General features: G+C 43.3%; 1 protein-coding gene across 2 annotated transcripts; it reads right to left on the bottom strand.

Moving 5' to 3' along the window:
• Positions 1-2232: 2232 nt before the first annotated feature.
• On the bottom strand, positions 2233-31699 carry lyplal1 (lysophospholipase like 1). Of its 2 annotated transcripts, none has more exons than XM_078230548.1 (5): positions 31534-31699; positions 25657-25756; positions 21936-22105; positions 7936-8051; positions 2233-2713 (listed from the first exon to the last, which is right to left on the bottom strand). In XM_078230548.1, exons 1-5 carry the CDS (start codon positions 31610-31612, stop codon positions 2486-2488), a joined length of 693 nt encoding a protein of 230 aa, XP_078086674.1. In that variant the 5' UTR covers positions 31613-31699; the 3' UTR covers positions 2233-2485. The 2 variants fall into 2 exon arrangements, with proteins under 2 accessions (XP_078086674.1, XP_078086675.1); XM_078230549.1 differs by having other exon boundaries at positions 31576-31696.
• Between the last annotated feature and the right edge of the window lie 40390 nt (positions 31700-72089).

The following is a 72089-nucleotide window of genomic DNA, read 5'->3' on the forward strand; positions in this document are numbered from 1 at the left end:
CTTTGGGGAAGGTACAGAAAAGATTTACCAGGGTGTTGTTTGGTATGGAGGGCATTAGCTACGAGGAGAGGTTTGTTCTCACTGGAACGATGGAGGTTGAGGGGCTACTTGATAGAAGTTTACAAGATTATGAGGGGCATGGTCAGAGTGGCTAGTCAGAAGCTTTTTCCCAGGGTGGAAGAGTCAATTACTAGGGGGCATAGGTTTAAGATGCGAGGGGCAAGGTTTAAAGGAGATGTACGAGTTTTTATTAAACACGGAGGGTGGTGGGTGCCTAGAACTTGCTGTCAGGGGAGGTAGTGGAAGCAGATACAATAGTGACTTTTAAGGGGCGTCTTGACAAATACATGAATAGGATGGGAATGGAGAGACATGGTCCCTGGAAGGGTAGTGGTTTTTAGTTTAGTCAGACAGCATGGTCGGTGCAGGCTTAGAGGGCCGAAGGGCCTGTTTCTGTGCTGTAATTTTTTTTGTTCTTTAATGTTGGTAAGCATACCAGTGATTTTTCTTCCCTTCACATTGGGCCAAAGGATGTTAAATACCTGCTTGAACAGTGTCTGGATATTGGCTACCCAAACAGGTAGCTCAAGTTGGAAATCTGACTGACTCCCACGACCCACCTTAGTCCAAAGTACTCCCAAATTCACAATTTTTGCTTCTGGGACCGGGGTTGAGTGAGTGTCAGATAGAGCCAGACCTGCCAAACAGTGAAACGGATCATAAGGAACTATGGGGACAGATGAGTACGGAGGCTGACTGGTTAGAAGGCCTACTTTCGTTCTCTGGAACTTCTTCCAAGTTGTTTTCAAAGTTGTTGAGCCCTCTAGCCCTCACATGGACACCCCTTGGGTCTTCATATCCTCCAGGCCAACTCACCCAGTATCCACCATGAGCAGACCTTAAAAACCATGTGGAGATGGAAAACAAAACTCCTAACAATCTAATACAGCTCTCATTCCTTCACACTTAATAGTGAACAAAGTTCCCACTCATGGAACCCATTCAAAAGCTTTTAAATCTCCCCAAATGGTTGCTCTGTTATAAACATAAACAGCTCCTATCAAATCCTTTAATAAACTCTAACTGTCAAACCATGAACTCAGAACTTGAAATCACTGTAGCTTATGAAACTCAGCCAAGCACTCATAATGGCATGATACCTAGAATTGTTTAGTTTTTACTGGTCTTTGTTGCAATGTGGAATTGCCAGCAATAGTGTTCTGTTAACCTCTTCTGGATTGAGCAAGTTTAAGTTTCAATTAGCTGCCATTTTACTGCAATATATACTCAGATGATCTGTACAGAATGTTCCTGCCTTGCTGTGAGTAATTTCATCAGAATGGGAGGATTGGGACTGCCACAACCTTAAAAAATTGGAATTACCTGATGAGATTCACTCACGAGACAATGTTTCAACATATCAGGCTACATGGACACTGAAAATTCAGGCTGGGTCTTGAGCCGAGGTGACCAATTAAGTATTGGAGGCGCTACTTGGACTTAAAGAATTGTAGGCATCAATGAAAGATCACTGAGTCACCTAAATGTTTTAGTAAGACAGAGGATTTGCATTAAGTTCAGCAGTATTATTCCAAAAACAAAATTTACACTTCCCATAAATGACATTGAAGTTACAGCACAACTATGTTATTTGGTCCAACAGGTCTATGCCAGAATAATATGAATATGTTATATTCTTCAATATAACATATTTGGATAATGATAAGACAGATTATTTTTCAATGCAAAAGCATTCTGATTCTAAAGGTCCAGTGTAAAGATCTATCAGACTATAAGGATCGGTTGAGATGGGCTTTTTCAATGTTCTGTGAACAAGAACATGATGGTCAATCTACTATCTTCAAAATATAATGGATGCTGGACTGGGCACATTCAAATATGGACAGTTCTACAGGATCAAAGTTAGATTAGTTCTAGCTTTTACATACTGAACCAGGGAGGTGGGAAGAATAGTCAGTTATGGAGTTTGATGAATTGCAATGAGAGGCCACAAGAAACTTAGTTATCTTCGAAAGGAGAGATTCCACATTCTGCCCTATTTTTGCAACAAATGTTACTTTAAGTTGATGATAATTGAGTAATCTGGAGTTAACATTGTTGAGGTTAACAATAGATTGACAATATTACAAAGTTTGCGAATTGCAATATTGTCTGGAATGTGCAACCAGTTTGGCATGCATCAATCTGCAAGTGATTTTAAGAGCACACTGATCAAGGTAAACTATTTAATGCAACGAAATACATTCGTACAACAGTATAAATCAATAGTGCATTATAGGAAAAGTAATATACATAACACTATACTCTACCAGTGTGATTTTAAAACATTTTTTGCTTACTTGATGTAAAGCTATTAGTAGATTCATCCATGATATATTTCCATTCTTGACAATATTAGCTAATAAATGGATTACAAGGTACATTATATATACATAAAACACTATTTGATTCAGAGTGAATAGCATTACTGTTCACCATTAGGTAGTTTATGTAAAATCCATGACTTCAGCTGTTCCAACTCTGATCTGCAAAGTTCATGATACAGATTAGGAAAAGTATTAAAAGTGGTTTTCACTCCCAGTGACTGTAACTGCAAACAGCTCTCTTTACCCCACTCAGGCAAAACCAGTGGGTCATTCTTTCCATGACACTGAAACAATTCAGGCATTGAGGTTTTAGTGCTCTGGACAGCCTGGAGACAAAAGCATATTTTAGACAAACGTTACAAATATGACATTAGCAATTAATTTCTATTCTATCACATACTGAACAAATTCAGCAAAAAATGTAAGCACAATATCTTATGAAGCACTAGAATATTTTTTCAAACTACTACTTTGTGATATAGGCACCTAGATGTTCACAAACACGTGAAAACATTTGGTCAGAAATAATCATCTCTAAACATGTTGCTGAAATGCTACTAGGAAGGTGGTCAATGATTAAAGGTTGAAGCAAGAGAGTCATACAACACGGAAAAAAGCCCTTCAGCCCATCGTGTCTGCACCGGCCATCAAGCACCTGTCAATTCTAATCCCATTTTCCAGCACTTGGCCCGTAACATTGCATCCTATGGCATTTCAAGTGCTCATCTAAATACTTCTTGTGAGAGTTCCTACCTTTCCTATCCTTTCAAGCACTGAGTTCCAGATTCCCACCACCCTCTGGGTGAAAAGATTTTTCCTCACATCTCCTATAAAACTCCTGCCCCTTAACTTAAATCTATGCCCCTGGTATTGACCCCTTTGTTAAGGGGAAACGTTCCTTCCTATTACCCTAATTTATCATAGAATCCCTACAGTGCAGAAGCAGCCTGCACTGACAAGAATCTCACACAGGCCCTATACCCATAACTCCATAGATTTCCCCTGCCAGTCCTCCTGACACTAAGAGGCAATTTAGCATGGCCATTTAACCTAACCCACACATTTTTGGACTGTGGGAGGAAAGTGGAGCACTTGGAGGAATTCCACACAGACACAAGGGGAACGTGCAAACTCCACCGGAGGCTGGAATTAAACCTGGGTCCCTGGTGCTGTGAGGCAGCAGTGCGAACCACTGTGCCACCTATATCTATGCTCCTCATAATTTTATACACCTCAATCAGGTACTCCCTCAGCTTTCTCTGCTCCAAGGAAAACGACCCCAGCCTATCCAGTCTCTTATGATAGCTGTAATACTCCAGCCCAGGTAACATCCTGGTGACTCTCCTCTGCAGCTTCTCTAGTGCAATCATTTCTTTCCTATAGTGCGGCAACCAGAGCTGCACACAGCACTCCAGCTGTGGCCTGTTTTATACAGCTCCATCATAACCTCTCTGCTCTTAAATTCAGTGTCTCGGTTAATAAAGGCAAGTATCCCATATGCCTTCTTAACCACCTTATTTACCTGTTCTGTTGTCTTCAGAGCTCTATGGACATGCACACCAAAATCCCCTGTACTTCCTAGAGGCCAACCATTTATTGTATATTCCCTTGTCTTGTTAGTCCTTCCAAAATGCATTACCTCACACTTTTCAGGGTTAAATTCCATTGCCACTGTTCTGCCCATCTATATTGTCCTGTAATCTAAGACTTTGCTCCTCACAATTTACCATAACACCATTTTTTGAATCATCTGCGAACTTACTTATCATACCTTCTAGATTCACATCCAGATTGTTAATGTACACTACAAATCACAAAGGACTCAGCATCAATCCCTGTGGAACACCACTGGACACAGGCTTCCAGTCACAAAAACAAATCAACCATCACCCTCTGCCACCTACCACAAAGCAAATTTTTGGATCCAGTTTGCCAAATTGCCCTGGATCCCATGGGCTCTTATCTTTTTCATTAGCCTCCCATGTGGGACCTTGTCAGAAGCTTTACTGAAGTCCACGTAGACATCATCTACATTACCCTCATCTACACATAGTGCGCATCCATACGCACTCTGCCTGAAAAAAAATCAGTGATTCCGAATCGCACTGCAGAAGCCTGTGAGTGGGGCTTATCGCGCCCGAAACACTGCAGCTCCGATCGGAGCCTTCAATTGTGCATGTGCAGTAAAAATAGAAAAACTCTCCCCTGCCACATCACTCCCGGGCACGATAATACCTCCCCCCTGGCCCCCACAGACATGTCCCCACCCCCACTACATAACTGACCCCTCTATCCCCTCACTCCCTTGCTACCCAGACCTGCCCCCCACCGATCGCACAGAGTGACAGCAGACCCCCCCCCACCAGAGCGTGATCTGACCTGCCTCCCTCCCCCCTCCACACCAGAGAACGATCTGACCCACCTCCCCCCACCACCAGAGAGCGATCTGGCTCGCCTCCCCCCCCACCTACCAGAGAGGGATCTGACCCACCGACCCGCCTCCCCCCTCCCCCACCGATCTGAGTCAGAGAGCCACTGGAAGCTCTGAACTTACCTCCTCAGAAGCTGGAGCGCCCGAATTGGACCTTTGCGGACCATGTCTGTTTCGCGCCGAATCTAGATGGGCGAACGCGGTGGTAAAGGGGCAAGTGCTGGTAAAGTTGGGCATCCAGCCCATTAATTCAATTTAAATGCATTTAAATTGCTGTCGCATCTATTTTGGACGTGTCCTGATTGCCGCCATTTTCAGCCATAGGTAAAGGGAAACAGCTGCAGAGGCGGTCGAGGATTGTGCTACTTGCTCACATCCGACTTTACCAAGTTTTCGCGCCCGAAAACAGGCACAACCTGATGGTAAAATCAGGCCCATGATCTCCCTGCTACAAAACCATGCTATCCTTGATTAATCCTTGCCTCCCCAAGTGCAGATTAATTCTGTCCCTCAGAATTTTTTTCAATAGTTTCCCCTACCTCTGAATGTTAGACTGTGATGGCTTGTAATTTCCTGGTTTTTCCCTACTTCCCTTCTTGAATAATTGTACCACAATTAGCTGTTTTCCAGTCCTCTGTGACTTCTCCTGTGGTCAGCAAAGATTTGAAAATTGTCAGAGCCACTGCAATCTCCTTACTTGCCTCCCACAGCAGCCTGGGATACATCTCATCTGGGCCTGGGGATTTATCCACTTTTAGACCCGTTAAAACTGTTAATATCTCCTCTCAATGTTAAGTTGTTCAAGTAAATCACAATGCCCTTCCTTGATTTTTATGTCTATATCATCCTTCCTTCTCCATAATGAACACAGATGCAAAGTACTCATTAAAACCTATGTCTTCCAGCTCCACACAGAAATTGCCAAGTTGGTCCCTAATGGGCCCTACTCTTTCCCTGGTCATCCTCCCGCTCTAAGTATACTGAAAAGACACCTTTGGATTTTCCTTTATTTTACCTGCCAGTGTTTTTTTATGTCCTCTCTTCACTCTCCTAATTTCTATTTTAAGTAACCCCCCTGCACTTTCTATACTACTTCAAGGCTTCCGCTGTTTTGAACTCTCGGTATCTGCCATAAGCCTCCCTTTTCCCTTATCCAACTCTGATATCCCTTGACATCCAGGGTTCTCTGGACGTGTCGCTCCCACTTTTCATGGGAAGATGTTGGCCTTGTACTCTATTTTCTTTTTGAATGAATCCCACTGTTCTGATGTAGATTTTCCTACAAGTAGCTACTCTCAGTTAACTTTGGCCAGATCCTGTCTTATCCTATTAAAATTGGCTGTCCTCCAATTCAGAACTTTTATTTCCAGTCCATCTTTGTGTCTTTCCATAACTACCTTAAATCCTATTGAGTTATGGTCACTGTCACCGAAATGCTCTCCCACTGAAACTTCTGCCACTTGCTCGGCTTCATTCCCTAAAACTAGGTCCAGTACCGTCCCCTCTCTTGTACGACTTTCTATGCATTGGCATAAAAAGCTTTCCTGGATGCGTTTTAAGAATTCCACCCCCTCTAAACCTCTCACAATTTAACTATCCCAATTAATGTTGGGGAAGTTGAAATCCCCTACTCTTATCGTCCTATTATTCTTACAACTCTCAGAGATTTGCCTACACATCTACCTTTCTATCTTTCCCTGACTATGTTAAGGTCAAATTCACCAACCTATTCATGCACCCGAATATTTAGGGTTAACCGAATCACTTGGCTTTAAATGGTGCTGGGTTTGTGGCCCCAAGCAAACAAGCACTGTAAATAAATGAATGCAGATTCATCCATTTTGAGCTTCTTAATATATTAAATGAGACAAATAAAGAAAATGAGTGCATTATTGCAATTGTAAAAGAATAGAACTACTTAAAATAAAGAATATTCAAAAAACTTAAAGTAAATTCCAATTATAATACATAATTGGTCAGAAACGATGGCATATGATGTTATAGTGACACCATGTTCATATGAAATTCTTCTGTTCACTATTTTAGCAATGGTATTAAATGTATTGATAAAAGTCTTAGAATTTAGCAAGATTTCCGATGAATGTGTTGATGCATCATTAGTATATATTTCAACCCAAGCCCCAATCTAAGAATTTTGCTAAGTAGCCCTCCAGTTTCAATCAAAATTATGGTAGATACTATCTACATAAAATAGAGTACATCTTACCATACAGCATTAGTTTATCTTATTTGGTAACTTTCTCAGGTGAATTTTAAGTGAGTTTTAAGTCCCACTTCAAGACACTTCAGTACACTATTAAGGAATTGCTGCATTGTCAGAGTGGCTGTCTTTCAAATGCAACATTAAACCATGCCTCCACCTGCCTGTTAAACTGGGCAAAAAGAATCCCGTTTTCCAAACAGCAGGATTCTCCACCTGTTTAGTCAACATTGTTTCCTCAACCAGGGCTATCATTGTATTGTTCATACGACCTTCGTGCAAATTCACTACCACATTTGACTATAAGAGAATAGTTACCATTAAGGCATTCATTGGTTATAACGTTACTGGGACATCATAGAATCATAGAAACCTTGCAGTGCAGAAAGAGGCCATCTGGCCCATCGGGTCTGCACCGACCACAATCCCACCCAGGCCCTACCCCCTTATCCCTACAAATTTACCCGCTAATCCCTCTAACCTACGCATCTCAGGACACTAAGGGGTAATTTTAGCATGACCAATCAACCTAACCCGCACATCTTTAGACTGTGGGAGGAAACCGGAGCACCCGGAGGAAACCCACGCAGACACGAGGAGAATGTGCAAACTCCACACAGACAGTGACCCAAGCCGGGAATCGAACCCAGGTCCCTGGAGCTGTGAAGCAGCAGTGCTAACCACTGTGCTACCGTGCCGCCCTGAGATTATGAAAGGTGCATAAATACACAAGTTCCATTCTTCTGCTTTAACATCAAAATAAACAAAATACTGTAGACGCTGGAATCTGAAAGAACAGAGGATGTTGAAAAAATTCAGTAGGTCTGGCAGCATCTGTAAGCAGAGTTAACGTTTCAAGTCCTTTTTGCACTTTGTCAAGATATCCTTCTGCTTACCTGGTAGACAACAGAATCCTTATTCAAGAAACTGGATAGAGCAAACACTCCTGCTACTTGTGGATGAAATCTATAGGCTAAGTGCATAGCCATAGTTCCTCCCATTGAAAATCCCCCTGCAAAGCCAAATAAAGATCTAAATAAATAGTTTTGTAGAATACAATCAAACTTAATATAATTCTGTAGACTGATGTGAAGTCAAACAGACTTCAATTTCAAAAATTGGAGTTTGGCTCATTAATGGCATGGGCAATTTAATTATTTTAATCATTGTAATGGTCAACTTCGTTTCAGTTTTACAATACTGAAGAAACTGGGCAACAGAAAATGGGTGGCAAACCAATCTATTTCTTAATCAACCAGTTAAATAATTTTAATCTCTTAATTCCAGTTTGAGACACACCTCCCATTATTTTTTCAAACTGCTACAAATTATTAATTCAAAAAGTTCACCTATATGCCAACTTTTTTAATAGTTCATAGAAACGTAGAGCACAGAAGGCGGCCGTTTGCATATTATGCCTCAGCTGCCTCTTTGAAAGTGCAGTCTTAGTCACACATCTCCACTTTTTATTTGTAACCCTGTAAATTTCTCATTCTCACATACTGTCCTTTATGGAATCAGCTTCCACCCCCTTTTCATGTAGATTCCAGATCCTGACAACACTGAGTGAAAACAATTCTCTTAATCTCTCCTCTCAATCTTTTGCCAATTATTTTACATCCATAGCCTTTGGTTATTGGCCCAGTCACCAAAGGGAGCAGTTTTAGTTTATGAAACCTCTCAACATCTTGAAACTTCTTCACCTCTTCAACATCTGTTGCAAGGAGAACATTTCTAACTTTTCAAATCTCTTCTCTTATTGAAGTCTCTTGTCCCAGGTAATGACTTGGTAAATTCCTCTTTAACCTTTAAGGCTTTACATCTTCGTCGAGTGTGATATCTAGAATTACCCACTATAAATCCACTGAAGCCTAACCAATGTTTTAGAACTATTTCTAAACCCAAGTAACCCACTATGTTTTTTGAACTACTACCTCAACATACACTGCCACCTTTCAGGATCATAGACATAGGAACAGAATTAGGCCATTCGGCCCATCGAGTCTGCTCCGCCATTCAATCATGGCTGATTTTTTTCTCATCCCCATTCTCCTGCTTTTTCCCCATAATCCCTGACCCCCTTATTAATCACGAACCTATCTATCTCTGTCTTAAAGACACATAATGACCTGGCCTCCACAGCCTTCTGTGGCAAAGAGTTCCACAGATTCAGCACTCTGGCTGAAGAAATTCCTCCTCATCTCTGTTTTAAAGGATCGTCCTTTCAGCCCGAGGTTGTGCCCTCTGGTTCTAGTTTTTCCTACTAATGGAAACATCCTCTCCACGTCCACTCTATCCAGGCCTCACAGTATCCTGTAAGTTTCAATAAGATCCCCCCTCATCCTTCTAAACACCAACGAGTTCAGACCCAGAGTCCTCAACCGTTCCTCATACAACAAGCTCTTCATTCCAGGGATCATTCTTGTGAACCTCCTCTGGACCCTTTCCAAGGCCAGCACATCCTTCCTTAGATATGAGGCCCAAAACTGCTCACAATTCTCCAAATGGGGTCTGGCCAGAGCCTTATAGAGCCTCAAGAAGTACATCCCTGCTCTTGTATTCTAGCCCTCTTGACATGAATGCTAACATTGCATTTGCCTTCCTAACTGCCGATTGAACCTGCAAGGTAACCTTAAGAGAATCTTGAGCAATGACTCCCAAGTCCCTTTGTGTTTTTGATTTCCTAAGCATTTTCCCATTTAGAAAACAGTCCATGCCTCCATTCCTCCTTCCAAAGTGCATAACCTCACACTTTTCCACATTGTTTTCCATCTGCCACTTCTTTGCCCACTCTCCTAACTTGTCCAAGTTCTTCTGCAGCCCCCCCTGCTTCCTCAATACTACCTGTCCCTCTACATATCTTTGTATCATCTGCAAATTTAGCAACAGTGCCTTCAGTTTCTTCCTCCAAATTGTTAAGGTATGTTGTGAAAAGTTGTGGTCCCAGCTCTGACCCCTGAGGCGCACCACTAGTCACCGGCTGCCATCCTGAGAAAGACCCCTTTATCCCCAGTCTCTGCCTTTTACCAATCAACCAATCCTCTATCCGTGCCAGGAGCTTGCCCTTAACACCATGGGCACTTAACTTATTTAACAGTCTCCTATGTGGCACCTTGTCAAAGGCCTTCTGGAAATCTAAATAAATCAGGTCCACTGGCTCTCCTTTACCTAACTTCCTTGTTACCTCCTCAAAGAACTCTAACAGATTTGTCAGACATGACCTCCCCTTGACAACGCCACGCTGATTCAGTCCTACTTTATCATGCACTTCTAAGTACTCTGCGATCTCATCTTTAATAATGGGCTCTAAAATCTTGCCAATGACCGAAGTCAGGCTAACCGGCCATAATTTCCTGTATGCTGCCTCCCTCCCTTCTTAAACAGCAGTGTTACATTCGCTACTTCATTTGCCTCCCTGCCTCCAGTGATTCCTGAAAGATCACCACCAATGCCTCCATAACTTCCTCTGGATCTGGATCTCAAGATCTTTCATGTATCTGGATCTCAAGATCTCTTTGCTTATCTAGCCTTTCAAACTCGTGCTGCCATTATTACACCTGTTTTCTCCATATTAGTCCTCCCAAACGGCATCATCACACTTCTCCGCATTGAACACTATCTGACATGCTTCCGTCAATTTCACAATCTTGCTTAGGCCACCTGGAAGACTACAAACATCTTCATCACTATCTGCTACGTTGTCAAGTTTCATATTCATTGCAAATTTTATAATACTTTTCCTTACACTCTACTCCAGATGGTTTATAAAAATTGAAGAGCAATAGACCCTTGGGAACCACCCGGTTTGAAAAATGTCCATCCACCCACCATCCTCTGCTTCCTGTCACTAAACTAATTCCATATCCATGCTGCCACTTACTTCCCGGCCTGCCATCTTCTTAATAAGTCTCCTGTGCGACACTTTATTGAATGCCTTCCAAAAGTCCACACACTACTTTGATCAACCTTTTCCGTTACCTCATCAAAAAATTCAGTCAAGATAGTTAGACACAATTTTCCTTTAACAATTTCATGCTGACTCTTCTTGATGACGCGCTGCCTTTCAAATGAAAATTTATTTTGTCACTAATAATGGTTTCTAATAACTTCCCTACTACCAATGATCAGTTGACTCCTTTTTCCCGAGTTGCGGTATAACACTAGCAGTCTTCTAATTCTCTGGCTAAAAAAGGATTGCAAGATTGAAACCAGTATCTCTGCTATTTCGACCGTTGCCTCTTAGAGCAATCTAGGATACATATCATTGGCTTGGCAACTTAGAGTAATGCTAAGTTGCTCTATTACCATTCTATCCATAACTTACCCTGCTGTCCTAGTCTAACCTTCACATCATCTGCGTCCTTTATGAAGACAGGTACAAAGTATTCCTTGAATTAAACAGTGACCCGAGGCCAGAATTGAACCCGGCTCCCTGGTGCTGTGAGGCAGCAGTGCTAACCACTGTGCCACCGTTTGCACATTTACCTCGTGTCTGCGTGGGTTTCCTCCGGGTGTTCTGGTTTCCTCCCACAGTCCAAAGATGTGCGGGTTAGGTTGATTGGCCATGCTAAATTGACCTAGTGTCTGGGGATTAGCAGGGTAAATATGTGGGGTTGCGGGAATATGCCGGGGTGGTATTACGGTTAGTGAAGACTCGATGGGCTGAATGGCCTCCTTCTGCACTGCAGGGATTCTATGATTTTTCTACACTTTATAAGTGTAAGAAAAGGAAATAGCAAAGAAATCTAGAAGTCTCTTTGAGAGATAAGCTATATTGATAAGGTTAAAGAAAAAAATTGGTCTTGGATTTCATAAATAAAAGCTTTGGGTACCAAATGAAAGATGTAAAACTCAACCGATGTTATTAATTTGCTCAATCACCCCTAATTTTGCAAGGGTTTCAATATGATGGAAAGGGTATAAAATAACAAGACATTTATAGCATAGAAAGAAACCATTCCTCTTTCTTCCTCTGAGAGATTTACAATTGAACATTTTTTCCCAAACAAATGAAAACTCAAATTAGAATGAGGGAAGATGTACTTCGTATGTGTATGGATGTCTCTTTTTCTCTCAGCTAAAATCAATTTTTGAAATTTACAGGGAGCTGTTTGATCAATCACTGCCATAAATGGGGACTGTTAAGAACAAATGTAGTCTTCAGATGAAGCAGATACCACAGGATAAATGAATCTGACAAGGAATAAGCTGTCTCAGGGCCTGGAGAAACAAGAGTGGAAGATAGAGCGAAGTTAAATTCAGAGGAATGGGAGAGTTAGATGAGAGGTAAAGCTATTAGTAGGGACAAAGCAAAGAAATTTGATTTGTTTGGTTTATTAAAAAGCCTTCTGTTTCTTTCTGTTATATAAAGTGCCAGTAGGAGTAAATATTGCCATTTACAAACATTTTACTATGTGCAAAGACACAACATCCAAATGACTTTCTCATAGGAGGCCATGGGTCCGTCATCTCCTAATTGCTCTAAAGGACCATAGGTATTCTAATTTTATTTTTTCATTTCATGTAACAGCACTACCATTAAAGTAAGAATAGAATGAGTTACCATCACAGCATTACCCATGAATTTCAATGGACTGGAGACATTACAGTATGCCTCAACAGTTTTAATTTATCAAGTGTCACAACTATAAGACCATAAGATGTAGAAGCAGAAGGCGGCCATTTGGCCCATCAAGTCTCTCCACCATTCAATGAGATCATGACTAATCTGATGTGATAAACCTCAAGTCCACTTTCCCACCTTAAACCCATATCCTTCGATTCCCTTACTGATTCAAAATCTGTCTATCTCAGCTTTGAACATACTCAATGGCCCAGCCTCTACAGCCCCCCGTGGTAAAGATTCATTATCCTCAGAGAGAAGCAATATTTCCTCATCTCTGTCTTAAATGGGGGACCCCTTACTCTGAGATTATGCCATCTGGTTCTGGACTCTCCCACAAGGGGAACTCCAAAAAAAAATCAAGGATTTTAGTTATAACTTTTGTTCACATTCTTAAGTAGATGTCATAATGAGTTAGCAGTATAGTTCAAGTGACATTTTCTTTCTGGTGGTATTTCTTCCACAAGAAAAAATGTTGGTCCTTTTGAAATGTTGCAGTTCCAAAAGAATTCTTGTTATAATTCTCTACAAACAGTAACTTCCAACAGCATAAGCACATCACAGAAACATGTCAAAACACAATGAGCTTTGTTTATTAATTGCATTAGTTTTTAAAAGCAATAAAGAGATCAAAGTAAAGTTCCCACGCACAGCAATACAATTCCAGTAACAGTCTTTTAACTAACTCATTATAAGGTAAATTACTGCACCTATTTAGTCACACACTGGCAAGGCTGCCTGCAGTTAGTCATCATGGCGTCTTTTATGTATATAAGCACCATGAGATTTGAATAGCTATGTAATTACACATTTTATGTGGTTGAACAATTGATTTTCCCTTTGAAATGACAATATACAAAAAGGTTTGGTCTCTGATTTACTTTTCTATGGAAAAATCCTGCAATTTGTCTGTCAGTACAATCATGCCTTCCAGTGAGTAACTGTAACTGTAATACCCTTGCTGATTTCAGCCAATATGTTTGATGACAAACTATCCTTATCTGAGAACCTGGATAATGTTTCAGTACAGTCCAATTTTAACACATTAATTTTAATTTACTCCATAGCTAGTACAATTTTAATTGTTTAAATCTCAAATTTCTTAGTTTGTCATCAGTTTCTTCAAACATGAAGCAACACAAAAACCCTTTCAGCATCAAGTGAGCTAGTCTAGTGATATTGAATATCCGTTAGTAACTAGGAAAGGCATTTCCTTAATGGTGACACTAAGTAGATTTTATCAGATTCAATAAAGCTTCTCCACATAACTCCAAACCCTGTTTTGTTTCCTTGTGAGAGTCCATTACTGTCTTCAATCAGTTACATGCATAATGTTATTTCAAAATGCATAGGCTTTTAAAGGGGAATGTACTCTACTCGACTTACATAATCCAAAATATTACAAAGGCTTGATGGTCTGACTGACTCATTATCAGTTTTATGGTTAGAAGGATGGGAAAATAAGTTTTTTTTCTATTCCAGACTTCCCTTTGTATAACTTGGGGTATTGTGAGTACTAACACACATTTAGAGAGTTATTGAAATAGAATTTTGATGTTATATTAGGAGTTACATATAGAACATCCACTTGCAGAATGCCACTATTGTGGCATTGAAACATAAAACACAAAGGATACAGATATCTTGTTGTGCTACAGTATTTATAATTATCATTAATTCAATCAAATGTACTTCATTAATTGTTATTTGAAAATTAATTGTACAGCACTGTCACATAGCAGCTATACTCCTTTCTTATGAAGGCAAATTCTCTTTTTGAGGCTAAAACATTTTATTCCATCAAAGACCAAACCACCTATTAGTTGAAATATGCAGCAAATAGTTATACATTGTTGAAAATATAGGAGTAATTTCTTAGCTACTTCCCATGATATTTATGTTTCTTTCTATACTATTCATGTACAATAAACTTCAAATAGGCAGGTAACTTATAGTTATCATATCTCCACTAAATGATCCTGATAATTTGATCTGGTCCTTCAGTAGTTTGATGTCCCTGCACATATTTACACTTTATTTACAACTTATGGATTCAAACAAGTCAATTCTCAGATATATTTAAATCCATTAATACAGAATTACTTAATATAATTCTGAATATAATTTATAAAACGAAATAGTATGAAGTTCTAATGAAAGGTCATAGATCAGAAGTGTTAACTTTGTTTCTCCGTTAATGCCTCAATGCCTGAATATTTCTAGCACTTGGTTTTTATTTCAGATGCCCAACATGTGCAATATTTACTTTTGTATTACATAAAGCTTAACCACCCATTCATAATTGCAGCAGCTATAGACAGGTTTGCAAACTGACCCAAGTGTGAAAACCTGCATAGCAAACCTTCTGTTGTGGAGGTTGACAGAGATTCCTACACTTAAGGAAAGGTTCAGGGTCAGACATTATTCTAGAAGAAATTTACACATCTGGGGACCCCAAGCTAGCCATTAAACTCACACAATGGTACCACAGGATGTGGGATCAACAAATCATTACCTGGGAGTTCAAAGATGCTGATTGTTCACATGTGCAAAGGAAAAGGACATCAATCTGTGCGCAACAGCCATAGAGGAGTCGCGCTGCTTGGGATTGCTGTTAAGGTTCGAGCAAAGGTTCCACTCAACAAACTGGTAAACCATGTGGTAGAATGTGAACTTACAGAAAGTCAAAGTAGGTTCAGAAAAGAGGCACTTGCAACATGATCTTCATCATTGGTAAATATAAGAGAAATGCCAGGAACTATGTATGGGACTCTGCTTTTGTTGACTTGATAAAGGTTTTTGGCACAGTACAGAAACACCTTGTGGAAATTCTTCACCAAACTTGGACGTCAAACTTCAGCTGTATACCTGATACAGCAATTTCATTGTGGAACGATGGCCAGTCACTGACTGTTGTTACCATCTACCATGCCATAACACTATGGTGAATACAATGATTCGTTTGATGTAACAAGAGATGTGAAGCACTGTTATGTCATGGGCCCTATGCTCTTCAGTATATCTTTGGTCTGATTTTCAATGAGCCGTTTGCATGAAATGGCACCTGGGCCCCAAATCTGGAGGCCCCTCCCCGAGACCCTGCACAATCCGAGGGGGTGGGGGTGGGCAGGACAAATTATGCACATGCATGTTTCATAGAAGAGGCCACACATTTATAAGTGCAGCTGACTGCAAGCAGAAGGGATTATTATTATTTACATTTTCAGAACTTAACTCTGTAACATAAGACTTGGTGCAAAAGTTGTAAAGGTAGCAGAAAGTCTTTGCAGAGATTAGGCACCCTTTTGGGGAGTGCAGAAGTTTCAAAAAGTGCCACAGAAGTTCAACCATTCCAAACACAGGTGCATGGCTGACACCCAAGGGAGTTGCAAGGTGGGGACTATGGCCTTGAAAAAAGGTTTATATCTTCTGACTTGGACATCCAGGTGGGAAGAAGGAAAATATGCCAGTTAATGAGACGAGTGTGCGTCGTGCCAAGGAAGCTGCAAAATGGAGATGGCACCATTGCATATTTGCACCCTCTCTTTCCAGAACTAGCAGCAATTCCACGCACTTCCAGCCTTTGAGAAGGAATTCTTTACAGGCTATGCTTTTATACCACATCCAAGACATCTTACCCATACAGTGCCTGCCTCCGCAAACTCTATTGCTTCCAGGGTTGGTGGATCCTCCATCCTGCCCCTGCCAGCCCTGTGCGAAAATCCAGCTGTTTGGCACAGTTTCTTCCAAGGTGGATTTGGCGAGTCAGAGTATTTTCCCTCTCTATAAAATCACCTCGGGAATGAAAATCCTGACCTTTGCGGCCATATTTTCTGGGGCACTTGATGGAAATGTTGATGGAACATACATATAATTTAGAATAGATGACTATCTCTTTAACCTTGAATGACTGAAATCTTCAAATAAAGTATCAGTGAAGATAGTTTGCCAATGATTGTGCCCTCCTGTCATACAATGTGTGTGGCCTTCAATGGATCATGGACTGTTTTTTAAAAAGTGGCTGATGACTTTGGACTAACCATCACCTAATGAAAACCGAGATACTCCATTACTGCCACCAAACTCTGACTATACCCCACTTTGTGCAACTATCAATAACATAATCCTGAAGGCAGTAGATAACGTTACCTTTCCTGGAAGTACAATCTCCAGAAATGTCTGCACTGAAAGCAAGGTGGCTAATAGAATTCCCAGAGCAAGCTCAGAATTTGCCCCGTTTACACAAGAAGCTGCAAAGGAACCAAGGTATCACGTTGATAAATGCTGTATACAAAGCTGCTGCAATGAAAATGGCTGAAGACAAAAAGGTCTCAATTTTTTTGTGACAAGGAATCCTGTAATTAGAGCAATTTTTAATGATCTAAAGTGAATGTAAATGCTTCTGTGCCACTTCAAATAGGTGGAATTGTTGGACTTCAAGTAGAAACACTAAGTTTCCCTTTGTTTACTTTCTATAACAGTAAAGTTTGTGTCAAATCACCAAGTGACCCTATCATTTCAGCATTCGATTGTATGTAGATGAAATCCATACGAACAGGACATGAGCTTGTGGAATATTTATAGCTATGACGGTACCACTACATTCTGCACCCTCTGCTTTCCTTCTCCCCATCTACTCTATGAATGGTATGCTTTCTCTGTATAGCGCGCAAGAAACAGTATTTTTCACTGTGTACCAATAATGAATCAAATCAAATGTACAGGTTAAACCAAGCAATATATAATTATTAAAGTTTGCATTTACAGATCAACATATAATGCACAACATAAATATGAAAATCTATGTTGTTTATGTACTCCATATATTCATGTAAATTTCAGTTAAGCTCTCTACATTCCCTTGTGATTTGATGAAGTCCCTCTCCCCACCACCACATGCCTCTCTTCCCAGCCCACCTCCCCCAAGTCATAATCCTGGAATTCTCTTCCTAACAGCATTGTGGGTACACCTACACCACATGGACTCCAGCAGTTCAAGAAGGTGGTCCACCACCACCTTCCAAAGGCAATTAGAATTGGGCAACAAATGCTGGCCTAGCTAGCGATACACACATCCCGTGTTAAAGAGTAAGAAATTCAGCAGTCGCCTCTTCCCAATAACCCCCTCACCCTCCCTATTCATTCACTCACTTGGTGGCCTGGCCTTTGCAACAGCCTTACAGCATCACTGAACCACCCTCAGGACCCAAAGGTCATTTATGGCTAGGCTTGACTGAAAACTGGTGCCGATTCACTATAATCAATCAAGACTCAGGCTTTGGCAGTCTGTCCTGGATAGCTATTGTACTGTGTCAAAGCATGTCCCTTAATATGTCAGTTTTAAGCTGTATTGCAAGAATTTGTGCGGACTTGCTTCAATGAAAAACTCCTATTATAAACAAAATCATATCAGTCTGAATTAACAACAGAGGAAAGCTGTCAATTTAAGGAGAGTTGTCAAATTAATTTTAGAACATTAATTAATCTAAACAAGGTTGTTGTGAGTCCATTTTCTAAAAGTAGTTTGTTTAATCAATGACACTTGTCACAATAACTGCACGTTTGATTCTCAATATGTTTATTTTGCATTGTTTAAGAATGACTTTTACGTCTGGAGTTTTTTCCTTTTTTGCAATGGACAAGTATGGCATCATCATGCAATGTAAAGCTAATTACAGTGCAGCGAAGAATTAATTTTCTTTTATTCCGTTGGAAATCACAAATGATCAATTTTAACACTTCCCTTGTAGTTGATAAGTTTAAACATCACACTCTCTTTTGACTTGTAAAGTTAATTAACCACATTGCAGAATCTACATCACTAACCTTGGAAATTTCCAGTTTTGATACACCTTCATTTATATTCTCTTCAGCCACTGTTCCCATGGTTTTGAGGGAAAAAGATATTTCTCTCTCAGGTTTGGGCTCTGTTGCTCTCTCCCTCCTCCCCATTTCTCCAGGCCTCCCAATTCTTCAATGGTTTGGGCTCCATCGCTCCTTCCTCTTCCCTTTCCACCACCAGGCTGCTGAGCCCTGCGGAGACTTTGGCTCTGCTACTCCCTTCTCCCTCCATCCTCTGGACCCGCCTAACTCTGCGGAAACTCAGGATCTGCTGCAGCCGCCCTCCCCGCCCCTCTGAATTCCCTGGTAACTCAGGCTCTGCTGCTTCTCCCTCCAACCACCCATTGGTGGATTAGGTTTTGGGGTCGGACAGAAAGAGGACGTGTGCCCTTTTCTTCTTGCTTTGCCGCTTTTCGTTCGGCTCACGTCCAATCCCAGTTGCGGTTACGGTTGGGAATATAGGAGGAGTGATGGTTTACCTGGCTCTACTCCCAGCCTCATTATTGGCAGATTATTTCAGACTTTCTGACATTCTCTCCTCCTGGCTTTATCTGCACTGGAGGAGGAGCTGGTAGAGGTCAGGAAAAAATAAAAGGGCAGAATTCCATTATCCAAAAGTCAGAGTTCTGCCAAATGATGGAAATTTCTCATCCCTGAAAGCTGCGGTAATATCCACCCTTCTATATGTTATATGTTTTGTCTGGCTTGCTGTACTGTGCAAACCAGTGCATTGTGGGATCACAGGATCCACGTTTTCTTATTAGTTTGACTGTGACAGCAATAAACGACAACTGCAATGTTGATCACCTCCTGTGTCTACTTGTGCACTGATTGATTCTGAGAGAGACCAGGACCAAAAACACAACACCATGTGCCTGTGAAACATGGACTACCAATTCCAGACACGTTAAGCAGTTTGTCAGATTCCATATGAAGTGCATTAGAACATCATCGGCATTAAATGGAAGGACAAAGTATTCAACGCTGAGGTACTTCCAAATCCAGACATTTCTGCTTTTAAGTAGTCATTAGCAAAGCTCAGCTCAGTTGGAGTGGACATGTAGCACATATGAGTGACGATAAAATCCTAAAGTGGTCATCTATTTATAACTTAAACTTGGGCATCGCATGTAAAGTAGACCGAGATTAAGATTCAAGGACTCCTTGAAGACAAGCCACAGGAAATGCAGTATGTCCATCAAAGACAGGGAAAGAAATGCATAAGAAATGACTATCTGGGGAGTGATCTCATGTAGTGGTGTTGCTTTTTTTTGAACAGCAAAGAATACAGATATGCTAAAAGGCAAGCTAGAAAGATCAAGGAGTACCAGACAAAAATAAGGCACTACATTCTTGCCCACATTGTGAAAATCATGCAGGTCTGCAGTCGGACTCCACATGTGAGAATACACACCTCTTAAAATGCAAGAAATGGCCCTCTTCAATAATGAGGGGAAACCAATGACAATGATAGGAAGTAGTTTTGGAAGACATCTTGCTGCTAATCTTAAGTGAATGTTTTATGATTTCATAAATATTTTGAGTTTGTTATTAAATGACACTAACTGTTATTTCCTGGTACTCCATATATATGCATAAAATCATCACTGATTGCTAACGTACTTTCAACTGCCATCTATCAAGTTAATTTGTAAACAGAAAAAATATTTCTGGACTTAATTATATTAATCAGTGATGTCAAACTTTTGATGCGAGTTCCATTTTTCAATGAGCCATCAGCAGCAATAATGAAACATAGAAAAACAAATACGCAGTGCCACAAGTGGAACTTTGATTTTAATTTAACTTACTAAAACTTAAAAAAATTGACTAGTACCTTAATTATGCACCTATCAGTTGAGAATTCTTCCCCCCCTCCCTGTCTGACCTTTGTTCCCTTGCCTCCTCACCATTGCATGTGGCAGCAGCTTCCTAGCCAATCCAACTAACTTCCAACCCACAGTAAGTTGATGATCATTCTGCATTCACACTCCACTTCCAAAAAGGAAAGAGATAGAGATTATATTAATAAATTAACATACATGACAGAAACACAGAAGAATTCTGTGACATACAAGAGGTGGGAGACAGGAAAGAGAGACTTACAAAAAGAATGACAGAGAAAATTGAAGTCATATACAAACAAACATCATAATAAATGTGAACCGTACAAATAAATGGTTATTAAGGATGTTGGACTCTAATACATAGTACGTCACCTAGTTTGAAATTTCAGTGAACATTTAATCTTCCCTATTTTGCATCTTTTATAATGTCTGAATCAGACAAAACATAAACACTGGGACTTTTTTTTAGGACATTTTCACTTCCTTCACAGCTGGTAATTTATTCTTTTCAATGACTGTGCTATGAAGCTTAAGTTTTTCCAAATGTGTTTTTAAATATTGCAGTGTTAATTGCAGCAAAAATGTACAGCGGAGAACTAATTTGTCTCGGACCTCACTAAAGCTGGCCATTTTGAATTTGCACTTACTCAATGTTTAGTACTGTGCTAAAAGGGAACAAAGAATGCTACACTGAGAGTTTGATTTGTGTTTCTAGTCCCAGACAATTATAAATTGGGTAACTTGAGGCTGTATTTTTAACTCTGATGTCAATAATACTGCTAAAAATTCAGACTCTCTCATAAAACAGATATTCTTGCTGCAGGCAAATGCTTCCATCTCCAACAACTGCAGGATGGGGAGATATCTACCTCTTTATTCTTGTTTCAATTGGGTCAATTTACTAATACTTTCATTTCAAATGACAGTTGTAACTTTTCAGCGCATATGAACTGCAAATATATCAGTTGATATCAGATATGTTTGTCAGCATGAATAGCAAGCAAGAATACACAATTGCCAAAATAAATTTTAGCCGGAAATATTGCTGGGTTTTTTTTTGGTCTTTCCAAAAGCAAACCAGAATACAAAATCAAAAGTATATTGCCTTTGGTTTAATTTATCACTAAAAACCATCAGATTCTTTTTGCGTAGTTAAATGATTGAAGTTGCAGCAGTACCAGATTTAATAATCCACTGCAAATGTGCATTTTCTTCGGCCAGAGTTGAAATAATGGTATCAGGTTTCTCCTGTATCAAGTAAAGAAATCATGTTGGAAGGAAACTGATTAGACAGGTACACATACTTTCTAAGTAAAACAATCCTCTTTTGCCCAGGAGTTAAAAAATGATTGACTTCACAAACTAAATGATATGACCAAAATTATAAGTGCAAAAGGATATGATCAACCACGTGCATCTTTATTTTTATTCAGTGAATCTGTGATACAATCCAGTGCTTGTGCCAGGATAAACATGCTTGATGGAAGGATAGCAGACAGGAAACAGGAATGGAAAAGAAAAGGTAGATTCTCAGATTACTTTATGTTTTGCTTAAAATGTTAGGAAAACTGATAACATATTTTACCTAAGATTAATCTGTCCTTTGCAACTCCAGCTTTGACCTCTTCATCCACCAAATTCCCCAGTATATGGCACATTGAATCCAGCGATTCAAGATGTTCCGGGCAGTTATTGGAAATTTTGTACCTGTCAAACCATACGTTTGACAGAGTTCCATTCATAGGTGTATATGGTCTGAAAAAGTGACAATAAAAAGCAATCGTGTGCGGAAAGCAAATTTAGGGCAGAAAATTATAATAATCATTATTTGCAATGAAAATCACTTAGAAATATTGGAAAACAAGGTTAAAGATTACATTTTAAATGTTTGTACAAAGACACAAACCTAAATTGTTAAAAAGCTGACTCGTGTTGTTTATTTTGGCTGTCTACAAAAGCATTAACCTGGAAGCCAACTGTTTAACGTACTTGTGTTAGAGGCTTGCCTCTGATTGTTCACATCTCCCATTCTTTTTTCCGCCCAGCATAAGATGTTGCAGAGAAAAAAAGACCGGAACAGAAGAAGGAAAGAACAGAGCGAGGGTATGGGGCAGATGAGTAGGGCAGTGCCACTGCGGGAAGGGGTGACAAATAGAAGATGAGAAAGGGGACTGAGGAAAGGAGCAACGGCCAAATGTGGAGGAGGGGGGGGGGGAAGGAGCAAGGGGAGGGGGGAAGGAGCAAGGGGGGGGGGAAGGAGCAAGGGGGGGGGGAAGGAGCAAGGGGGGGGGAAGGAGCAAGGGGGGGGAAGGAGCAAGGGGGGGGGGAAGGAGCAAGGGGGGGGGAAGGAGCAAGGGGGGGGAGGAGCAAGGGGGGGGAGGAGCAAGGGGGGGGGAGGAGCAAGGGGGGGAGGAGCAAGGGGGGGAGGAGCAAGGGGGGGAGGAGCAAGGGGGGAGGAGCAAGGGGGGAGGAGCAAGGGGCAGGGAAGGAGCAAGGGGCAGGGAAGGAGCAAGGGGGGGGAAGGAGCAAGGGGGGGGAAGGAGCAAGGGGGGGGGAAGGAGCAAGAGGGGGGAAGGAGCATGGGGGGGAAGGAGCATGGGGGGGGAAGGAGCATGGGGGGGGAAGGAGCAAGGGGGGGGGAAGGAGCAAGGGGGGGGGAAGGAGCAAGGGGGGGGGAAGGAGCAAGGGGGGGGGAAGGAGCAAGGGGGGGGAAGGAGCAAGGGGGAGGAGCAAGGGGGGGAGGAGCAAGGGGGGAGGAGCAAGGGGGGAGGAGCATGGGGGAGGAGCATGGGGGGGAGGAGCAAGGGGGGATGGAGCAAGGGGGGATGGAGCAAGGGGGGAGGAGCAAGGGGGGGAGGAGCAAGGGGGGAGGAGCAAGGGGGGAGGAGCAAGGGGGAGGAGCAAGGGGGAGGAGCAAGGGGGGTGGGGAAGGAGCAAGGGGGGGTGGGGAAGGAGCAAGGGGGGGTGGGGAAGGAGCAAGGGGGGGTGGGGAAGGAGCAAGGGGGGGTGGGGAAGGAGCAAGGGGGGCGGGGAAGGAGCAAGGGGGACGGGGAAGGAGCAAGGGGGCGGGGAAGGAGCAAGGGGGCGGGGAAGGAGCAAGGGGGCGGGGAAGGAGCAAGGGGGCGGGGAAGGAGCAAGGGGGCGGGGAAGGAGCAAGGGGGCGGGGAAGGAGCAAGGGGGCGGGGAAGGAGCAAGGGGGCGGGGAAGGAGCAAGGGGGCGGGGAAGGAGCAAGGGGGCGGGGAAGGAGCAAGGGGGCGGGGAAGGAGCAAGGGGGCGGGGAAGGAGCAAGGGGGCGGGGAAGGAGCAAGGGGGCGGGGAAGGAGCAAGGGGGCGGGGAAGGAGCAAGGGGGCGGGGAAGGAGCAAGGGGGCGGGGAAGGAGCAAGGGGGCGGGGAAGGAGCAAGGGGGCGGGGAAGGGGCAAGGGGGCGGGGAAGGGGCAAGGGGGCGGGGAAGGGGCAAGGGGGCGGGGAAGGGGCAAGGGGGCGGGGAAGGGGCAAGGGGGCGGGGAAGGGGCAAGGGGGCGGGGAAGGGGCAAGGGGGCGGGGAAGGGGCAAGGGGGCGGGGAAGGGGCAAGGGGGCGGGGAAGGGGCAAGGGGGCGGGGAAGGGGCAAGGGGGCGGGGAAGGGGCAAGGGGGCGGGGAAGGGGCAAGGGGGCGGGGAAGGGGCAAGGGGGCGGGGAAGGGGCAAGGGGGCGGGGAAGGGGCAAGGGGGCGGGGAAGGGGCAAGGGGGCGGGGAAGGGGCAAGGGGGCGGGGAAGGGGCAAGGGGGCGGGGAAGGGGCAAGGGGGCGGGGAAGGAGCAAGGGGGCGGGGAAGGGGCAAGGGGGCGGGGAAGGAGCAAGGGGGCGGGGAAGGAGCAAGGGGGCGGGGAAGGAGCAAGGGGGCGGGGAAGGAGCAAGGGGGCGGGGAAGGAGCAAGGGGGCGGGGAAGGAGCAAGGGGGCGGGGAAGGGGCAAGGGGGCGGGGAAGGGGCAAGGGGGCGGGGAAGGGGCAAGGGGGCGGGGAAGGAGCAAGGGGGCGGGGAAGGAGCAAGGGGGCGGGGAAGGAGCAAGGGGGCGGGGAAGGAGCAAGGGGGCGGGGAAGGAGCAAGGGGGCGGGGAAGGAGCAAGGGGGCGGGGAAGGAGCAAGGGGGCGGGGAAGGAGCAAGGGGGCGGGGAAGGGGCAAGGGGGCGGGGAAGGGGCAAGGGGGCGGGGAAGGGGCAAGGGGGCGGGGAAGGGGCAAGGGGGCGGGGAAGGGGCAAGGGGGCGGGGAAGGGGCAAGGGGGCGGGGAAGGGGCAAGGGGGCGGGGAAGGGGCAAGGGGGCGGGGAAGGAGCAAGGGGAAGGAGCGAGGTGGGGATCGATAAGGGAGAGAGGAAGCGGCTAGCGGGAAGAGGATATAGTTGGAAGGAAGGGGAAACAGAGAGCAGGGAGGCAAGCGTGAGAGGGAAGAATATGTAAGGGGGAGAACAAGTTAGGGTGGGGTAGGGTTCAAAGTAACGTGGGGGCAAGGGTGTGAGAGAGTGGAGATAGAGGGCAACTGTGAGGATGAGTGAGTGGACAGATAGCGTCGTGGCAACAGGGTGGGCGGCGAGGAGTCAGTGAGGGTGACAAGGTCGAAAGACTATGGGCATTGATAAGAGAAGCAGGGAACAGTGAATGTTACAGCTGGTGATAGTGAGTTCGCAATTTCTTTGTCCTTATTCCAATTTTTCTCCAAGTTAATTATTAAAGCAAACAAGGCGTGGGTTCTGAAAAGGGTAGAAATGGAAGAAATGTTGGGAGCAAAGTCAGTTTTACCTTAAAAGACAGAGAACCAGAAGGGCCAAAAGAGATGCATGGATAAAATAAATTAATAAAAAAGCAAGCAAAAGCAACCTAGCCAGACAAGGAGAGAAGTGGAAAGAATTAGTAGAAAAAGAAAAGGGGGTTAAAAAGGGAAAAAGAAGTCTCGAGACATAGAAATGAGAATCTATTCTGCAAACTCACTTTGAAAAGTGCATGCAAAATCCACTGGTATATTGAATAGACATATTCAGAGCACATTTCAGAAGACACCAGAAAGTTCAATATTTTAATGCTTTGTCCAATTAAATATTTGTATTCAAAATGACATTGTTAAATATAGAGGTCAAAGAACAGTAATTTCACAAGATCAGAATTGAGTGATTTGGAAAAAATGAAATACTGTATTTATAATTCATCTTTCTTATAAACAAAAAGTTACTTAGTTAATTTCTAACTCTGGCTGAGGGAATATTGTTCTATCTAGTTTACTGGGCTGAAACATTCCTGCATTGAACATTTATTTTCTGATACATAAATGATACCTTATAGGTGCTGTTGGATAAATTACACGTATGTGCTGAAAAGTCAGTTCTTGTTTTAGTACATCTTTTATCCATGCTCTTATACCTTGCCCAGTATCACCTAAAAGACAGAAAAAATAAATACCACACAAATGTTATGCATTTAAGGCCACTACTATAAAACCAGATACGTCAATCCATGAAGATCTTCAGAACTTCCCAAATATACAACTCAAATTCTGCAAACCTTTCTGGAACTCTGCAAATGCTTTCAGCATTTTCGGTTTTGAGAGAAATGACACGAATATCATCAAAGATGTGGTGAGTGATCTGGCAGTAGAACCTCCAGGGTATCGATTCCCTTGAAAGCAAGAGGTCTACGCTCAACAGGATCCACTCTCCATGCAAGATCAGCACACATCTACCACATATGGAATTTCAAACACAGTTCAGTATGTGACTGTGGTCACCTGGATCACCACAGGGTTTCCCAAACTTTTCCAGCCATGGAACCCTTTTGACCTCCCAAGAGTACTGAAGGAATGAGTCCCTGAGAAAAATTCTTACTGTGTTGAAGAGCCAAACCACAGAAAATTGTTTTTGTGCAATGGTACAAACATACAAAAAGCTAATTTCTACAAGTTATTTTCTATTTCTTACATGTATACATTTACTATAATTAAAAAGTTCTCATTAAAAAACTCTTTGTCATTTTTAATGGGGGCAGGGGGGAGGAGTGTTGCTGTGCCTTTGGTTCAAATGGAAAGAGTGCAGCTGGAATCTCATATTGGACACTCTCTCTCTTCACACGCTCTCTTTTCGCCGAGGACATTATTCTGAGGAACCCACTGTTTCTTGCTATCACGTGGTGTGAACTAAATTGGTTGAAGACTGGCTTCTATGATGATGGGAGCCTCAGGAGGAAACAGGGATGGATGCTCCACATGTTACCTCTTGCTGAAGATGGTCAGAAATGTTTCAGCCTTGTCTTTTGCACCGACATGCTGGACACGGCCATCAGAGAAGATGGGATGCTCATGGACACTCCTCCCTTAGTGAGTTGTTTTAATTGTCCACCACCATTCACCAACCGAGGCTGCAAAAGTTTGGATTTTGAGGCGATTCGTGAAGCTATCTTGGACAAGTCACACAACCAATGAAAAGGTGCTAGTAAAATCTGAGACCAAAAGAACTCTGCTGACCAAGGTCAGGAGGTGACAGTTGGAATTTCTTGGGCATGTAACAAGAAATCATAATTTAGAAAGTCTGAAGCAGATGAGAAAAATCAATAGTAAAAGAGATTGAGAAAGACAAAGAACAATCTAAAGAATCTTGCAAACTGGATGAATGCACCACCAATGAAAATGATCCATGCTTCCAGACCAAAATTAACATGAAAGTCCGTGGTCACCAAAGCCCTCTTAAGGCATGGTACCTTGAGAGAAAATGTAGGTCAGCGACCAAGATGATGGATGGACAGGACTTGGCGCACATATGTACATGGTCGAAAGATTTAATGAGCTGGGCTGCATGGTGACATAGTGGTTAGCACTGCTGCCTCACAGCGCCAGGGACCAGACTTCAATTCTGGCCTTGGGGGACTGTCTGTGAGGAGCTTGCATACTCTCCCCGTGTCCACGTGAGTTTCCTCCGGGTGCTCTGGTTTCCTCCCACAGTCCAAAGATGTGCAGGTTAGGTGGATTGGTTATGCTAAATTGCCCCTTAGTCTTAAAGATGTGTAGGTTAGGTGGATTACCCATGGTAAATGTGTAGGGTTGTGGGGATAGGACGGAGGGGAGGGCATGGGTAGTCAGAGAGTCAGTGCGAACCTGATGGGCCTCTTCAGCACTGTAGTGATTCTATGGTCCTAGTTCCTTGCACTTCAGTGTCTGATTCACATTTTCCTGATAGATTTTGGTCTCTTTTTTACCTTGGTCAGCAACAGGACTTTGGTCTTGTCCTTCATTCTGCATTCATTGTTAACCAAAGTCTTTGCAAAGCTCATGTGCGTCATCTTGAGTTTTCCTGTTATTCAACAGTCTCCTCAGGTTTCTTCTGCTGTGCTTCCATTTTGATGTTTATGACAGTCTTTATTTTTTCATCTTACTAAATGGTCACGCATTCCTTTTGCATTCGATCTTGAAGGACAATCAACTGTTCATTCTCTCTTTATCCTTGCTCCGAAGTCTCTTGCTGCCATCTCGCTGGGGTATCTTATTGCCTCTGCATTGTTGGGAGCGTGCTAGACCACTCGTGTCTGGTGTAACATTCCTTATCACAAATGCGTCAGACTTTTCTAATTTTCTGCCCATGGCTGTTTGCTTTTCTTTTGTATATACAGCATTAAAATGATTGCTGCTTTAAGACAGTCACCTTTTTAACTATAGGCTGCCAGCAGCTTGTTGGTTCTGGCTCTGCAATTTTCCTGCACTTTTTGGGTTTTTGGCAGGCTGTCCAGCAATCGTGGGTCTTATTTTTTGGCAAGTTTCCTCAAACTTTTATGTTTAAAACAAAGCAGTGCAGCGATTGCTGCCCTTAAATGCTGCAGGTTTTCTTTGTTTTGTACTTCGGGAGCTGTTGGCAGCCTGTAGGTTTTTTTTGACGTTCCATCACTTTTCTGAGATCTCTGTGATCGTGACTGCTTCTTTTAAACTTGTTTTAAAATTGCAGCAATCCATTTGTGTGAGATTCAAACCCCGATTTTTTAATGTCTCGTTTTTGGAGATTTGTCGCACGCACATTTTTTAAAACATAAATTGGGGGGTAGGTACAGGGGAAATGTTAGGGGGATGTTTTTCCACACAGAGGGTGGTGGGGGAGTGGAATCGGCTGCCGTCAGTGGTGGTGGAGGCAAACTCAATAGGGTCTTTTAAGAGACTCCTGGATGAGTACATGGTACTTAATAGGATGGAGGATTATAGGTAGGCCTAAAAGGTAGGGATATGTTCGGCACAACTTGTGGGGCCGAAGGGCCTGTTTTGTGCTGTAGTTTTTCTATGTTTCTATAAAGCTTCAGCGCTCCTTTCTGTTTGCTCTGACTGCCTTTTTTAAATCTTCACAGCAGCAATTCTTCGATTTTAAACTCTGTAGGCTTTTCTTATTTTTATTACTGTGCATTGCAGGTTCCTGTATTAAATTCTACCAGCCTTTTTAAACTGCCCTCTGTATGCCGAGCCTTGGGACTACCACCTATTCTAAAATCTAAGTACAGCTTTGTTTTGTAGTTTTGCTCACCTGTCTAGTGGTCTCTCACTCTGGTGTCTTGTAATGGACTTCCACTCACTTTGGTGGATTCCTCAACTTCAAAATTTGTGGCGAAGCTGCTTCAACTGTGTCTTTAATTTTCTTCCTTTTGGGTGCACATCTCTCTAGTTAGGCTTCTGCTTCTTTCATATATTGGGACGCTGTTTTGTCTTCATGCATTTAGTTGCCACCATCCTTACCATTACCACTGCTGATCGCCATGGTACTCTAGCCATTGGTCATCACTGTACACCACATTGCATTTCTTGTGTATCACTGCTGCTGAGGTGTTTCATTGAGGAGATCTTGAGACTTGATGTTTAAACGTGAACTGTTTAATGCTAGCCTTTAACAATTCACAGATCCAATGTAAGGTGAGGCGTGGAGATGTTTCTTGCAGGTAGACTGCTTACAGAAGTTCTCTCTGGACTGTTCTCTCGAAGTTGCTTACCATGTAACTCTAGACATCATACCTTGGGTAGTGCTATTGTCCAGTCTCACTTTAACCCTTGCTCTACTAAGCACTTTCACATTACAATGGCATGTAGGCACACAACACAACAGACCCTGTACTGAAGGAGTAATTTAAGGTACAGCCTTTTAAATGAGATGATAAACCAAGACCCCATTTGTCTGCTCAAATGGATGTAAAAGATCCATGGCACTATTTTAAAGGGGAGCAGGGGCATTATACGCGATGTTCTGGCCAATATCTATCATTCAAACCTAAAAAAAAAACAGATTTCTGGTCATTACTGTTTGTGGGAGTTTACAGCGCACAAATTGGCTGCTGTGTTTCCTACACTACAACAGTAATTACACTTCAAAAGTACTTCATTTGCTGTCAAGCACTTTGAGATGCCTAGTAGTTATGAAAAGCACCTGAGGAAGGTCTTGCTTAACATGGTTACTTAGTTCCTGGAAATTGCAATGTTATGCAAAATGACATTTTGCAAAACAGTCTGTCTGAGACACTGAATCCTCTCCCAATCCTCTCCCAAAATTGCCAGCTCCCCACCTTACCTGAGACCCAGATCTTAGAGGCTCAATATGGGAGGTACGTGGGAACTTCCAGGCATATGGCAACGAAATAGCAGAAATGAAATCTGAAGAGTGACGTTGCATGGGACAATGTTAAGCAAGATTTCCTGTACATAAATGCAAGTCTTTCTTTCTGATAAGTTAAATGCTAATGAGGCAATTGACAAAAGGTAGATTACCAGTTCTTTGCACTTGTTGGCTGCATATTTTAAGTGACATAAGCAACTGCATATTGGTGGCCCTGAATCCTTGGCTGTTGTCAACCCATTTCCAAGCTCCGTGTTTCAGGAAGTGGGGTACATCCTGATAAGGAGATGTACACTGCTGCATGACCTTGGGCAATCAGTCTTAGTAAAAAACTATTCACCTCATGTCACTGTTAACTTAATAGGAAAGTAATTGAACCAATCACCTTTGATGGTTGAATGATATTTCCAAGATGATAGGCGGGAGTTAAATTCCCACCTGGGGTCAACGGACCTTTCTATGTCTGGCCCACACCCACTTCAATCCTGTGGCGGGCGGGGTGGTAAAATTCCAGCAGATGTCTTTAAAATATGTGACGTTAAAGAGACTGAGAAAATATAGGTATACGAAAAGAACAGAATACCTGTTGGAAAATAATTTTAATAAACCTATCAACAGTTCTCACAAATGTTGCAATTTTCTCCAATTCAGATGGGGGCAGGTTGTTAAAACTTTGCAGAGCAGTTCTGGATGTAATGATGAGGATGATAAAATAACTGACTGATGGTGAACAACCTGGCCTCAAGAAAATAACTCTTGCTAGGGTGAGGTACCAGAGGTAGCTCAACATCAACAGGAACTCTGTTTCTCTCGACACAGATCCTGCTGAGTTTATCCAACATTTCAGGTCCAAATGGACTCTTCTGCAGAACCATCGTGTAGAACAAGTCATTTGGACTTGAAATGTTAACTCTGCTTCTCTCTCCGCAGATGCTGCCAGACATGCTGCATTTTTGGTTTTTATTTCAGACTTCCACCATCTGCAGTATTCGACTTGTAGAAAATAAATCAACATGGTGAAGGAAGGAAGGCTGGGTGGGAGGCTGGCTAATGGGGAGAATCGTGAACATCTAAAGGCCTACATAAAGTTTTATTTATTAACATCACAAGTGGGTTTACATTAACACTGCAATGAAGTTACTGTGAAAACCCCCTAGTCGCCACACTCCGGCACCTGTTTGGGTACACTGAGGGAGAATTTAGCACAGTCAATGCACTGAACCAGCACATCTTTCGGACTGTGGGAGAAAGCACCCGGTGGAAACCCACACAGACACGGGGAGAATGTGCAAACTCCACACAGACAGTGACCCCAAGCTGGGAATTGAACCCGGGTCCCTGGCACTGTGAGGCAGCTATGCTAACAACTGTGCCACCGCGCTGATATTTTTACAAATATTGGAGAGAATGTGAAAAGTGACACAATGCAATGGTGAATGTTTGGTAGCTCCTCGCTGGTCACACACTGTCCTTGATATTAAATCAGAGTGGATCACTGTAATCCCCCGCGGTGTTAAGGGCTGAACACTGCATCTGCATCCGCCCCCCCCATATTAAACGAGTTGATATAAATCAGTGAGGTCTAACCTGAGCCGTGAAGGAAAATCACACTGGCAGTGTGTTTCTTACTTTGAGCAACGACGTTTCTCTGTAAATTTATTGCCATTATCCCACCTGCCACCCTCCTCCGGCCGGAATATGGGGGTCAACTCATCGCGCGCCACCTGACGCTCCCTGGCACCCCAGTGCGTCTGACGTAACGGGACGCGATGACGTAACGCGCAAAGGTCACGATCCCGTCTGCCAATGATAACGCGCATGCGCGCCTTCACCCACCCCCCAACCAGGTAAAAGTTTGTTACCTCTTAAATGTTGTGTTAGTTAATTACTTACACAGTTCCAAAACATAATCCTCTTTTTTTGAATATACGTTCTTTATATTTGCACTGTGGTCATAATATTGTAGGACCAAAATCTAGGTGGACACTCCAGTGCAATGCTGCACTGGCACTGATTTTAGGATGAAATGTTAAATCAAGGTCTGTCTGTCCTCAGCAGGATTCAAAAGATCCCATTACTCCATTTTGAAGAAGAGGAGTGGAGTTGTTTCCGGTATCCTGACCAATAATTATCACATAGACACTCTATCTGCCCATTGCTGTTTATGAGAGCTTATACTGTGCAGGTTGGCTGCTGAGTTTCTCAAAGAAAATTACAGTACAGGAACAGGCCCTGTGGCCCTCCAAGCTTCCTGTATTGCAACAGTGACTACATTTCAAAAGTATCTCATTGGCGTGAAGCTCATTGGAAAGGCACTATATAATATGTAAGTCGCTTTCTTACTGACTCTCCAAGTTATCTACAAAAAAAACACTGGAAAATCTCAGCAGGTCTGATAGCATCTGGAGAGAGAATAGAGCCAATGTTGAGCGTCTCAAAGGGTCATCCGGACTCAAAACATTGGCTCTATTCTCTGCACAGATGCTGTCAGACCTGTTGAGATTTTCCAGCATTTTACTGTCTTTGTTTCAGATTCCAGCATCCACTGTATTTTGCTTTTATCTGGCCTCTTGTGCATCCCTGATTTTAATCACTCTACTTTCAGCTGCCCAGGCTTTAAGTGTTGGAATTTACTTCTTACACCTCTGCACCCTGTTTTAGGACACTCTTTAACCCCTATCTCTTAGGTCCTAATATCTCCATATGTGGCTCATATTTTATTCAACAATATCCCTGGAAGTGCCTTGGACATTGTTTGATGATGTTAAAGGCCCTATACAAATATGTTGTTCCAGCTAGGTCAGTCTCCTGGAGGAGTCGAGACAAATTGTGGTCTCCAATTGAACTCTGAAAAAGCAGGTAACAGCAATAATTAATATAACCATTCATGGGGACACTCGTAGACATGCCAACCCTATTGTCTCATAAATCAAAAGACAAACTCTTAAAAATCTGGAAATTTGGTATAAAACTCAAGTTACTGTTTTTTCTAAACCAAAATAGATTGACAATTAGTTTATATACCTTATTTGCAGCTTATTTAATCTCTTACAGATCAAAGCTCTTTGCAAAAGCTAAACTACAGCATCTGAAAATGCTATACACCATGGTTTTAAAGAACCCCATCTGTCATCCCCACATGTTAAAAAAACATTTCCCCTCCCACCACAGTTGAATGATGCAGCACAGAAGGAGGCAATTTGGCCCATTGTGCCTGTGACAGCTCATTGGTAGGACTATCCAATTAGTCACACTTCCAATCCTTTTCTTGATAGCCCTGCTAATGTTCCCCCTTCAAGCCAATATCCTTTGAAAGTTATTATTGAATCTGCTTTCACCACCATCCATTCCAGGTCACAGTAACTCTGCATAATTTTCACTCCCTCATGTTGTTTCTGGTTCTTTTTCAATGACCTTTGCTCTGTGTCTTCTGGTTACTTACCCTTATGCCACTGGAAACAATTTCTCTTCATTTACTCCATCCATATGAATTCAACCAACTTTAATTAAAAATGTAATCAACTAATTATCCCAGTACATATGGGTTTAAACTCATTTCCTGTATCATACAGGTCTAACAGGCACATAGGCCAACCTTGGAAGCTGTGAAGTTTTATTTTTAGACTTGGTGATGGAGCAACTTCTTTCCAGCCCTCCCCCCGGGGTTGTGCAGCAACCTCAGAGAAGTAGCAGCAGAAAGCAGGCATGGAGGCCATATGACTGGATTTGTTTCTACTGATAGGGAATAATTTAATTCTTTCTTTGTCTGGGAATTCCAGGATCACTGACAAGTTCTCCTGCTTCATCTGGCAGAAATTGGGATGCAAATGGTACCTTCTGCACGTCATCTTCTGCCTTGGAATTTCCAAGGTCAGTTTTAGCCCAATGCTCAGGTCTGCAGATCTCCAATCTGCTTGCTTACACATTTGAGGTGCTTGTTGTATCAGTGGATGAATGTGTTCAGCTGGATCTTTTTCCAGTGCCTTCCTCCCAGGCCTGCCAAGTCTTTCTTGGTGGCTGGCATTTCAATGTCCTCCTGACTGTTATTGCCCAGGTGTTGCTGATTCATGAACTTTTTTTATCCAGGGATGGGGCTGCTAAGTTATTACAAGGTCCCACTTGTGACCTTGCTCCCAAAAAGAGGGCAAGCCTGTTTTGATCTGTTATTAACAGTGGCTTCAGGCCCTGATGGTGCAGTTGAGATCCCCATCCAATATGTTCATTTGCATATGGTCACATGATCCACCTAGGGTAGGAATAGAACATAGAACATAGAACATAGAAAGCCACAGCACAAACAGGCCCTTCGGCCCACAAGTTGCGCCGATCACATCCCCACCTCTAGGCCTATCTATAGCCCTCAATCCCATTAAATCCCATGTACTCATCCAGAAGTCTCTTAAAAGACCCCAACGAGTTTGCCTCCACCACCACCGACGTCAGCCGATTCCACTCACCCACCACCCTCTGAGTGAAAAACTTACCCCTGACATCCCCCCTGTACCTACCCCCCAGCACCTTAAACCTGTGTCCTCTCGTAGCAACCATTTCAGCCCTTGGAAATAGCCTCTGAGAGTCCACCCTATCCAGACCCCTCAACATCTTGTAAACCTCTATCAGGTCACCTCTCATCCTTCGTCTCTCCAGGGAGAAGAGACCAAGCTCCCTCAACCTATCCTCATAAGGCATGCCCCCCAATCCAGGCAACATCCTTGTAAATCTCCTCTGCACCCTTTCAATGGCTTCAACATCTTTCCTGTAATGAGGTGACCAGAACTGCGCGCAGTACTCCAAGTGGGGTCTAACCAGGGTCCTATAAAGCTGCAGCATTATCTCCCGACTCCTAAACTCAATCCCTCGATTAATGAAGGCTAGTACGCCATACGCCTTCTTGACCGCATCCTCCACCTGCGAGGCCGATTTAAGAGTCCTATGGACCCGGACCCCAAGGTCCTTCTGATCCTCTACACTGCTAAGAATGGTACCCTTCATTTTATACTGCTGCTTCATCCCATTGGATCTGCCAAAATGGATCACTACACACTTATCCGGGTTGAAGTCCATCTGCCACTTCTCCGCCCAGTCTTGCATTCTATCTATGTCTCGCTGCAACTTCTGACATCCCTCCAAACTATCCACAACACCACCTACCTTGGTGTCGTCAGCAAACTTACCAACCCATCCCTCCACTTCCTCATCCAGGTCATTTATGAAAATGACAAACAGCAAGGGTCCCAGAACAGATCCCTGGGGCACTCCACTGGTCACTGACCTCCATGCAGAGAAAGACCCCTCCACAGCCACTCTCTGCCTTCTGCAGGCAAGCCAGTTCTGGATCCACAAGGCAACAGCCCCTTGGATCCCAGAACATAGTCTACAAAAGGCGTGTTTACAAGAATATCTGAAAAATTATGAGAAATTCTATTGCAAGATCGCAAATGAGGTTTAATTTTACTTAGAAATCAATTCTTCATAATATATTTGCTCAGGTTGGCATGTCTGCACTCAAGAAGTCATCTGATATTCCACACAACCAGTCTGCTGCCAATGTTAATGAAGAGCTATTAAGGTGAAGCAAAGGGAGGGTGATACTATGTCAGGCGCAAGAGCCAATAAATAATAAGTGAAGTCACCTCACACAATGTGTAAAATGATTATAACAAAATTTATAATTATGAATTTCACTCAATATAAGGGTCAACAATGTGCATTGACATAGTTCCTTTGTAGTGAAGAGAAAAGCTTGGACAAAGGTTTAAGAAATGTTTTAGAGGCAGAAAGGTGTTGGGAGAGAATTAGAAAGCATCCACTCTGAGTATATCACAACTTGGTATGGCTCCTGCTCTGATCAAGACAGCAAGAAACTACAAAGGGTTGTCAACGTAGCCCAGTCCATCATGCAAACCAGCCTCCTATTCATTGACTCCACCTACATTTCCCATTGCCTCAGAAAAGCAGCCACCAAAGTCAAGGACACCACGCATGCTGGACACACTCTCTTCCACCTTCTTCCATCGGGAAAAAGGTACAAAAGTCTGAGAACATGTATCAACCAACTCAGGAATAGCTTCTTCCCTGCAGCCATCAGACTTTTGAATGGACCTATTAAATATTAAGCTGATCTTTCTTTTCATCTTTCTTTCTGTAACTGCAACACTACATTCTGCACCCTCTCCTTTCCTTCTCCCCTATGTACTCTATGAATGGTATGTTTTTATCTGTTTGGCACACAAGAAACAATACTTTCCACGTATACCAATACATATGACAATAATAAATCAAATCAAATTTTAAAAGTGACCACTCCTGCACAAAGATATACAGAAGTGATAACAAATAAATGACCCCATACTATAATCTACAAATATAAAGAACTATTGCAAAAGTAATTATTACTGTCTGCACCAAAATAAAACCATTCAATAATAATAATACAAAAATTATATCCTAACAGCAAGTTGCAGTGGGCAAGATCAATGATAACTGATAACACCTTCTTGAACTTTGTTCGCTGAATAAACTCTACATCACAAATACCTTTCAGGGCTGTCAGCGCCACAAGTTGTCATGGTATCACTTAAGGTCTGGACATTGGCACCACCTGGTCATCATGAGAAGGGATGATCTGTCTAACCTTCTCCACACCCGTATCTACCACAGCGCAGATTGTGAGACTGACCACTCTCTTATCAGCAAGAGAGTGAAGGTGCAACCCTAAGAGCCTCACAGCTTCAAACAAAATAGCCTGCCTCACATCAACTTCACTTACAGAAGCAATGCTGCCAAATATGTGCACTTTGCACTGTCGCTAGAATGATTGCGGCGCACCAAAGGTTTACCAGCAACGCCAATGCTGGTATCGACGAAGCTTTAATTCAATTCAGTTCCCCTTATTATCCCAATGGAAATTCATTCTGGGTATATTGCTCATTTGTTAAAAAATCATGTATAAATGAATAATACTAATAAAATAAAATTACACTAGCCTCTGGCTCTGATCTTCAGGTCGTCGTTGGCCTCTGGTATAGTACCAGAAGATTGGAGGTTAGCGAATGTTGTCCCATTGTTTAAGAAGGGGAACAGAGACTTCCCCGGGAATTATAGACCGGTGAGTCTCACTTCTGTTGTCGGCAAGATGTTGGAAAAAATTATAAGGGATAGGATTTATAGTTATTTGGAGAGTAATGAATTGATAGGTGATAGTCAGCATGGTTTTGTGGCAGGTAGGTCGTGCCTTACTAACCTTATTGAGTTTTTTGAGAAAGTGACCAAGGAGGTGGATGGGGGCAAGGCAGTGGACGTGGTATATATGGATTTTAGTAAGGCGTTTGATAAGGTTCACCATGGTAGGCTTCTGCAGAAAATGCAGATGTATGGGATTGGGGGTGATCTAGGAAATTGGATCAGGAATTGGCTAGCGGATAGGAAACAGAGGGTGGTGGTTGATAGTAAATATTCATCATGGAGTGCGGTTACAAGTGGTGTACCTCAGGGATCTGTTTTGGGGCCACTGCTGTTTGTAATATTTATTAATGATCTGGATGAGGGTATAGTTGGGTGGATTAGCAAATTTGCTGATGACACCAAAGTCGGTGGTGTGGTAGACAGTGAGGAAGGGTGTCGTAGTTTGCAGGAAGACTTAGACAGGTTGCAAAGTTGGGCCGAGAGGTGGCGGATGGAGTTTAATGCGGAGAAGTGTGAAGTAATTCACTTTGGTAGGAATAACAGATGTGTTGAGTATAGGGCTAACGGGAGGACTTTGAATAGTGTGGAGGAGCAGAGGGATCTAGGTGTATGTGTGCATAGATCCCTGAAAGTTGGGAATCAAGTAGATAAGGTTGTTAAGAAGGCATATGGTGTCTTGGCGTTTATTGGTAGGGGGATTGAATTTAGGAGTCGTAGCGTTATGTTGCAACTGTACACAACTCTGGTGCGGCCGCACTTGGAGTACTGTGTGCAGTTCTGGTCCCCACATTACAGGAAGGATGTGGAGGCTTTGGAGAGGGTGCAGAGGAGGTTTACCAGGATGTTGCCTGGTATGGAGGGGAGATCCTATGAGGAGAGGCTGAGGGATTTGGGATTGTTTTCGCTGGAAAGGCGGCGGCTAAGAGGGGATCTTATTGAAACATATAAGATGATTAGAGGTTTAGATAGGGTGGATAGTGATAGCCTTTTTCCTCTGATGGAGAAATCCAGCACGAGGGGGCATGGCTTTAAATTGAGGGGGGGTAGTTATAGAACGGATGTCAGGGGTAGGTTCTTTACCCAGAGGGTGGTGAGGGATTGGAATGCCCTGCCAGCATCAGTAGTAAATGCGCCTAGTTTGGGGGCGTTTAAGAGATCCGTAGATAGGTTCATGGACGAAAAGAAATTGGTTTAGGTTGGAGGGTCACAGTTTTTTTTTTAACTGGTCGGTGCAACATCGTGGGCCGAAGGGCCTGTTCTGCGCTGTAATGTTCTATGTTCTATGTTCTATATCACAGATCTAACTTTAATTTATTAAAAACTGTACTGAAACATTAAAATAATCAGTCAGTGAGACCCACCTGAGTGCATATCTTCATCCATACATCAAATTCCTGTTAAATCTTCTTATAAAGGGTACAAATAAGATCAGGAACTGATTTGCTCTGCATTTGAGGGATTGCAGCCTTTTCCATGAATTTAATGGTAATACTGAGGCAAGGATTGATTCCCATTGCTCATGAAATGCTTTACTTTGGTTGAAATTCTTCAAGAGCAGATTTCAGATCAGTTTATCCAATACACTTCATGTCTGGTTGAAGATTCTCCTCACCCTTAAAGAATTGGCTTTCCTCAGACAACAATCCCAGCTGACACATATAAAAAGGGTAACACTCTCAGTTATAACCATACGGGAAAAGTGTCATGGTTGTAGGATCCACTCTAAAGGATTTTAATTTTCTGAGGTAGTACAATTGTGTATTTCCCTTGGCCACAATATCTACACACTATTTCAATCAATTCAACTTATCTACTCTGACACCTCGATACTTGTAGTTAGTAAGTATTTCAATGTCCACATCATGAATCTTCGCAGGAACAAAAAGCTAAACTCAATTATTCAGGAAGTAACAGAAGTATCATTTGCTAAAGGTGGAACTTGCAACAAAAATTGGGTTTGAAACCTACTCCGCTGAGATGACATTGATGCAAAAAAGAAAGGCTACGAGATGCACAACAAAAGCCCAACAGCTAAAACACTGCATGACCTGAAAGTAGCCAAGACAGCTGTGCAAAAGGCAGAGATGCTGTGAGCACAGAGACTGGAACAACAGATATTCAAACGGCTGGCCAAAATGCTCAGCAGGAGTTTATCCCAATCAAAAAGAAGGATTCCCGAGGAAAAAGCAAAATTAACAAAGGAGGTAAAGGATAATGTGAAATCGAAAAGCAGGATATACAAAAGGCAAGGATAGTGGTAGACCAGAGGACTGGGAGGTTTTTAGGATCCAGCAGCAAAAGACTAAAAAGCTCATAAGAAAGAAGAAAATGAATTTTGAGAGAAAACTTGCATGCAGCATAAAAACAAACAGTAAGGGTTTCTATGGATATATAAATAGCAAGTGGGTGGCTAAGGTAAATGTGGGATCTCTACTGAATGAGACAGGTGAATTGATAACAGCAAACAAAGAAATGGCGGTTTTGCAAAATAAATTTTTTGCATCAATCTTCACCGTGGAAGACATTGCAAATATCCCTAAGTTATCAGATAGGCTGATTTCAAATAACATTGTCGAACTTACGAAGTTTCCAATCACAAGGGATAGAATATTAAAGAAATTCAAGGGGCTAAAGGCGGACAAGTTGCCAGGATCCGATGAATTGAATGCAAGTTTTTAAATGGAAGTGGCTGCAGAGATAGTGGACCCAGGGTGGCACAGTGGTTAGCACTGCTGCCTCAGTGCCAGGGACTTAGGTTCAATTCCCGGCTTGGGTTACTGTCTGTATGGAGTTTGCATCTTCTCCCCGTGTCTGCGAGGGTTTTCTCCGGGGTGCTCCGGTTTCCCCCCACACTCCGAAAAACGTGCTGGTTAGGTGCATTGGCCGTACTAAATTCTCCCTCAGTGTACCCCACCAGGCGCTGGAGTGTGGCGACTAGTGGATTTTCACAGTAACTTCATTGCAGTGTTAATGTAAGCCTACTTGTGATACCAATAAATAAACTTTAAACTTAAACATTGGTTGAAACTTTTCGTAACTCGCTGAATTCCGGGCAGGTACAAGAAGATTGGAAAACAGCCAATGTGACACCTTTGTTCAAAAAGGGAGAAAGGCAGACAGCAGGGAATCAAATGCCCGTTAGTTTAACAACTATTATTGACAAAATGCTGCAGTCAATATCAAACAGGAAATAGCTAATCATTTAGAAAAGGCGAATATAATCAAACTCGTCAATATGGTATTGTGAAAGATAAATCACATTTGACAAATTTGCTTGAATTCTTTGAGGATGTAATAGGGAGAGTAGATAGAAGGGATCCTGTAAATGTAATAGCACCTCTCTTAATGGATACTATTAGCACCATTCCTAACCTTTATCATCACCATTTACATTCCCTTTTTGTCTGTATGGGTCTATCTTTATCAATTGTCTATCTTTATCAATTACAGCCCCCCACCCCTCTTACCCTGACAGCATAAATCGCGTCCTATTTTCCTTGTCTTCAGCTCTGATGAAGGGTCATCCTGACTCAAAATGTTGGCTCTATTCTCTCTCCACAGATGCTGTCAGACCTCCTGAGATTTTCCAGCATTTTCTGTTTTTGTTTTTCTTCCATATCGACGGTAAAGGTCAAACTTGAAGATTACTAGATATCCTTTTGCTTGCAGGTAAAACGATATTCTCTCATTGCTTTAAGCAAGTCAGCATAGCCACAGTTGAAAATGAAATAGGACAACGTTTTTCAGCAAACCTGCAGAACCAAGAATCTCCAAACCAACTGCTCAAATGCCAAAGTCAGAGCTACTGGAATCACACAACTTAACAACCACAACGTTTCACCATCTGCTCCTCATGGACAAGCCAAAGTCTGATTCGTATATCTTTCTTTAACTTTTATTTTTGGATTCACTTCTCATTTCTAATGGGTGTGGATGTACGTTGCATTTTTTATTATTTTCTTCTCAGGTTTTAATAACTAATAAATTCACTTTTTCTTTAACTCAAGAACGCCTGGTTAAATTGACTCCTTTTAAAACTTGAATATATTTCAACTGGGAAAAGTATCCCTGAGAGAAGGAATCCTTTCCAAATTAATCTTGTTGCGACCAAGCAAGGGGGGTCGAATTCAGTTCATTCCTCCTCACCTGGGAGCATGACAATTTGGAGGTATCTCATCCGGAATCATAACAATTTGGGGGAGCTCACCTGGGGAGCAGTCATAACAGATCAAACTGATGGTTTAGGAGGCTTGTGTTTTCAGCACCTTGTTAGTTGGCTGTGAAACAGAGGCAACTCACACCTACCCGGAAAAGAAGATCAATACTTTCCATCGTTGCTGTTTGCACAATTTAAGGGTGTATCCTGGCAGGACAAAATCACAAATGCGGCATTCCTTTCAAAGGCTGAATGTGTTGGCAATAATCAAACCAAGGTGGCTTAGGTGGATTATGCACAACTGCAGGATGGAAGACGCTTGCCAGAGCCAGTTGTCCAGTGGAATGCCCATGATTCTGCTTCAAGGATGCTTGCAAGTGTGACATGAGGCCTAAACATCAACTATCTCATCTGGGTGTCACTAGCTGGTGTCACCAGCTGGTGAAAGAGGGAAATGGAAAAACTACCTTTGAGCTGTCATACACTACCACAATGACCAGTGGCTAGAGCAACTTGGCAATGGAAGTCTTTCCTCTGTCTGGAACTAGCAGCCTACTATCTTGATATGCATGTCTCTTCAGTTTATCAGTGTGCCGGCTTTTTTGTCTGTTTGGTTCGCCCCTTTTAACCCTTTCACTGGACATAGTTATTAATATGGCTTATTCTCCTCTATAATTATTAGTATGGATATTATTCTCCCTCAGAAGCTAATGCCAAAAACAACAACCTACAAAGTCACTAGGCAGCTTTGTGTGCGTTGCTTGTGGCAGAACCTGCTTCCCATGGCCTTCACTGCTCACAGAAAAGGTGCACCAAATGAACACATATCCCATCTAAATGGATTATTTGCTTTGTTTCCATCATCTCTCAGAGATGGAAATATGCCAACAACAACAATACCACGATAAAAGGAGCCAATTAAATATTTTATCTGCCGTATATGTTGAAGAACAGACTTTGGAATATGCTGAGCACTTCGCATACCCTTGGTAGCCACCTCTCTCAAACACCACCATGGACAAGGAGATTCAACACTGGATCAGCTGCATCAGCTCAGCCTCGTACAAACTGCGGCAGCAAGCGTTTGACAACAAAGACTTCCACAAATTAATAAAAACATTAGTTTGTAGACCAGTTGTCACTACAGTGCTGTACTACATTGAGACTTGAACTGTGTATTAGCAACACGTAAAAACGCTTGAGAGATTCCACCAGGAATGCCTCTGCCGCATCATCTGGATTCAATAGAAGGAACGTTGAACAGATGTTAGTGTCCTTCTTAAGTGAACTCCATAAGCATTCAGGCAAAACTCCTGTAAAGTCAACTTTGATGGACTGGACACTCTGTTCAAGTGGCCGAGATCCAGATCTTGTTTTTTCAGTTCTCAAATGAGGAAGATAAACAAAGCTTCAAAGACACTCTGACGCTCTTAGGTTAGTCAGTATTTATCTTAATAACTGGGAGGAGCTTGCTACCAATGTTCTGAATTGCTATAACTTATCCATCAAGCTACATTATGCTTTGTGGTACAACGTCTGAATGTCGATGTATACCTCAGAGACATAGACAGTAAAGAGATTATTGATAATCTGGATGCATTTGAGATGTGGACATAGGGAGAATGCTCTGCATTTTCCACGCAGACAGAAAGACGATGAGGAAGTTCTGCAAATGACTGGAGAAAAGAGTAACTTAGTGCATAACATCAAAGCAAGAAAGATATAATAATCTGGTCACATCATTAGAGCAGACAGTAGACAAAATCAAGTATCGAATGGAAAGACTGATACAAAACATAGGAGAGAGAGGTAGAGGAGAAAATGGATGACAGATATAATGGACTGGATGGAGTTGACCTGTGTGCAAGGGCATTACAGGACAGACGAAGGTGGAGATCCATAGCAGTGAACCTTCTCGGAATGAATGAATGATGAGGCAGAGCGAGAGCAGAGAAGGAAGGTAAATCCTACATTCCAGATTCCTCTACCTTGTGGGACATCCTACACCATGTGCCCAAAGATTTGTGGGTCGTGACTCGGCCTGTTTAGTCACATGACGACGCATGCAGAAACTTGTGATCCTGATTAGATGTTATCCTCGAATCAAGTAAAACCATTATTAACTTCAACCTGGTCATTCTCCCTGTATAGCCCTCATCACTGCTTCCTTAAGTCCATGGATCAAACGTTTGAATAAATATGGTGGACAACTGTCATAACAAATCATCACCAGATCTGACTGGACTACACAAAACGCTATTGGACCCTTCTTTTCCCTGCTAAAACTGCTTACAATTCCAGGGTTGCCTGGAATGCAAAGATAACCCCATACTTCTCTCCTGTGCTCTGTCTTCTTAAGCGACTCTGCCTGTCTCCTCCATCTTCAATTCCAATGATAAGTTGAGGAGCTCATGATACTGTTAGCTGATACTGTTGACAGTTGTCTTTCCACAGGTACTGTTCCACTCCCCTAAATCTGCTGTCATTATTCTTTTCAAAAGTAATCCTTGATCCCTCTGTCTTTGCAAATAACCTTCAACTTTCCTTTCCTATCCAAGGTCATTGACCTTGCTGTCATCTCCCAAATCCATGTCCATCTTTCCTGGGACTACACATTTGAATTTCTCCAATCATGTTTCCTCTTCTGTCACGCTAAAACTCAGAGATGAGATTCAATGTGACAGTGACTGCTGAATATCTCTTGTTTTTCTCCAAATGGTTTTGTCGTCCCTTTCCAAATTATTATTGTTTGTTAGCTGAGGAACCTTTCAAAATTGGTACTTGATCTCTGAGAGGGCTGCATTTCCTTTTACACATTACAGTTTTATTCAGAAGTTACGGCCATCAAATTAAGACCCAGTTGTACAATATTGTGTGTTCAATTTCCTAATTTCTGGGTGCCATAATCACATTTATTTTTAGAAAAGACCTCTGCAAGCATTCCTAAGAGTTCGGTTTAGTGCTGCCATGCAATGTTAACGTCTGCCTCGTTGCCCTTTATTAGTCATGTTGTGTTATTTTCACAGAATCATCTACAGATACATCACCTTTAAAATTTTCAAACCAATCACTGATTTTAATGTATGGCTTGTTGATCTCCTTTGGCAACTGGGAGTCAAGACCAAGAGCAATATTGAGGCCAAGCCATGTGAACAGGTGGTAGGCAATTGGGACAAATAAAGATGCAAGGTAGAAGATTTAAAATAGATTTGTGAAAGGGAGAAAAAGAGGGCAAGGATAGAGAAGTGGAAGAGGAAAGGAGAAGAGAAGGCAAGCAGAGGATGAGAAGAGAGGTGGAAAGGTGAGCAAATGAGTTGATCACTGTGTGTTATCTGAACCTTTGGATGATTTAACCTAGGAGTATCACTTATACTCATATCTCCTAAAATTAGTGTGCACAGGAAAATATATCCCAAATGCATTGAAAGAATGATCAAGTTTCCTATAGCTAACATTTATTTTATTTTAATTTGAGTTTACGCTCTTGGATTATCATTCATTGAAAACTTTTATCAGCTGCGCTCATTTACTCTAAAGATTTATTGTATTTTATTCCTGATTTTGGATAAGTGGTCTCAAGAGCCTAAGATGTCAGTCTTACCAACATAGCATGTGCCAAGTTTTACTCACAAGAAAATAAATTGACTGTTTTGGGTGATAATTACAATAGAAGAGATGGAACAAACTGATTAGTGTATCCGTGCCTACTTTTGAGAATTTACTGTTCCTTTGAGATTCACTTCTTTATAGAAAGACACAGATAAGACATCTTTTTCGCATCAATTCAATTACTTTCAAAGGCACATGAACTTAATATAAGAGCCACCAAAGTATACTCGTCGTAATTAATAGTTGACTGCCTGGATAAAATTGCTTATTTTAATGATTTAAGTTTTTTTTTAGAAAGTAACACTAGGGCCAAGTTATTTAACCATGGCTCTGACTAACTGATAGTTGCCAAATATCTTGGGTGTGAACATGTTACTGGACAAACTCTCTGGCACCAACTTCTGAAGAAACTCCTGAGAATCTAGTTGGCTTTGTGGTGGGTCTTGGATGAATACATTTTTGTTTGAAAAGATCATCTTGAAACAGTATATTTTGGCTTTTGCAGAATGCCAATATACAAAAATGCCAACAACAAATCCATGTTCTTCAAACATGAAGTACATTCTATATATCAATGTGCAGCTTTTATTCCCCATTCTTGCTGTTCTTTAAAATAAGTTTCATTAAGATGTTACAGAGAGTTTTATTGTTGTGGTAACTTTAATGTGGGTCCACAAGCATGTTGTCATTTTCTGGTGTCCAAATATTTCATTAACCTTGAGAGACTAAGCAAACAACAATGTTCTGGGTTTTTCAATGTGCTGAAAGCCATAAAGTAAGCAGAACCACATAAATTGATAATTAACAACTATTAAAATGTGATAAAATGATCTAATAAACTATGTCATCTTGGTTTGACCTGGCAGGGAGCCATAATGTGATGAATACTGACTTTCCGACTACTTCAAAGGCCAATAGAAAAGCTAGTAATTAAACATAAATCAGACCATTCGGTTCAAACAGTGCATATTGGTTTTCACCATCCACGAAAGCAGAAATTCTGGTTACATGTGCCTAACTGTTCTCATATCCCTTCAATCACTTTTCCTTTATCCACCTAATGTTAACATAGTTTCCACCTCAGCCACTAACCCCGGTAGTAAATTCCACAGCTTTGTTTCTTTGAATAAGTTTCTCCCGCCTGGTGTTCTAAATCTCTTACATCTAATTCTGTCCCCTGTTTTGACACCTCAGCGACTGCAGATAATCTAATTCTGTCTTCCATCCTTCTGTAATTTTAAACACTTCTATTATGACACCTTGTAATCTGCATTGTTCTGACAATAAAAGACCCAATTTGTCAGGTCTTTCATCGGATTTTATTTCTGCATACTAGGCAGCAGGCTAGTGAATCTGCATTGTTCCATCTCTAAAACTTCATTATCTTTCTCACTGAATGGAGCCCACTTCTGCACACAATACTCTACTTGAAGTCTTATTAAAGTTTTATATGGACTCATAATTAGCTCTTGGCTTTCATGTTCTATATCTCTTGAGATAAAACTAGAATTCTGTTAGCTCTTTTTACTGCCTTATGAACTTGAGGGGCTACCTTTACATAGACTACATAGAATTACATTAAATATACATCATATAAACAGGTGCTTTGGCCCAACCGATTGGTGCTGCTGTTCCAATTGAACCTCCTCCCATCCCCTACTTCCCTTTAAGTGTTTCTATACTATTCACCTCAACAGCTTTCTTATTTAAGATGGATTGCAGTGGTTCAAGAAGATCGCTCACCACTACCTTGTCAAGTATATTTGGAGATGGGTAACAAGGGCAGCACAGTGGTTAGCACTGCTGTCTCACAGCGCCAGGGTCCCAGGTTCAATTCTGGCCTCGGGTCACTATCTGTGTGGAGTTTGCACTTTCTCCCTGTGACTGCTTGGGTTTCCTCCGGGTACTCCGGTTTCCTCCCACAGTCCAAAGATGTGCGGGTTAGGTTGATTGGCCATGCTAAATTGACTCTAGTGTCAGGGGGATCAGTAGGGTAACTTGCATGGGGTTACGGGAATAGGGCCTGGGTCGGATTGTGGTCGGTACAGACTCAATGGGCCGAATGGCCTCCTTCTGTACTGTAGAGATTCTATGATAAATGTTGGCCTTGCCAGTGATGCTCAAATCCCCATGAAAGAATTTAAAAAGGCAATGAGGACAGGAAACACTATCAACATCTTAACTATATCCCTTATCCCCTAATTGGATGTATTCATGATGTCCGTGACTGTTCAAACAGGAGTGCTGGACATCCGGTTTTGTCTTCCAAGTCTTTCCTGATTGCATTTTGTAAACTTATTCAGGGTTTATTCAAATCTTCTGAGTCTCTCAGCACTCTGTGCCCTCAAACCAGTGACCTCTGAGACCATGAACTGCAGGCAGGCATTATAATCAAGCTTGGGATTGATATCACTGATGGTGTGGCTAAGGGAATTCACCCTTAATGAATCAAATGGCCCCAATAATTTGCTCAATTTACATGACTCCACTGCCAAAAAGCATCTATTGCTGACTCATACCAGTATTGAAAAGGCAATTTTGTGGGGGGAGACTTAACATAAACATTGGCAAGTCTGTTATTTTTCTCTTAGCACTAACTCGATTTAATGTCACACTAAGTTTCAATGTACTTCTGGGAACTTTAGTTGAGACTGCCCAAACTCCATCAACGCAAGACTCTAATGCCCATCAGGGATACAAAATTTACACTCTTATCATTCTAGACTGGATTCAGTTCCAGAGCCCAGATTGAAAAGAACAGTGTAACTAGGTGTAATCTAATTCAAGATTTTAGAATACTCAAGGGTACCCACCATCCAAAATCTTACATGGTATTTAGTGAGCAATAAATTAGGATAGTTTGTGCCCATTTATTTGGGCTCAGTGAGTACCTTTAAAACTCCAAAATGGCATTTGCGGCAAGAGTGCACACTTATAGAGCAAATCGCAGAGGATGCTGTATTGATGATGAGTGTTGGTGAGCATGCAGTGAATGACCACTGGAGGTATGCAAAAAGGCTCATCATGACGTTTTTTTACACACTTTACCCCATCCTTAAAATTACAAAGCCAGTGCTCAGAATGGACTGGGCAAACCCAAATCCATTCCTTGCTTGCTCCAAAAATCAAAATTCTAAACCTAATTGAATCCAATTCAAGGTCCCCTCGAGAGAGATAAACAAGATCTAAGCTGACAAGATAAGGCATTGCACCCCACCTTGGGCTTGATCTGATGCTAGATCTTAGCCATGACATGTGCAATGCTGATTTGACAACTGTGGTGCCATATTGGAATTCAACACTATTAATGCCCTCTTTTAACCTTGCACAGCTGAACACATTATCAGCAGCGTATATGAACCCCCTCCAATGCTATTTAAAGGGATCATCAATTACTCACAGATCGGTTGCTGGTTGATTGCTTCTGGCTGTTGCTAGGAATCTATAGATGTTTGACACTTTCTGCAGTTGTTTCAAGAAGCAAAATTCTACAGAAGGTGTGGCAGGTGTTGAAGGACCTTTTGATGACTGTAAGGCTTGTGCACAAATCAGTTAGTCCAAGTGAGGAATGCATTTGTAGTCATTCCCCTTTCATTACAGTGTGACTTGGAGATTGAACAGAGCTTATACAGAGCAGGACAAACTGCTAGAAAAGGGAAGAGGGAGATAAGGCTTGCAGCAAGAGGCCATATCTGCCCAGAATGTTTAAAAAACAATTTTCCTATCTGAAGCCCAGTGAGGAACAAATTGTGAGACCTCTATGCTGTAGTAAGGTAACCCTCACTGAAATCTGCTACCTGTTGCAGCCATAAGTGCATGTTGAGAATATTACAAGACTGCATTTGCCGAGGCTATAAAGATATTTATACATTTGGTTCCTCCAAGGCTGAAGCTGGAGAGTTGGCTATCTACTCTTGTATACGGGAAGTCATTAAGACTTTTTACCTAAAGAATGCTGACTACAGTTCATTGTCTAATGCCAAAGAGAGGTAAGTGGAGTGAACGCATAACTTCACTAGATTGCAGCCTTCCCCATGGGAAGTGGGCCTGGAAGGTGCGCAGGTGGCAGAACTGGTAGTATTTGAAGGTAGTGCAGGGAAAAAATAATTAACATATATACAGACAACCGGTATGCTTTTGCATGGTACGTAATTATATGACAGCATGGAACTGGCGAAAATACATTACCTCCGGAGGGGGGCATATTAAACTTGAGAACATAATCCAAAGGGTAGTGGAGGTGGCATAGGATCCTATGGAGGCGGTGCTGATAAAAATAAAGGCATGTAGGAAAGTGGAGACGGAAGCACAATGCAGAAATATGTTAGCAGATATAGCAGTGAGAGAGGCAGCAGGGACGGGGGTCCCAAAAGTTGTTCAGGTAGCACTGGTAGGGAAGGAGGTGAACATTCAAATGGTACAGGGAGAAGCAAGTGCAGAAGAGAAACGGAGATGGGGACAGAATGGAATTAAACAGGGGGAAGGTGGGATATGGATAAAGGGATTGCTGGTGGTAGCGCCAGAATGTATAAAGAACTCACTCCTAAAAAATACCATTAGCCCGACCACAGTGACATGCTTAGTCACCTACTGCGTGACTGGTGGTGGCCTGGGATCAGCAGAGATTTGGCAAACATTGCCAAAGGTGTAATATTTGTACACAACGTAACCCAGACAAACCAGTAAATGTCCGAATGGCACATCAGCTACGTCCTAGACAGCTGTGGGAGAATCTTCAGTTAGATTTTACAGGATCCTTACCTGAAAGTAGGGTAAAAAGGTACCGCTGGTCCGTGATCAGGGTGAACCGCTTTCCCGCCAGGTAATGGTGCCAGTGTCTGACGGCCTCCACAATGGCCTGGGCCTCCTTTTCCACCGCTGAATGCCGAATTTCGGGGCCTTGGAGGGTGCGGGAAAAAAACGCGACGGGCCTGCCCGCCTGGTTTAGTGTAGCTGCCAGGGCGAAATCAGATGCATCGCTTTCCACCTGAAAAGGGATGGATTTGTCTACCGCGTGCATCGTGGCTTTCGTGATGTCGTGTTTCAATTCCTTGAAGGCCAATTGGGCCTCTGGCGTGAGTGGAAAAGTCGTGGACTTAATAAGCGGATGGGCTTTGTCCGCGTAGTTGGGGACCCACTGCGCATAATAGGAGAAGAAGCCTAGGCACCTTCTCAGTGCTTTCGCGCTAGCGGGCAAGGGAAGTTCAGCAAGGGGGCGCATACGGTCTGGATCAGGGCCAATGACCCCGTTTTCCACCACGTATCCCAGGATGGCTAACCGGCGCGTACGGAATACACACTTCTCCCTGTTGTAGGTCAAGTTCAGGCGAGATGCAGTGCGTAAAAAGTTCTGGAGATTTGTGTCATGGTCCTGCTGATCACGGCCGCAGATGGTGACATTATCCAGGTACGGGAAGGTAGCCCGCAGCCTGTTCTGGTCCACCATTCGGTCCATAGCACGCTGGAAGACCGAGACCTCATTGGTGACACCAAATGGAACCCTAAGGAAATGATACAGACGACCATCCGCCTCAAAGGCCGTGTATTGTCGGTCCTCTGGGCGAATGGGGAGTTGGTGCTAGGCGGCACGGTAGCAGGGGTGGCACGGTAGCACAGTGGTTAGCACTGCTGCTTCACAGCTCCAGGGTCCTGGGTTCGATTCCCGGCTCGGGTCACTGTCTGTGTGGAGTTTGCACATTCTCCTCGTGTCTGCGTGGGTTTCCTCCGGGTGCTCCGGTTTCCTCCCACACTCCAAAGATGTGCGGGTTAGGTTGATTGGCCAGGTTAAAAATTGCCACTTAGAGTCCTGAGATGCGTAGGTTGGAGGGATTAGCGGGTAAATATGTGGGGGTAGGGCCTGGGTGGGATTGTGGTCGGTGCAGACTCGATGGGCCGAATGGCCTCCTTCTGCACTGTAGGGTTTCTATGACTTAAGGTCTATGGTGGAGAACACCCGGTACTGTGCAATCTGATTGACCATATCAGATATGCGCGGGAGGGGATACGCATCCAGCTGCGTATATCGATTAATGGTCTGACTGTAATCAATGACCATCTGGGGTTTGTTCCCGCTCTTGACCACCACAACCTGTGCTCTCCATGGACTAACACTGGGCTGTATGATCCCTTCTTTGAGGAGTCGCTGAACCTCAGATCTGATGAAGATCTGATCTTCAGTGCTGTAACGCCTACTTTTAGTAGCGATGGGCTTGCAGCCTGGTACCAGATTCTGAAATAAAGAGGGTGTGGTGATCTTTAACGTAGAAAGATTGCAGGCAGGGCGCTTTGGACAATTTGGAGACTGCAGCTGTTCCCCCACTGTCAGCGAAGGGAGTGGCCCACCGTACTGTAGGATCACACTCTTCATGTGGACCATAAAGTTTAGTCCGAGGAGAATTGGTGCGCAAAGATGTGGCAACACAAGGAGCCTGAATCGCTCGTAAATTGTGCCTTGCACTTTCAAAGTTACCACACAACGTCCTAGCACAGCGACAGACCGGGACCTTGATGCCATAGAGATTGTCTGTTTGGCAGGTTGAATCTGGAGTCCACACCTCTTCACAGTGTCAGGGTGAATAAAGCTCTCAGTGCTCCCGCTGTCAAACAGACAATAAATTGCACGACCATTTACCTGTATATCCATCATCGAACAATCAAGCCTGTGATGCTTAGCCTGGTCCAGGGTGATCGACGCCACCGTTGGTCCGTGAACGTCACTGCAGGCAGCTGAGGTCGATGGTGAGGACCCCTGCTGGTCGCTCATGGTCATCGTCGACCAAAATGGCCGCCCCCATGAATCGCACATGGGTGAGGGCGCCAAACGTAGCGACTCCTGGTGGTCATCCTCCTCCGACTCCGTCGACTGCAATGGCGTCGTCCTGGACTCGCACGTGGACGAACCCCGTGAGTACTTCGACGACGATGGTGATGATCCCCGTTCCGAAGGGTCACAGGCCGCACTGCCGTTCTTGGGCTTCGATCTGCACACCTTCGCATAATGCCCCTTTTTACCGCAGGCGGTACAGACTACCGCTTTAGCGGGACACTTTTGTCGTGGATGTTTGGCTCCTCCGCAGAAGTAGCACCGCGGGCCGCATGGGGCTGCAGCCGTCGTCTGGTCCACATGGGAGCAAGCCATAACACTGCACTTCAAGCCCGTGGGGCGAGGAGGGATTTGCGACTGCTCCTGCCACGTTGTCTCCACGTGGTCCTCCGGATACAGGACCAAGCTCTTCGAAGCCACCTCAAGCATTTCAGCTAATTCCATAGCTTGGGTCAGGTTGAGATTTCCCTTTTCTAGCAGCTTGAGACGGATGTATGAAGACCCGACCCCGGCCACAAACGCATCTCGGGCGAGGTCGTACATGTACTGCTCAGCCGACACGGCTTTGCAGTCACAGCCCCTGGCAAGCTGCAAGAGCTCATTGGCGTAATCCTCCATGGTTTCGCCCGACTGCCGACGTCGTGTAGCGAGGAGGTAACGAGCGTGGATCTCGTTAGGAGGTTTCGTATAGCGCTTTTTTAAAAGCTCGAGGGCCCTCGGGTAAGTGGTGGCCGCACGGATCGCGAGGTAGACTGTGTCGCTTACCCTCGCATGGAGGACCCGGAGTCTGTCATCATCTGTGGTGACCGCTGCGGAGGCTGCCAGGTAATCTTCAAAACACTTCAGCCAGTGGTCGAAGGTGTTAGAAGCGCCCACCGCACGTGGATCTAGCGTCAGACGTTCTGGCTTTAGGATTTGCTCCATACTCTCCTTTCTTTTTTTTTTCTTCCATCGAGAGTTTAATGTTAGTTTATAAAATTGATGCGCATCAATTGGACACGAGGCACAAAGCTTCGGTAAAAGAAGGCTTTTATTAACTAACAATGGAACTATCAGAACTTTAACACACTATCCCAGACTGACGAGGTCCCGCCCGAGCAGGGGGTCTTATACCTCTCCCAGGAGGCGGAGCCCAACTGGGATGTGCCACAACAGTTACAACCACAGGTGTATCAATCCCTCCCTTGCCCAACAACAACATTAGAACAACCCAACAACAACATTAGAACAATCCCACAGTGGGAACCAACGATGGTTCACCACACCATATGCCCACACCTGGTGGGACAGAGGAACCTATACAAATGCAGGTTCAACCACATGGAAGGCTGTGTCCTGGAAATCACCCACGCTCCATGACATTATGCACGGTTGGGATATGGGGGGAAGGGAAAGTACTGTGTGTCGACCACAGAGCCGTCATATAGTTACGGGAGCTTGTGCTGTCCCATCACCTACCTGGACTTCTGTTTCACTCCCCACCGACCGGTGACCATTGGTCAGGCCCGGATAGCTCACATCCAGCAACACGAATTGAAGATGCTTAATATAGCTGACCAGGTCCATGACCATCTTATGGATTACGAAGAGCCAGAACACACCTCCATCCTGCACTTAGCTGAGGAGCTAGGAGAAATAAGGCGAAAGATGGGACACTTAGTCAGACTATCTCACCAGTTATAAGAGAAACTAGATGTTCTCGAGGAATGGGAACTCCAAGAACTCCAAGAGCAGAATTGGTGGGAAGGGATCGGGGAGTGAACATTAACATTTACCTCTGGATTAGGATAATAATGCAAATATTAGTAGGAGTACAGTTAATACTAGTTCTGACATGGGGAATAATGGCTTGCAGATCTTGTAGGAAATACATGAGGAGAGTGACACTACTCCAACAAGGAGATTTATTAATTTTATCCAAGTGACTGGAATTCCTGAAATCATGTGACTGGCCAACATGGATGAGACAGGGAATCCTGGACAAAAAAATGGGAAACAGATAGGTCAGTTCATAGGCCTAGGAATAGGACATTGCTGAAACGGGGGGGGAGTGGTTGTTGGGGTAGCATAATAATAGCAGAGGCAGCAGTAAATTGGCAGAGGGGAGAATATGGTCAAAAGAGTAGGCCGGATTTTACCATTTTCATTCTAAGTGCTGAATCTGGGCGCAATTCAGATCCGACTTGGAAAACTGTTCTGAGGCGCCCCCATACGCACTCAGCCTGAAAAAAAAGTTGCTAGTCTGAATTGTGCTGTGGCCGGGGCTTATCGCGTCTGAAACGCTGCTGGTCCGATCGGAGCTTTGAATTGCGCATGTGGAGTGAGAAAAAAAATTGAAAAAATGCGCCTGTCACATCGTTCCCGGGCTGCAAAAAGCGGATAAAGCGGCCCGGGAGCGATGGCCCCCACAGACATCGCCCCACCCCCACAACATAACTGTCCCCCTTATCCACCCAACCCCTGCTACCCAGACCGATTGTGACCCTCTGCTCCCCTTCCCCCTCCACCAACCACCCATAGAGTGGCAGCAGTGGGGTGGAAAGGGGGCAGCGGCAACTCCCTGCCCCCCCGCCTCTCCCCGCCAGTGAGCATTTGGGCTCCCTCCCCACTCTCCCCCCCCCCCCCCCCCCCCGCCCCACCAGTGACCATTCGGGCCTCCCCCCCCCCCACGACCAGAGATACATCTTACCCGCCTCCCTCCCCTCCCCATGAGAGAATGATTGATGATTGGGCCTCCCCCCACCAGAGAATGATCAGGCCTCGCACCCCACCCCCCACCAACCAGAGAGCGATCTGGCCTCCCTCTGCCCTCCCCTCCCCCACCAGAGAACGATCGAGCCTCCCTCTTCCCCCTCCCCCCCACCAGAGATACATCTGACCCGCCTTCCTCCTCTCTCCCCCCCCCCCCCCACCAGAGAATGACCTGGCCTCCCTCCTCTCTCCCCCCCCTCACCAGAGAATGATCATCTGCGTGGGCGCGGATCGCGTTAATGGCCTCACGGCCCGACTTTACCAAGTTTTCACGCCCGAAAACGGGCGCGACGCAATGGTAAAATCATTTAGTTCGCCCTAAAGAGAAAAGTAAACTACAGTTGAAATTATTAAGCTGTTTCTGCGAGAGACAAGACTAAGATAATGCACAATGGGCCTCACAAACCAAGATAAACAAAAGAAACAGCTAGACAAGGTGAGACTTTGAGGAGTTTTGATACAGAGTCACTTGCCAGTAAGCAGGTCTGTGGCCCCATGCCTCCAGTTAATTATACCGTAGATAGGGTCTCCACGGACCATGCAGCCACATGATGCTGAGACCTTTGTCTTGGGATGTCTTGAGTAACTGGACCGGAATTGTGTTTAAACTGTACAATTTTCTTTGTTCGGTGGAGAGGTGTGCCCAGAGACCGTTTCCCCACCAGTGTAAAATAATAAACTCTTTGATGATCGAAGTGGACCTTGGGCATTGAGTGATTTATTTCGTCGTTCAGTCCCTTCAGCATGTTCTGCAGCCAGCCAGAGGCTATTCCAGAGCTAATACTGTACAATGTGAGAGGATCAGTTGATAATCTCATTGTGAAGGCAGCCCTAGGTAGCAGCAGTCATAATATAATTGAATTTTACATTCGCTTTGAGGGAGAGAAGAGTGCATCAAAGAATAGTATTTTACACTTAAATAAGGGCAATTATGAGGGCATGAAAGCGGAGCTAGCTAAATTGAACTGACAAATGTGCTTAAGGGAAAGATCAATAGAGGTCCAGTGGCGAACATTTAAAGGGATAATTCAGAATACACTGAATAGGCACATTCCAAGGGGAGGGCCCATCATCCGCGGTTAATTAAAAGAGTTAAAGACAGTATTAAACTTAAAGAAAAAGCATATGTATGCACAAAAGCAAGTGGCAGGTCAGAAGATTGGAAAGAATATAAAGAATATCAAAGAATGACAAAAATATTGATGAGGGAAAAACTAGCGAGTACGAGAGGAAGTTAGCTAGTAATATAAAGATGGATAAAAGGAGTTTCTGTAGATATTTAAATAGGAAAAGAGGTAACAAAGTGAATGTTGATCCTGCAGAAAGTGTGTCTAGGGAATTGATAATGGAAAGTAGGGAATGGCAGGTGAATTAAACACGTATTTTGCATCAGTCTTCACGGTATTGGAGACAAATAACATCCCAAAATTGGCTGGGAATCAGAAAATGGAAGAGAGGGAGGATCTCAGGAAAATTACAATCACCAGGGAAGTTTTAAAAAGTTTTTAAAAAGTTTTAAAAAACATTAAAAACTTTTAACTCAGGAAAATTACAATCACCAGGGGAGTGGTATTGTTCAGGCTGATAAACCCCCTGGCTTCCACTCTGAGGTCTCAAAATAAGTGGGTAATGAGATAGGTGATACATTGGTTTAAATTTCCCAAAATTCCCGAGATTTGTGGAAGGTTCCATTAGATTGGAAGATAGCAAATGTAACTGAGTAACAAATGTAATTTAGAAATGGAGGGAGACAGAAAGCAGGAAACTACAGGCCAGTTAGCCCAGCATCGGTCATAGGAAAAATGTTAGAAGCCATTATTAAAAATTTAATAGCAGGGCACTTGGAAAAATTGAGGCCATTAGGCAGAGTCAACATAGCTTTATGGAAGGGAAATGATGTTTACCATATAAAAACACACATAGGAAATAGAAGTGGGAGTAGGCCATTTGGCCCTTCAGCCTGCTCTGCCATCCTTTATGATCATGGCTTATCATCAAATTCAATATCCTGATCCCACCTTCCCCCCATATCACTTGAATCCCTATAGCCCCTGTGGCCAAACGGGCCATCTAAAATGGCGATTTGTAAAGCACTCTGGGACAATTGGGCAAGAACTAAAATGACAGGCTGCAGCCTAAAAGACAGAGATAAACAGGCTGCAACCCAGACGAGTGAATACACAGGATATGGGTCATCTCCAGGACAAAAGAGACTTTCTGGTCAAACTGGGTTGTTTACCAGACATAAAGGTGCCGTAACCCCTTATTTGGGAGGGAGGTGTGAACCCTACGTGCCCCCAGCACCTGCAGACATGGCCGTTGGGGACACACCCAGAGATTGGTGTGGCAGCACCCGATTGGACTTTATCGATCAGGGTGATCAAGTCCTGATCGATTGATTGGTAATGGCCAAAAGGAGCGCAAAACCAAACGGGGTATAAAGGGTGCTGCACAACCAAGAATCTTGCTCTCTCTCTCTGACCCCACGAACGAGCTACAACACCAGTGACCATCGCCAGCGACGACCAGCACGAGGAGAGCCACCACACCCGAGAAGGAAGGAAGACCAGAGCTAGAGTGCCAGACCAGACCAGACCAAAGGACCAGACTACGCAGAGGATGACCGAGACCAACGCACAGATAAAGGCCAAGATCTGCTTGGGTACTTGCCAGTCACGCAAAGTTAAGTCATGGTCTTGTATTGGACTTGAACTCTCGTATTTTCTGTAAAGATAACTTATTGTTGGTTGGGTGGGTGATTATTGATTGTGTGTCTTAAATAAATATTGATTGAACTAACCAGACGTCTACTCGCAGTTATTTGTCCACCGTATAAGGGTTAAAACAGACTGTGCGGCAGGCACAACACCCCCAAGAACTATAATTAATTCCAATGTTTTGGCATCAACTACTTTCTGTGGTAGTGAATTCCACAGATTCACCAAATTCTGGATGAAAAAATTTCTCCTCACCTCAATCCTAAAAGGTTTACCCTTATCCTCAAACAATGACCCCTAGTTCTGGACTCCCCTACCATAGGGAACATCCTTTCTGAATCTACCCTGTCTAACTCTGTTCAAATGTTTTAAGTTTCTATGAGATCCCTCTCACTCTTCTAAACTCCAATGAATATAATCCTAAACACTTAGTCTCTTCTTAGATGACAGCCCTGCCATCCCAGGAATCAGCCTGATAAACCTTTGCTGCACTCCCTCTATAGCAAGAGTATCCTTCCTCAAATAAGGACACCAAAACTGCACACAATACCCCAGGGGTGGCCTCACCAATGCCTTATACAATTGCAGTATAACATCCCTGTTCCTATACTCAAATCCTCTTGCTACGAAGGTCAACATACCATTTGCTTTCTTTACTGCCAGCTGTACCTGCGTGCTTATTCTCAGCAACTGATGCATGAGGACTCCAAGGTCTTGCTGAGATCACCTCTCTCATGTTACACCTAGTCAAGTAATAATCTGCCTTCCTATTTCTGCTACTGAAATGGATAACCTTGCATTTATCCACATTATACTGCATCTGTCATGCATATGCCCATTCACTCAGCCTGTCCAAATCATCCTGAAGCATCTTTGCATCCTCACAACTCAGACTCCCACCCAACTTTATATCACCTGCAAATTTGGAAATAATACATTTAGTTCCCTCGTCCAAATCATTAATATATAATGTGAAGAGTTGGGGTCCCAGCACAGATCCCTGTGGTACCCCACTAGTACCCCAGCCTGTCAATTGGAAAAAGACCCATTTATTCCAACTCTTTGCTTCCTGTCTGCTAACCAGCTTTCTAGCCATCTCAAGTGGAATAATACTCCAAGTGTGGATGTGCCATCCTGTCATAACTCCAAGTGTTCCTAAAAGAGTTATTTTGAGGAAAAAAATATTATCGAATTGTTAGGAATAAATCATCAACAGGGAGTAAATATCATAGATTTATTATGGTGCCAAAGGTGGAATGATGGAGTTGGATGAGGGACACATTGCTGAATAGGAGACGTGGATCTAAACACACCTGATTCTTGGGGTGCACAGATATTTCTCTCTAGCCCAGCTTTGTAAAGGAGACATACCCAGATGGCTGCATTGAAGAAGAAACCTACCTGAGGTTTCGTAATGACACCCTGGACACCATTTTCAACAGAAACCATCAACGTTGGAATGGCCTCTACCTCAGGAATAGTTCCAGGAAGCTCGCAATTTCACTTTGCCAATCTGGGAGGCAATTGCAGGAGAGGTCAGCATGTCAGGCAAATACCTGAGAAACGCCATACAGTGCAGGAAGAGGATGAATGATCTCATCCACTCTGCCAGGATAAATGTGATGAAAGATGTTATTATTTTTAATATTTCAGGGTTCATTGTGTTATTCTGTGAAGCAGGCTTGGGGCTGTGTGTGTGTTTGTGTGTGAACGTAATTTTATTAAGCTGGGAACTGGGTGTCTATAAAGTTTAGGATATCAAAGAAGCCTAAGTATGAAAGGCACATACTTGAAATAAATATGGCCAAATCTAATTTTCTAAATGTAACTAAGCTGTGGGTAGAAATTTGCAATAGGAGCTCAGTAAGGATTTGGATATTTAGCTATTAAAATTTCCAAAGGGAGTGAAAATGGTTTACAGCTTGGTAAAGGTCATAGATAAATAAAACATGGTTATTAAATTTGATTTGACCCAAAGGGGGAGGGGGGGTGAGATATTAGGGAGAAGATGAAAGAGTTTATATTCTGGGAAAGCTAAGTTTCAAAGAAGAGATAAGGACACTGGAATCAAGACATCAGAGCAAAAGAAATATTTAAGGAAAGGGTGGGAGCTTTGTTTGGGATGGCCATGTGAGAGCTCCTGGGTGCTGCTCTATGCTAGGAAAAGAGATGTAGAGAGACAAAGTGAGGCAGCTTTCCAGCCAACCCTGAAAAGTGTCTGTTTTACAGAAAACAGGGTTTTAAGACCAGAGAACCCTTACAGTGCAGAATGAGGCCATTTGGCCCATCGGGTTTGCACCAACTCTCCAAAAGAACATCCCACTCAAGCCCACCTCCCCACCCTATACCTGTAACCCCGTGTATTATTACCATGGATAATCCACCTAACCTATACATTTTTGGACTGTGGGAGGAAACTACAGCACCTGGAGGAAACTATGCAGACGTGGAGTGAACATGCAAACTCTACACTGACAACCACTCAAGTCCGGATTTGTACCCAGATCCCTAGCACTTTGAGGCAGCAGTGCTAAGCACTGTGCCACCATTCCGCCCTTTCTTGAATTTCCACAGTCGATTGGACGTGGGTGAGAAGTCCTGTGACATATCTTCCCTACAGCAACAGTGTGTTTGCCTTGGAGTAATATTACAGGATTTTTAAAAATTCAACATAAGGGATTGTTGCCTAAAGGGATATTCATTTGTGAGTCTAACCAAGTAGGAAGTATTTTTGGGGAATATTCCTGGAACTAGCCCTGAGGTAGAGGCCATTCCAATGTTGATGGTTTCCATTGATAATGGTCTCCAGGGTGTCATTACTAAACCTCTGGCAGGTTTCTTCTTCAATGCAGCCATCTAGATATGTCTCCTTTACAAAGCTGGGCTGGAGAGAGAGAATATCTGTGCACCCCAAGAATCAGGTGTGTTTAGATCCATGTCTCCTATTCAGCAATGTGTCCCTCATCCAATTCCATCATTCCACCTTTGGCACCATAATAAATCTATGATTTTTACTTCCTGTCAGATTAATGTTTAACTATGTAAATGTAATCTTGTGTGTCTCAGTTTTCTTTCCTTTTGTTAATAAATGTTTTAGTTTAATGTTTAAAACCGAAACATGTTACTGGAATTTGTTTTTGAATTCAATAAACATATATTTTCATCATCAAAATACAAAGAAAGAGTTGTGATAAGTAGACCAAATTTCCCTTTGCGATTTGGTTTGCGAGGCAATTGCCATTTGCTGGATCATAACATAAGTCAACCTTCAGCTCACTCCAATCTCACACTCTCATATGGATTAATGCACTCAAAGGGTTATACTGCTCACAGATTCACACAGTCTTAGCAGGGGACACATCACCATGATTGTCTTACGGACACATTAGTATCATCAGCATTTCATCTATCATCCTACACAAACTCCATACTCAGTCCTTACTTGGAAGGGCTCACACAGTAAGTAGTCTCACAACACCAGGTTAAAGTCCAACACGTTTGTTTTATACTCACAAATAAATTGTTGGACTTCAACCTGGTGTTGTGAAACTACTTACTGTGCCTACCCCAGTCCAACGCCGGCAACTCCACATCTTGGAAGGGTTCAGCACAGAAGGCATGCATGCTTCCAATCTTCTCTTCTATTTCTTCTGAGAGCATTCCATCCATTTGTCTTCATGCAGACCAAGCCTGCCCACAACAAGAGGGAGAAATCCCAGACTGAAGGAGGGAGCGCCGACATCCTGGAGCTGAGCAAAATCGAGGAGGATGCCATCAAGTTGGTGGGCGAGGACAGAGGTTGCCCCTCTGGAGATGCTGAGGTTGGCATCTCCCAGCAAGCCAGTATAGATGAGCCCTCCATAAGTTCATCACATTCAGACATTCTCAGATAGTGTCATGCAATGTGGTATTCAGTCTGTTGAACTAAATCTATCTGCTCTCTCTTACAGGCACCCGAATGTCCAGACAAAGGTCCAGAGCCAACGTAAGCCCTAGCTCCAGGGCCACCTGAGGAGCGATTGGAAGAAGACTCCTCACTGTGTTCACACGCACCTTCCATCAGCTCAGAGACACACACTTCTGTAGGTCCTAGCTCGAGAGTAGGCTCAGGTTCACATTCTGGAAAACACCTCACACACATGTCTCCACAGCAGTCGGACTGGTGGTCTGTGTATGCATCCCAGTTCCATACATTAAATAATGTGAAGTTTGAGGGAACACTGTGCCTGATGTAGAAGAGGACACGTTATTAAGCAATAGTTGCACTTCTGATATAATGGTGGTCCACCTATTTCCCCGATTCTCAACAGTTTGGTCAACAGCTTTTCCTCCTGGTTTTCACTTTCCACCAGTCCCACAGATTGCATATGGTGTGGCATGCTATACTGTAACCCATAGTTTGCATTAATATTTGAAAATCTGGGAACGAAGACTCTGCCTTGATCATAGTGTAGCATCTTGGGTGCACCAGCTACAGGAATGATGTCAGTAATAGCACTGACAAGTGTATTTTCCAAAACAGTTTTTGTGGGGACAAGCCAGCAGATGGAAGTGCATCCATCAGTACAAATGAGAACATGTTTATATCCCAGTGATGGGGAAAGGGGTCCAATGAAATCAACAAAAAAAATTTCTGCATTCATTGAGTGGACTTTTCTGGAGCCAATGATAGCAGGTTAATAGGTGATGATTTATTAAATTGCGAGGCTCACAGTTAGCCGCATATGTTTTACATGCTTTAAGCATACCTCGCCACCAATAAAAAGGAGTTAATTTGTAGAATGTTATTCTGGCACCAACTTTGTGCTTGACCTATACCTTTGTGAGCTCCTTTTAAGAGCTGTTTTCATTTGTGACTCAGGGGTACTTCTCAGTTTCCCTCGGGAAACTTAACTAGTACAATACCAGTCGGGGTTTCTGAGTAAAACTGCTTTGATGGATATCCTGGTGGGTTCTCTTTTGTTTGGTCTAAAAGCCAAATATTCCTCATCCTGATTAGCTGCCATGTCTGCCCTAGTGTAAACATTACCTTTGGCAGGCCCCTCTGAGGGGGTGTCACATAAACCAAACGTTTCATTTGTGCATCTGCAAGACTTGCCTTTTGAGAGTACTGTACCAGTGATATGCCCATTCCCATGAATAACCTGACAATTTAGTTTTTTCATCCTCAAATGAAGAATGTCCTTCCACAATTACTTATGTTTTATGGGTTATGATTGGTAAAGCCTATTTGTTCCAAGAACACCAAACACTGATGTCTGTAAGGAATTCCATTCCCTTTCGCCTTACAGTGATTCTTGGATCCTGGAACTACAACAAAATACATATGACAACAGGTTTTGGCTCAAACTTAAACTCGTTAGTTTATTAAACCAACAAAACCCAGTATAAAACCCTTTATGATTTGATTGAAACTTACCATCACCCATGTGGCTGGTCATTCCTGATGTTGATTGCGGGCCAAGATGACCAGTCCCCGTCCTTCTCCAACTGACTGCAGTCTCCACGCTTCGTTGTTGTCCTTTTTTCAATGTGTCCCAATCACACTATCACATTCCTAGGCCTCAGGTGTAGATGCAGTGAACAGCCTTCTGGATTACCTGGTCTTTCATACCTCTGTATCTTGGTCTTTCAATCTCCTGAGCAATGCAAACTACAAGGTCAAAAACAATTCCTTATCTCTTTCCCTGCTGTTTACACAACAGAAGATAAGGTGATTTCCCTCACGGTGATGGATGCTTAGCTCATTGCATTGTTCCAATATCAATGCTACTTCCGTTGTTGCTGGGAACTGATAGTGATTCAGAAGTGCGGTTAACTTATGACATTGTCCACTTGCTAATAGTCTCCAAACTGATCATGAGCCAGGGTTTCAGCTAACGGCTTCTTTCTGTGCATCAAGCTTAACTGTTTCATGTTCTTCATATTCTCTTTTACAATAGTTGCTATCTATATAGATCAATGTGAGTTTCATGAGGTCTTCCTTTGCTGAAGCATACTGTAGTGCTGCTGCTTCAGCATACTGTGCTGTCTCTTGGCCAAGGAGTATGGAGAGTAATTCTTCTTGATAAATAGAATAGGAGCCTTGAAAAGTTCTTACTACTATCCTCATCCCAGCTGAGGATTGTTGAGATGTCTGTGTGGAGTTTGCATATTCTTCCCATGTCTGCGTGGGTTTCCTCCGGGTGCTCTCATTTCCTCCCACAGTCCAAAGATGTGTAGGTTAGGTTGATTGGCCATGCTAAATTGCCCCTTAGTGTCCCAAGATGTGTAGTTGAGATGGATTAGTCAGGGGAAATTTGTGGTTACGTGGATAGGGTGGGGGAGAGGGTCTGGATAAAATAATCTGTCAGAGAGTTGGTGCAGACTTGATGGGCTGAATGGCCTCTTCTGCACTGTAGGGATTATATGATGTCAGATCGGGATAGCTTTTTCCTCATCAAATGCCATCCTCAGTACCAATCTCAAATCCGATATCTCAGTATACAAGATTGTGATAGGATGTTCCCCTTGAAGTAGCCACGCCTTAATGAGGCATTGAACTATTGTCATGACTCTTTTTTAAGGTACTATCTCTCAACATTGAAAAAAACGAATAGAACTGTACGGGCATAATGTGATTCTCATTGCAAAGAAAACAAAAATGTCCTGATGTGAATATTGGGGGGAAATTATAAGTCTCTTCGTTCAAGGTCTATGGCCTTCTGTACATCATGGTATAATTGGTGCAGTTTTAAATAATCATCAGTGAAAAATGAAAGAATTTTCTGCTGCCTCGGCCACCCTAGCATTCAGGGGTACTGAGAGCTCGGCTAAGGTTGGTGTAAAAGATCAAGCCCCAAACCTGCCTCTAGATTTTGTATTTTGTCGTTCTGAGGATTAGCTCCAATAGTGACATGGGGTCTAATGACTCCATCGGCATCAAAACCTTCTATCTCACAGACAATTACCCAATTATGTGTGGAAATACTGGGATAGGATTACGAGTTTGAATCAAGCAATTATTAAGCGATCCAACATGTAATTCATTTTGATGGTAATCACAACATTGAACAAAATAAGTGATAATCTTGTTTTCTAATTGAGAATCGAAGTCTTATTAATGTTAGGAAGAGATGCATAAGATATCCATCAATATTTAAAATAGTATTCACCTTAACTTCACAAGTAGAGAGCTACTAAGTCCAGCAATGAAAGAGAGAACTATCATCACTACAGGACAATAGCTGTGCCTTCACTTTGAGAGATGCTGGAGTGAATCAAATGAATTTTAAAAATGCTACTGTGTACTTGCAATGTTTATGCCATAAAAGAAGTGCACCAACAGGAAGCATGTTGAGCCCCTGTACTGGACAACATCCTCTGTTTTCATTGAAATCCTTCATTTTAGTCAACATCCTTCAAGCAACCAGCAGTTGGTGGCCACCACATTCAGTTTCCAGGATTCAGTTAACAAGTTTTTTGGGTTATTCTTAAGGTTATTGATTGTTAGACTGTGGTATCTTACAATGTATCAATACCCCATATACTGAGGTGATGTAGAGGCTAGTTCCTTTTTTTTTCAGAACTGTCTTATGTTATTGGATATACCATATTCTATAGCACAGGATGTTGAGCACACAAATATGTCCAAGTGTGTTTATAAACTTTTAAACCTTTGTCCAGTACATGAACTCTGCTTTTAATGTTTAATCCCTACTTCACAGGAGAATCACTTTATTTAATCTTATCACTCCTTACTTATAGCTGGGTTCTCTTTTAACTCCTTATTAATAGCTGAAGGCCGTGGAGGACAATCCCAAGCAGCTCTGGGTCCATAAGGGCTGCTTACAGACTGTACCATTTTGACTTGGCAGGCAACAGCCTGGCTTGACTAACTATAGACATTAGGACAAGTGCTGGAGCAGCAGGGTTGGAGGATGAATGCTGTCTTCTTGGAAGAGGACAGCCGGTTTCTGTTCCATGGAGCCGCTGCCACTCTCCTGGGGCAGCACTTCAGCAATCCAATAAAGAAAGAAGGCCTTACATTTATTTAGCACCTTTCATCACTGCCGCAGGATGACCAAAAAACACTTTGCAGCCAAAATTTGTGGTCACTATGGGAAAGGTGGCAACCAATTTGCGCACAGACTGTTCCCACAAACAGCAACTGGCAAGAATCAGAAAATGTGTTTTTGTGATGTTTCTTTAAAGGATAAATATTGGCCAGGGTATGTTCTTCTTTGAAAAAGATATTATGAGTTATTTTATATATAAATCTGAGGCAACAGGAGGGGCCCCTATGTAACATTTCATCCGAAAGATGGCATCTCCAACACGACCGCACTCTGCCAGTACTGCACAGGAGTGTCAGGCTTATTTTTTATGCTCAAATCCTGATCTGTTGAAGAACAGATTGCTGGACTGTCACGGCACACTACATGCTCCCTTTCACACTATAACCCACAGACATGATGGAAACAGTCTGGGCTTGCCTGACTGTAATCTGAGCTTCCACTGCACACTGATGCTGGGTGGCTGCTGCTTATGCTGCAGTGGAAGTTGTGATATCTTCGAACAGAGGCTGCATCGTGATTTGGCCGACACGTGTGTGAATGGAGTTGGTCAACACCTACAGCTGGGGGAGATGAGCACCAAGATCCGCACAAAGCCCTGTGCCAATTTTTGCGCTGGACTCCTCCATGCTCCTTTCCGCTGTAGGCTTTCTGGCAGGCTTCTCAGTGCACCAAACATTTTGTCCTGTGCACAGTGTTCTTCTGCAGGCTGCACCATCAAGTTGACCAACTGAGTTCTCTACAGCAGAACTCACATCTGACCTCACCCTTTGGCAAACTGGTACCTGCCCTGTCCTTTCCCCCCCTCCCCTTGCTGCCCATCACTCAAGCTTGGTGCCTCACCATTTGCAGATTACGCTTCTTTGCTGCACTCCAATCTGTGTCGGTGGCTGCAAGTGTGAAGTGGAATGACGGTGCATGTCCATCCACTGCCTGCCTGGATGGCAATTCTGAAAGGAAAAAGACACAAGGTTAATATTGCGGTGCGAGAATGGTGAGAAAGTACGACATGCATGCCGACACTAACTGCAGGTTGTGTGGGATACTGTGGAGGTGGAATGCGAAAAGGAGGATTATGTATAAAGACCACTGTAAACTTCAATGGCTTCAGCCTACAACTGGCCGCATCCTCATCATTGGGCATCCCAATAATGGCCAATGCTGTCTCCCCAGTTTGCTTCAACTCATGATTCAGGCGGACAGCTCAGCCCCCTTTAAAAGCATGGGAGTGAATTTAGTAGCAAATGGGAGGGGAAGTGGTAATTCCAGTACCGCAATTTAACTCTGCGACTGCTTAGATTCTGCCAGGTGAAAGGAATTAATATCAACCCTCAAGACCCACTAAAATATGAAAAAAATTCAGCAATACCTTGCATTGCACACCTTGATTTGAATGTTTAGATTACGTGCCGAAGAAGAATGTGCACATGGTTTTATTGTACTCTGCCTGATAGGCAGATGTCCAATGTTATTAACTGAAAGAGCACAGATAGTTTCTTATGGTGACTGATTCAATGGAATGTCTGGGTCTCTGACTAAGTGCCAGTCGTGTTTTTTTTTTACTTTATTGGAGATATCATCCAGGATCAGTCTTAATGGTAAGCATTGCATTCTAAATATTTTATTGGTGTTTGATGAAAAGCAGTTGAGCTTTCTCAGACAAATGGAATTAGAATAAAAAGGTTCGACACAGTCCATACTGATAACTGCAGCAAGAGACAAGGCTGGAGAACGGATGAGAAGCCCGGCAGAGCCAGGATTATTATGACACCCACTTAGGTCATGCTGCAAAATGTTAAAAATAAGTTTATTCCTTTTTTGGAACAGCACTCCCCATTTTCCTTTTTGCCTCCCATTTCAAAGTCACTGACCCTATTTATCTGGGGCAGTAGGCAAGGGGATCACAAATTCCCTCTCTTCCTCCTGTGCTTGCTCTGTTTTGCTGTGCTTTTCCACCTGATTATTTGCCCTCGTAGTTCATTAGTGGAAGAAGAACAGAGTAGAGATAAATGACTTTTCTCACATAATCAATGACTTGACAAGTAACACAGTGGAGGCGATGGCCTAGTGGTATTTTCACTAGACTATTCATCCAGAAACTCAGCTAATGTTCTGGGGACCCGGGTTTGAACTTCGCCACGGCAGATGGTGGAATTTGAATTCAATAAAAATTATTTAGAAATAAGAATCTGCTGATGGCCATGAAACCATTGTCAATTGTCAGAAAACCCATCTGGTTCACTAATGCCCTTTAGAGAAGGACATCTGCCGTCCTTACCGGGTCTGGCCTACATGCGACTCCAGAGCCACAGCAATGTGGTTGACTCTCAACTGCCCTCAAAGGGCAACTAGGATGGGCAATAAATGCTGGCCTAGCCAGCGACGTCCACGTCCCACAAATGAATAAAAAAACTAACATTATCGACTGGAAAACACTTGGTGGTCAGTATGTTGCAATCCTGCCCTGTGTAGATCATTCTACCACCCCGAAGGCCTGCATCTGTTATGCAGCTGAAGAGAAATTTCTGAGGTTTGGAAAGACAGTTGCTGGAAAATATTAACTGGAGGTTGAGAATACAGACACAGTATTTTGCTTTTTAGGAATATAGCAACAGGAATAATTTGTTTAGTTCTTTGAGCCTGTCCATTATTCTCTCTGCATGGTGAAACTATTTGCATCTAGCCTGACAAGCCTCCTCAGAATCTTATAAGTTTCAAAATCAACTCTCATTCTTCTAAACAGCCACCTTTCCGAATAAGGCAACATCTTTATCTCAGGAATCAACCCAGTGAACCTTCTCTGAACTGCTTCCAATTCAAATACGACTCTCCTTAAATAAGGAGACCAAAACAACACACAGTACGGTCTCACCAACATGCTGTACGGTTGTAACAAGACTTTCCTAATTCTATGGTCCATCCCCCCTAGCAATAAAGGCAACATTCCATTAACCTTTCTAATTACTTGCTGCACCTGCATGCTAATTATTTATGTTTAATGTATAAGGACACCCAGATTCCTCTGCTCTACAGCATTCTGTGGGGTTCTTGATTTGAATAATATTCTGCTTTTCTTCCACTAAAAGCAGATAACCTCACATTTTCCCATATAATACGCCACATACCAAGCTTTTGTTCCACTCACGTAACCTATCTATATTTCTTGTAGGTTCTTTGTGTCCTCCTCACAACTTGCTTTCCCTAAGTATTTTTTGTGTTGGCAGCAAATTTGTCTACAATGCTCTCTGTCCCTTCATGTAAGTCATTAACATAGAGTATAAATAGGTCAGGCCCCAGCAATGATCCATGTGACACTCAGGTATTTGCAGACATCTTCAACCTCTCTTTACAACAATCTGAGGTCCCTATCTGCGTCAAGAAGACGACCATCATCCCAGTACCTAAGAAAAGCCAAGCAGCGTGTCTTAATAACTATCATCTGATGGCTCTAACATCCAGCATTATGAAGTGCTTCGAAAGGTTAATCATGGCACGAATCAATTCCAGCCTCCCGGACTACCTGGATCCACTACAGCTTGCCTTCCGCCGCAACAGGTCCACAGCAGATGCCATCTCCCTGGCTCTGCATTCAATCCTGGAACACCTAGATAACAAATACATCTATGTCGGACTCCGATTTATTGACTACAGCTCAGCCTTCAACACCATTATTCCTACGAAACTCATCTCCAAACTCCATGGCTTGGGCCTCGGCTCCTCCCTCTGCGACTGGATCCTGAACTTCTTAACTCACAGACTGCAATCAGTAAGGATAGGCAACAACACCTCCTCCATGATCATCCTCAACACTGGTGTCCCACAAGGCTGTGTTCTCAGCCCCCTACTATACTCCTTATACACCTATGACTCTGTGGCCAAATTCCCCTCCAACTCGATTTTCAAGTTTGCTGACGACATCACCATAGTGGGTCAGATCTCAAACAATGACGAGACAGAGTACAGGAATGGGATAGAGAATCTGGTGAACTGGTGCGGCAACAATAATCTCTCCCTCAATGTCAACAAAATGAAGGAGATTGTCATCGACTTCAGGAAACGTAAAGGAGAACATGGCCCTGTCTATTTCAATAGGGATGAAGTGGAAAAGGTCGAGAGCTTCACGTTTTTAGGTGTCTAGATCACCAACAACCTGTCCTGGTCCCCTCATGCTGACACTATAGTTAAGAAAGCCCACCAACGCCTTTACTTTCTCAGAAGACGAAGGAAATTTGGCATGTTAGCTACGACTCTCACCAGCCTTTACAGATGACCTATAGAAAGTATTCTTTCTGGCTGTACCACAGCTTGGTATGGCTTCTACTCTGCCCAAGACCACAAGAAACTACAAAAGGGCGTGAATGTAGCCCAATCTATCACGCAAACCAGCCTCCCATCCATTGACTCTGTCTACACTTCCTGCTGCCTCGGCAAAGCAGCCAGCATAATTAAGGACCCCATGCACCCCGGACATTCTCTCCTCCAACTTCTTCCATCGGGAAAAAGATGCAAAAGTCTGAGATCACGTACAAACCGACTCAAGAACATCTTCCCTGCTGCTGTCAGACTTTTGAATGGGCCTACTTTGCATTAAGTTGATCTTTCTCTACACCCTAGCTATGATTGTAACACTACATTCTCATAGAACCCTACAGTGCAGAAGGAGGCCATTTGGCCCATCAAGTCTGTACCAATAACATTCCCACCCCAGGCCCTGTCTGCACAACCCCACACATTTATCCCATTAATCTACACATCCAGGGACATTGGCATCAATTTAGCATGGCCAATCAACCTAACCCGCACATCTTTGAACTGTGGGAGGAAACCGGAGCACCCGGAGGAAACCCACGTAGACACGGGGAGAATGTGCAAACTCCACACAGACAGTGACCCAAGCCAGGAATCGAACCTAGATCCTGGCGCTATGAAGCAGCAGTGCTACACACTGTGCCACCGTGCCGCCCCGGCACTCTCTCCTTTCCTTCTCTATGAACGGTATGCTCTGTCTGTATAGTGTGCAAGAAACAATACTTTTCACTGTATGCTAATACATGTGACAATAATAAATCAAATCAAATCAAACCAAATCCACGACAGTTTCCCAGCTGAAAAATGATTAATTTGTCCAGATACTGTGAATAATCCATACTAGTATATTAGCTCCAACACCATGAACACTTATCGTGTATACTTCTTATGTGGCATCTTAAAGGATGCCTTTTGGGAATCTAAATGCATTACATCTGCTTGATTCCGCTTTATCTACCCTGCTTGTTACATCCTCAAAAAACACTAATTAATTTGTCAAGCACTGTTCCCTTTAACAAGACCATGCTTGATTGTATCATGATTTCTTAAGTGTCCTGTTATAATATTTTTTTGATAGTGATTCTTGCATCTTCCCAATAAGAGATGTTAGGATAACTTTCTGACTAGGTTCCTGCTATCTGTCTCCCTCCTTTCTTGAATAGTGCAGTTTTGCAATCCTCTGGGGAGGTTTCAGAATTTAAGGAAGTTTGGAAGATTACAGGCAATGCATCCACCGCCTCTACAGCCACCTATTTTAAGACTCTAGGATGCAGGCCATCAGGTCCAGGGCACATGGTAGCCTTTAGAGCCATTAGCATTCTGAGTACTTTGTCTCCTCTGAGAGTGATTGTTCCATCTATTGATTTTCTACTATAATTGGAAAGCTTTTAGTGTCTTCTAACCTGAAGGCAGATACAATATTGTTCAAAGTCTCTGCATTTCCTTGGGCTATGATTATGAACTTTGTAAGATTGCTGTTTTTCCCACCAGCTACAGAAAAATGTTGTCATCCATTATGCTCTGAGAATACGTAGTGATGGTTAATTAAAAAGGTCAGCTAATGGGAGTTAGATTTACTGATGGGATGTGGTGCAATACTTGTAGCAAAAGTTTTCAAAGAGTTAAAGCACTATATTAAAACGTATGAAGTACAAAATAATATACAAGTACTCACTAATGTAAAGTACAGTACACTTTAGACTCTAATCCTTCTTTGGGAATTTGACAGTGCCTCAAGCCCCTCAACATCTATTACAACTGTCCCTGTAGATGTAGATGGAGTGGGAGATTGGGCCCTAGTACAAGTCTTGGAGGCTTTCTTGAATAAATCCCTGATGTTAGCTTGTCTATTTGCCCCCTGCCTTTTCTGCATGAAAGTATAGAATGCAGATGTGCAGTTGCATAAATTCTCGTGCGGAGTAACAAATCAGCCTTTCAGCAAATTTAACCAATGTATGAAAAGCTGAAGCAGAATTAGCCCAAGTTATTTTCTTCTCTTCACTGAAATCTTTTTCTTCAGAATCTTCTCAGTCTCCATTGGCTTTTGAGGATTCACAACACTCTCCATTATTTCTACACCACTAACCAAATGCGTCAATTTGGCCTCCTTGGCAATTTCAATCCACCCTCCTGTCTCACTTTCACCAAGTTTGTTGGTTGGGTATGTAGATTGGGGTGGTGCAGTGGTTAGCACTGCTGCCTCACAGTACCAGGGACTCGGGTTCAATTCCTGGCTTGGTCACTGTCTGTGTGGAGTTTGCACATTCTCCCCGTGTCTGCGTGGGTTTCCTCCGAGTGCACCGGTTTCCTCCCACACTCCAAAGATGCGCTGGTTAGGTTGATTGGCCAAGCTAAATTGCCCTTTAGTGTCAGGGGGTTAGTAGGGTAAATAAGTAAGGTCATGGGGATAGGGCCTGGGTGGAATTGTGGTCGGTGCAGACTCGATGGGCTGAATGGCCTCCTTCTACACTGTAGGGATTCTATGATTCAATGAAGGAATATCATTCACAATTTCAATAATTTTGGGCTAATGTATGTTC

Source organism: Mustelus asterias, chromosome 15, assembly GCF_964213995.1.
Source record: "Mustelus asterias chromosome 15, sMusAst1.hap1.1, whole genome shotgun sequence".
Taxonomy (NCBI): Eukaryota; Metazoa; Chordata; class Chondrichthyes; order Carcharhiniformes; family Triakidae; genus Mustelus; species Mustelus asterias.

Excerpts from the sequence above, each read along its gene's own strand:
- lyplal1 (XM_078230548.1), bottom strand. The coding sequence starts at position 31,612 with ATGGCAATAAATTTACAGAGAAACGTCGTTGCTCAAAGTAAGAAACAC. Across the intron at positions 22,106-25,656 it reads TATCCAACAGCACCTATAAG|ACCATATACACCTATGAATG; the intron begins GTATCATTTATG and ends TCACTTTTTCAG. Across the intron at positions 8,052-21,935 it reads AAAGGACAGATTAATCTTAG|GGGGATTTTCAATGGGAGGA; the intron begins GTAAAATATGTT and ends TTGGCTTTGCAG.